At 33.4% G+C, this 60948-nt stretch overlaps 1 protein-coding gene across 3 annotated transcripts; it reads right to left on the bottom strand.

Moving 5' to 3' along the window:
- Positions 1-1574: 1574 nt before the first annotated feature.
- LOC106662617 (proton-coupled amino acid transporter-like protein pathetic) lies at positions 1575-52533 on the bottom strand. Of its 3 annotated transcripts, none has more exons than XM_014386831.2 (11): positions 52432-52533; positions 11047-11125; positions 10751-10830; positions 5883-5990; positions 5447-5597; positions 5240-5361; positions 5059-5143; positions 4702-4983; positions 4464-4642; positions 4229-4395; positions 1575-3040 (listed from the first exon to the last, which is right to left on the bottom strand). In XM_014386831.2, exons 2-11 carry the CDS (start codon positions 11047-11049, stop codon positions 2649-2651), a joined length of 1569 nt encoding a protein of 522 aa, XP_014242317.1. In that variant the 5' UTR covers positions 11050-11125; positions 52432-52533; the 3' UTR covers positions 1575-2648. The 3 variants fall into 3 exon arrangements, with proteins under 3 accessions (XP_014242317.1, XP_014242308.1, XP_014242327.1); XM_014386822.2 differs by lacking the exon at positions 52432-52533 and adding an exon at positions 18901-19007; XM_014386841.1 differs by lacking the exon at positions 52432-52533 and adding an exon at positions 18943-18961.
- Positions 52534-60948: the final 8415 nt, after the last annotated feature.

Genomic DNA, 60948 nt, shown 5'->3' with positions numbered 1-60948 from the left:
GGTATAATTTATATATATACATATAAGTGTCACGTTTCAATTTGAATGTACCGCCATGCCCCTCCACACACATCTGACAGATACAGAGTAGGGGCTAAGAAAGTGCTATTTTTTTCAGTCAAAAAAAAAAAATTCACTTTCTGTCCTCCATGGGTTAAGAGCTGTTATTTGTAATAAAGAAAAATTTGGTGTGCACACAATTCAAGTGAGTAAATTTTATATTTTGACGTCAAAAAAACTAAAAATAATAATTGTATTTTAATTTAAAAAAGGGTTGTAACAAAAAATATATTTTTTATAAAGAAAACTAAAAGAGATCATTTGATTTTAAAAGTTATGTTAAAATATTAATTGTATTTTCTAATTGGTGGTCAAAAATTAATAATAATAACAATAATAATAATTTCCTTTACTTTTACTTTTCTTTATAAAACGAGAATGAAATTCGATTTTAAAATTAATGTTTGTAGATTCTGAAATAGGTTTTATTATAGAATAAAAGATTCTTTAAATTAAAAATAATAATTAATAAAAGAAATTGTAATCTTTTTTGAAAATAAATTGTAATAAGAGATTTAAATTTAATTAATATTTTGGTCTCGTATTTATTTTGGTTTGAATTGAATATTTGAATGGAACATATTAAAAAAAGGTGCCTGATCTATAAATTAAATTATTGTAGTCAGGTCCGATCATATGAAAACCTCTGGGACCTTGTTTTCAGTTCTCCGAATTCAGGGTTGGGCCCAAAACAGAAGAGACACGCTTGCATATGTATATATTATATGATTCATATATTTATTTGTAATAAATTTTGTAATTATTGGAGAATGGGCTTCGTCCCCAATTACCCCGAGGTTATAAAATACCTTGGGGTAGTGTGGATACAATTATTATTATGAATGGAGGGGTTTATACCCCAATTACCCCAAGGAAGAAGAAGAAAAAATACAATTCTATAATTCATAATTTGATTTTGCTATATTAAACTTCTGTATGCATTTATTATTAATTTAGGTATTATAAATTTAAAAAATACAGCTTCTACATATTTTACGTCGTGGCAAGATATCCCATTTTTGAGTTATATTGTGAATTATGAAAATTATCAGTAAATCTCACTAAGTCAGTGTTGGTTTTCGGCAAAGGAGGGCACACTGCTGTTTCAGAAAAGTGGTTTTTTATGGGATTGGATTGAGGTACGTAAGGACTGTCTCGGTGTCATCCTAACATACAAGCTTGTGAATGTAATTTATTAGCGTGAATTGAGGAACTATCCTCAAGGAACATTGAGCACTCTGGGGTAGTGTGAGTGCTTACCAAATTACCATGTTTTTATCTTGTTTCTCTTTTTATTTGTATTATTTTATCCACAACTGATGAGGCCCTAAAAAATCCTAGAATCACCAAACATCACCCAATTAATTAAACTTTACTACACCATAAATTTCTTATTGTTTATTTCTGGTTGATCTAACTGATGGTACTGAGAAAAATTGTTTGTGCCAGTACCAGGAATATATTAGACAGAACAAAAGACTTGTATACCAAAGGAGTAAATTAAACACATTGGCTTTTGTTTTGTTTTCTTTCAGCAGGCTAAGACTGGAATTTTTTATTGTAAAAGAATACAAATAACACTTGATCAGTAACAAAAACTTGGAAATAGAAAAGTAACAGGGAGGGAACATTAAGTCTATAAACAATTGTTTATATTTTTTGAATGTTTTCAAGGAAAATTGTTCATTATTTGTTATTATGTATATTACCTCAAATTTTTCATAGAAAAATTCATGTGTCAATAGTCTCGCTAACAAAATACATTTTATACAGATCAGCTATTTACAGATCACAATACATAATGTATCACGTTATAATTATTTTATGAAATATGACCTTTCACACAAATCATTCCTAACATATTTCTCCATCCTCTTTCACTCTCATCAAATGAGAAAATAAGTATAGAATGTTAAATAATTTTGGAAGGAAATTATAAAATCTATCATGGAAACTTTGAATCTAAACTGTACAAATAATAAATTAACACTTGTGTTCTTAAATAAAGTAATTCAATTAAATATTCTATAATTATCTTTTTTATCTCTCATATACAAATTGAAAATCAGGAATTGAAACCATAATTTATCACATTGATATTTATCTATTATCTATGAAAGCCATTAAAAAAACAAAAAAAAACAAGTAAGCTTATTTTATTTAAATTTACCAGAAATAATACCTCCTTTATTTTAGTACTCAGTAATAGTTTATTCAAATGAAAAAATAAAACTGAACAAAAAAATGGATAAAAATTAATTCATTTTTAAAAATTCGTTTGTAGAAATACTTGCATTAACAGCAAAACTAAAAAAAAGTTTACATTTAAATTTCAACAATTAATACTTAAATAATTTATTAGTCTTTTTCTTTTCAAATGGGTGGTATTAGGAATATTAGTCCAAAATCATAATTTCTTATAAAATAATTTTTGTTTTAAAAAAATCTTGTCTTTGTTCATGTATTGCCAATTTACTTTTTCTAAGGCACGGTGTAAAAGTTAACAAAGCCTCAAGAATTTTGGACAAACAATCACATGTTTCACTATGATAGCTTTATACATATTGTTGCATATTGATTTGAGGTAATTACAAAGATTGTGTTACATTGGTTAATGTGCTATTGACGGCTGCAAGAGTTGCGTTGATTAATCCTAACATTGAATCTATAGCATTATGTGTACTGTTTGCAAAAGTTGCAACAGTTTCATTCAAACCGGATGCTAAAACAGGTTCCGGTTTTAAGTACAGCATTGCAATTTCTTCTATGCTCGTGTAAGAGCCAAAGACAAGAGCCAGTAGTCCGAATATGAGAACAAAGATGTTTTTCCAAAGGATCCACCTGCCAGGTCCTACACCTTTTTCCCAAAATGTGACTATCTCAATAACCGCTGGGATAAGAAGGCCAAGGAGTGAAAAGCAAAAAGCTCCAAGAAGTCCGAGGAACGGTCCAATTGTTGGAACTGCTACTGCCAGTAAAACTGAAATAAAAATTGTATTTAAAAAATTAAAAATAAAATAATTGCATTTAAAAAACCAAATAATGTAAAAACAAAAGGTCATAAAAGTTGGATTTATTCATACTAAACAGTCCAGAGTCGTTCTTGCTGCCTACCCAAATTTGTCTCAATTGCTAATGACAACAAGAACAGCTTTGCAATTAACGCGTGCTAATTAATAAACAATCACGGATCTGAGTAGAGACTCAACTACATGCATTCCCATTGAATGCTGAGCTACATTGGCTTTTTCTCAAAAGTTTGGTGTGACAGTCATGTTTGATCTATTGTGGAAATAGAATTCAGAACTAACTTTACCCATGACAGTCGTCAAGAGGTTACTTCCAATTCAACTCAATGATGCGCCATCTCTCTTTTATTTTTTTCCTTTTTAGTCTTAGTGAAGTGCCAGTCCTAATTGCCATGTTTGCCTTTCACTTTCAACTCACCTAAAGTGTTCAGAATTGTAGACAGACAAACAACCAATGCTTTATCAAAAAAAGTCTGCAGAGAAACCCAGAGCAGGCAAAATCTAGCAAGTCTTCAATTCAATCTTCAAGCTAAGTACCAAGAACTTAGCTCGGACTTAAAAGAAATACAGAAAGTTTGTCCTTGGTTGCAAGAATTTAAGACTGGTCATCCAGTACTACTCTCCTAACATGATTCCAGCCATCCTTAGAGCTTTTCTTAAGTATATTTCAAGAGGGTGTGATCAAATGGTAATGTCTCTACGACTACATGGCGCACTACAGTGGTCAGAAAGATGGTCTCCATCAGTTGTGACCAGCTCCTGGGCCTTCTTGACTATCATCTTGACCATCCATATGCCGTTCAATGACAAGCCATGAGGTTGTATCACGGGGTAGTAATTTTCTGCACATCTTGTTTGCACAGGCTGACTCCTTTGATAAGAGAGGAAAAACCACTCCCAAAGCCATCTTTCATCATCACACTATCAGCCCCTGCACACCAACCCCCTACTACCAACCACACAATGGTGATAACAGGCCATTATCTATTAGAATTGCATCAATGAAAAGATGACTTGGGCCAAGAACGTTGCCACAAAACAAGAGTAAGAAGTTAAACTTTTAAAAAGCCTTAATTGAAATTAGTTTTACATAAAAAATATAGTGTACATATATTGAATGAATAGTGGAAGATACATACCAGTAGTTGTAGTAAGGATGGTTCGGACCAAATATTCATATACGGTTTTGTTCATTTTGCTCTTATCTTTCACGGCATCCCAGACGATCTCAAGGCAAACAAAATACTGAAGACCATAAGTACAAAATACGGCTAAGGCAACAAGAATCTTCACAGCCTGTGCAGGTCTAAAATGCGCAAATTTTTATATAAGCTAATTATGTATTTTATTGTTGTTAACAAAAATCAGATTTACATTTCTTCATTTGGAAGGCTAAGAGTGATTGAGGCATCAACGTCATCAGGGTACTTCAAATAACCCAAGAAGCCAAGCAAGATGTAGACCATGGTCACTCCTCCCATTCCTCTGTTGAGTACTCCACAAATTCCAATAAAATGTTGAGGCGTTTTCATGTTATTTTCCAAAGGCATGACCTAATTTTTAGATTTTGGGTCATAAAAAATAATAATAATGAAAAGGGACTGAAACTTACCACTCCGATGGCTTCCATGGCAAATATTGTAATTGAGAAAAACTGAGGTAAATTTTTCCAATCTCCTACTTGAGGCAAATCCCAAGGGGAGCCTAAAGTCCCTGGGACGACCAAATAATAGAATGTTATTCCCAATCCGACTGCCATAAAAAGATTAGCCACCATGGAAACGGGAGCAAGGTATTTCAAGTTTGGAATGTACGTCAGCAAAATAAGTGGTATTAGAAGGGAGATTATGCACAATCTTTGATTTATTGGCTCAGTTGCATAGTTGTCATACACCTAGAAAAAATACAATATAGCAATAATATTTTTCTTTATACTCCATATTTATACTTTCAAGATTTTTCAGCATACCTGTCTGAAATTTTCAGAAATTATGACAGTGTAAACACTGCATGTGCCAAAGTATGCTGTAAACAATCCAGCAATGATTGTCATTCTAAAAAAAATAATAATAAAAATAAAAAAAATTAAAAATAGATTTTACACTTCATTTGTACTTCTTTTTTTTAAAATTTGGTTATTATTACTTTACCTAGCTAATTTGGAGTAGCGCCTACCCCACGCAGGTCCGTTTGCAAAGGCCACTTCGCCCACATCAGGAAAACTCATTGCAGTCACTCTAGTCCGTCTGTACAGTTCGTGGGCACATTTGACCTACAAGTGGACAACGTTTAATGAACGCAATTAAAAAAAACCTCTTAACTATCACAGACTGATATTCAGACTGAGAACAACATACCAGAATGTAGGCACAGTGTGTACAGATTATGGCGACAACAACTGTCAAGATTATCGCTAACGACATCCCTGCATTTTTGAAAGCGTACGGCATCGCTAGAATTCCTGTGCCTAACGAAGCTTTGAGCAAATGTGTAAGAGTGTCACAATCACTGAAAAACAAGGAAAAACAGGTTTAAACACAAAATATTTGTGAATATTGAAACAAATAGTGAACGAGAAAAGTGCAATTAGGAGGACAAATTAAGATGAAAAATAATTTTAATAAAGCATCGATGATGAGGGAGCCCAATTGTGGTGAAATAGTAGACAAAAAATCAATTTGGCAACAAGTGGCCCACTATGTTTGCATTATTGATTTGATCATCTTACTTTAAGAGAAATAAAATGACAAATAAGGAGCAAATAAGTGTCTTTTAATTTCTAAAAACACTCACGTTGTTGGATGCTCAACTTTTCTTTCTTTGAATGGATCCCAGTAAGCAGCTTTGGCATCATGATTATTTAAATGATTTCCCTCCTTTGAAACAATGTTAATTTTGTACCTGGAAACAGGAGAAAACATATTGAGAGAAATAGCGACAAATTATTTTTATTATTTAAGTTTTTGGGTTGGCAACCTACATTGGTAATCGTCAGCCTTCTCTTCCTTAGCTTTGAATTTCGATTTTTATCTTTCTCATGTTTTAAACCTACTAATTTCTTTTACTGATTCTCCAGTCAAGTTATAATGTTTTATAATATAACAGTAACCAACTCTCTCTTTTTTTAAAGCTAAGCTCTCTTTTCCTATTGCCAGAATCTCTATTCCTCAAGGCCTTGTCAATTGTTGAAAAAATAACACAAATAATAAACACAGATTCCCAGAAACAAGATAACAACATGATAGTCTGATGTCTGATGTTAGCATTCACACTACCTCAGGAACTTGATATTCCTCAGGGTAATTGGGGAAAGCCCCTTCATTCACTCTAATAAATTACCTTCACACATTTATTCACACTACCCCAGAATAACTAGATATTTCTGTGAATTGGGAGATGAGCATTCATGCAAATAAATAAATTCGTTCAATAAATAAGATATCTAAATAACATGTAAATACATGAAGGTTTAAAGGTTTATACACACTGGTTGGTGGTTTATTGGTTGTTACATTCAGTAAGGCACAAATCCTGCAACTTTTAGGTTTTTTATTTCATTTTGTCTTTTTCAATATTTAATGCACTTGCTGTTAAGTAATCTGTTATACTTTATATGATTTTGAGTATTTAATAATGGGAAAATTCAACATAAATGGTCACTTAGATGAACTTTTGTGAGCGTGTGTGTGTTTTAATTGTGGGAAATGTATTTTGTTCAGGTGTAAGAGGTGATGAACATATAGCTTGATCATCACTGTTTATTTGCAACAAGTCTAACAAAATGCCGAAAACATGTCTGACAGTCCAAAACAAGAATAACCAACAAGATTTCGTTGAGATATTTTGCGTTAAGCCTCCCAGGACAATTAAGTTTGTTAATGATTACTCATTTATATAAGCTCAAATCTGCACATTGCTATAACCGGCAGACCTCAAGACTCACTCGCGTGTTGTTGGCAGTCTGGGGTCAGACGTCTTATCCATCTAGTCATCGAGGTTGGGCTCCAGGGTCTATCAACAACTAGGTCATTTCTGCCCCTAACTTAATCAGTCTCCCATTCAAACTTTTACTCACTCTTAAATACTTATTTTCTATTTACATGGCATTCACTTAGTTTAGGTTGGTGACTTGATCCCCATCACTCTACACTTATTATATAACTAATCTAATTAAGGGTCAATGAGGTCTCAATAGTCTGCCATCGGCCCTCCCACATTACACATTCACGCTAATAAATACATTCACTCTCAACACACGCTACGAGCACAAAGCTATCAGTGATATAAACAATAAAAACAACTCTGCTTCCTTCTAGAATCGGAAAAGAGGACCCCAGATTCTCGCTGCAGTAGTCAAGTGTCATGTTGGGTAGCATTCCTAAATGTTTTTATTTTTTAATATGAGCGTTCTATTTAATTTTACTTTTTTATTTTTAAATGTCGTGCCGACAAAATTGGAAAAAGGTCCAAACGGGGATTTTGTTTAATTTCTGTCCTGATCATTCTCAAAGTGTTTAAATATATTGCCGATTTTTGTAATCACTGTCGTGAAACACTTATCAGAGGAGACGTCGGCCTTTGGGATGCTTTTTTTTGTTTTTTATTTGTTAGGATCAACGGCCAAATCGATTAAAACGTACCGGACATGTAGCAGCCACGCTTCAAAACGCTATCAGCCTCAAAAAGTATCGTTTAGTAATTTTTTACAAATTTAAAAAATTAATCAATGATGGTCAATAATGATCCTCTCATTTACACAACTCGCCTTGTAGTTTGTAAATATGTCGCTTTTCCTGGGAAAAAAATATCAGGATGCTTCGCACATGATTAAGTCCTTTGTATTAAGGATAACATCCGTTTTGTTCATTGATAAAACATAATGGGAATATTAATTTACTTAAGAATTCCTTTATGTATAATTGTATATATTAGGGCGTACATTTTGTCCTTGCGGTACACTGATTAATTCAAAATTTATTCCGGCGTTTTCTAGGAGTTGTTTTATAAAGTCAAGTAACTTTGTTTCCCCTAAAAAACTGTCACAATTTTCGACTTCTACGACCTTTGCCAGTGTCTTCAATTGATATTTCTGTCTTATTTGTGTAGGCATTTATCTTGTGGGGAAGGACAAAAACAAACTTTGAAATTGTTGTTTTTCTAATAACTCAAGTTATAGTTCATAGCTTCGGCGTTATTCCTATCCTTTTGAAAGCTTTTTATAAAACTACTTAAATAACACATCTTATGGTTTTTTTTGTGTGTATTTGTTACTATCTACCCAATATAAGCTATAATTTCATGATATAGCAAAAGGCCTTTTTGAAATATTTGCTGTAATGAGACGGTAGTTCTTGGAAACGGGTTAGGCCTTTAAAGTTAAGTCTTCTCATGCCTTGAGAGTGTACAATACCCTAATAATTACATGGGAACAATACAAATATATAAAAACTTAATGAACTGTTGATATATCGTTATTAAAAATTAGACATTTCATGGGATAAATGGTGATTTAAGATCGGTTCGCATGGTAAAATGTCGCTTTTCATCATGGAAATATAAAGTGTGCATAGACGTGCATACACCGCTGAACGGTACAAATGAAATTGAAATACAAATGAAATACACGGTACAATGGCTGGGCCAAGGTCGGCTTGTACTGCCGTTTAACTGTTGAAACCAATAAAAATTGCCTGCCATTTTTTTTTGTTTTTTTAGTCGTTTGCAGGCTGCGAAGGGAAAGCCTCCCCTGACCCACCGCATTTCCAGACCTTGCTCCTTCAGGCTAAAACCATTTCCGGGCGGTCTGAATAATGTAAAGAGGGTCTTGATGTAACCTGGAGCACGAATTGTCGGACCGAAAGGTCTACCAAAAGTCCAATTTTGAACCTTACAATCTGTTCCTTTCTTTATGATCTTGATTTTTAACAATTACTTTATAACTTAATTAATTAATTTATAACTTAAGGGGACGGCCAGGTTGGTGTGTCACAGATTTAACCAAACTGTTTTTGGTGATTCTACACTCCAAAATATCGGACACATATCCGCCACTTGTGAATACGCCCTGGTTTCGCCAAAAGTGTTTGAAAGTTGAATTTTTTAAAATAATTTTATTTCGCCGTTCTACTTACTAAAATCAGCTACGTGAATATTTCGTTTTACGGCAGGTTGTATGCAGATTGCAATAAAAATATAGTAAATGCTATTAATTTTTTTATATTTTTCAAGTAAACTAGGTCATATTTTTTTTCGTGTAACCAATATGAAATTTCGTTTTAGTACCTCTAGAGACTCCTAAATATAGATTTGTGTCTTTATTTAAATTTACTGATTTTTCCTATTTTTACGAAGTCGTTTTCGGAATATCTGATTAAAACGGCTAAAAAGATTTTAATGTCAAACATGCCATTTGAAAGAAGAGAAACTTAGCTTTTTAATGACGTATGCTATATATATAAAAATACATAATATAAGAAAATATTTTTGTCAGAAATTAACCTCATTTTTAAATGGAAATATAGTCCAATTTTAACGCTTGATATCGTGTTTGTTTCGAATAATTTAACGAACATTCTGTAAACAAAGTAGGTCAAAAAATGGTCAAAACTCGGATTTGACCTCATTGTCTTGATTCTAGCGTTATACAACCCTTAGATACCTACTTCGCGGAAATCGGTGTGTGTTATGAGAAATTTTTTGGGAGTTATTTACGACGACTGACCTTCCTAGTGCAAGTTCTATCATTTTTCTCTAAATCTAATGGACCCGTTTTCATGGTTGATAATTGTTTTTAAAGGAATTGTCAAATGCATTTTACAACTGTATCGAACTGTCGATCGGATTATTATTCCTACATAAAAAATGAGGTTAATTTCTGACAAAAATATTTTCTTGTTTTATGTATTTTATTATAGACATCTTTTATATATTTTTATGACACAAACGTCGTTAAAAGCTACATTTGTCTGTTTTTAAATGGTATGCTTGACGTTAAAATCTTTTTAGCAGTTTTTGAATTATAGCTGTTTCAACCAGATATTCCGAGAAGATTTTCTTAAAAATCTGAAAAAAATTCGCTATCGAAAAATCTATACATTTAAATTCAAACAAAAATTTATAGTAGGAGTCACTAGAGGTGGTAAAATGAAATATAATATTAGTTTTACGAAAAAAATGTTATGACCTAGTTTACTTGAAAAATATTTGGTTTTTATAATAGAAATTTTTTGGTTATTCATTAACTTTGATAGCTTTTACTATATTTTTATTGCAATGTATATTAAAAATGCTTTAAAATGATATTGGCTTTTACTATATTTTTATTGCAATCTACATTTAAAAAAATGCTTTAAAATAATTATTCACATAGTTGATTTGAGTAATTAGAACGGCGAAATAAAAATACTAAAAAACGAACAATTTTAATTTTCAGAGAGTGAGTGAGGGAGGGAGGGAGGGAGGGAGGGAGGGAGAGGGAGAGAGAGAGNAATAATAAAACGAAAATGATCAGAAAAGGCCAAATACACAATAAGTATTTTAACTGTTATTTTACTACAAAACATAATTCTAGCACTGTGGCTTTTATCTTATTTGATTGAGATTTATAATTCTATGTTCTAAATCCTTTTTATTTCTACACTGAAATATATTTTTTTACTTACTTTCCACCGTCCTTCAAGTTGGATCCGTCCTGCGGGAGGAAGGTCTCCAGCTCGGTCATATTTACCGTCCCGTTAGAAGTCTGAAATTAAGCAAAAGGAAACAAATTATATCAATTTTTGACAAAAAGTAGAGGCAGATGACCGTTATTTCCAAATCGTAAAAGCCCAATTCCTCTGCGGAATATTCAAATTGAAACTTCAATTATTGGAGGAAATGATTTGAATGCCGCGTTCAGTAAATGATTTAGAGTGAGAAATTGTCAAAATATGAATAATGGAAATGGTTGACTACGTACCATATTTTGCCGTTTATGACGTAGAAATTCTTTAAATTGGTCTGTTGTCTTCTAGCCTGCTTTCAGAGAGGATTGAACCCTGCGAAACACAAAAAAGAACGTGTTTTCAATGCAAATTTTATGGAGAAAACAGAGATATTATAATGACCATGTTATTACAAGGTGTCATGAATTGCAATTGTTAGTAGCTGAATAGTGTAAAATTCAACCTTGGGTAGGCGTTTATTTGGAAAAACATTACCTAGCATTACCAAGGGAGAAACAATTCATGAAATATGACATCGTTTCAATTATTTTTGAAAAAAGTTACATGCTATACATTTAGTATTTGTTTTCACGTTTTTAGTATATTTTGTATGCTCCGTATAACCAACTGCATATTCTTCATAATAATTGCACATTATTTAAGGGTAAACATTCAATTTATGTTAAAATTACATAATGCGTGTAAACTCGTACGATTCATACTTGCACATGGCACAGTTTCATAAAATATGTAATAATAATATAATGAACATGCAAGACAAACAAGTCCCCTTGTATATAGGACAGTCGTCAGTTATAGAACTCAGTGTATGGGGGCATCAGTACTACGAGGTTTTGGAAAAATTCCTGAAAATACTGAAGTATCCGAACCACCTTATAATAAAAAAACGACTGGTGGTTCATGCAGTGTTATTTATTTTTTTAAACAAATGTATCATTGTGACTTTTCAAAGCTTTGAAAAACGAGATTTCAGAAAAACAATGTTTGGAAATAGTTTTTTCACTTAGTTGTACCAAATTAAAATTAACGTTGATTTCTGAGACAAAAAACCCTTTCAAAAATCTACATTGATGATAATTTTGCCATTTGAAATAGTTAAGCCCCTATTCGTATCGCATTATTCTGGAGAGTTAGATCATGAGACTATACAATAAACGAAAGTTTACGCATCTCAAGGTTTTTACCAAAAAAGTCCCAATAAAAAAAAATATATTCAGGAGGTAATTTGTATAATTATAGTTAAATCCATTCTGTATACAAGGAGAAGTTAGGAAATGCTAATATAGGTTGAAAAAATTAGATCTTGGATACCAGGACAGAAAAGAAAGTATTTGTTTTCCATACATCCCTAAGAGAGAGAAGTGGGCGAACTCCAGAGGTGCGAGGTAAACTCATTAAAGATCCCTCATGAAAACCGGCAAACATATTGATGCAGTTAGACAGATAAAACTAATGGGAGTGATAGGGCTGTGTACCGTCACTGGCGTATTAGAACAAAACACCTATGAAACATGCGTATATTATTGATGACCTCATGGTTTAGATTATGCAATGAGAAAGTAACTACCACTCACATATTCGAATACGAAGCAACCGCTCAATGTATGGAACCCGGGAAAAAGAATCGCAGCAACGATCTAATACAGTAAAACGTCCGTTATCCGGGTTAATATGTAGCTAACGGGGCAAAAATTGATGAAACAATTTTTAATCTTCAAAAAATCGTAAAATTTTAACAAAAGGTCGAATCGAAAAACGATCTAAACAATAACGCTGTCGAATTCTTATACACTTGATGAATATGTATAAAGCCAATTTATATATATATTCTATTAAGACGATAACCTAGTCGTGTGGCGAAACTCAAGAATTCCTGATATACTGTTAAGGCTCCACCCCTCCAACAACACTAAAATTATGTATGTACAACCTACGGCTGGGAGGCTGGCAAGGCGTTTCTTTGATTCATGCCAATAAAACATTATTATATAGAGTAAAAATCACGCATTCACTATACTACGAGTGTCTATTTGAATAACCTACCTGTAAATGACATTTCTTCTTAAATAAATAGATTAAAAGTAAAATTCAAGTAAATCCTTTCATACAGGATGTCTTAACGTTCAACTGCCGTTCAACAAATAGATTATTTAAAGCACTTTATTAATAAACATTTCCCGAAAAAATTTTCAAGGCAACATTTTTTTTTAAACATAACAATATTTTAATTATTAGAACCGAAAACTATCAATATTTCCCAAAAGAAAAACTTGCAAATTCGTAGTCCTCGCAAATTTAGAGTTTCTTCGTATTGTTTAAAATAATGTCATTTTGTTTGAAAAGTTGTGGGTAAAGACCAACAGCCAGAGCATTATTTTCAACTAATTATTTAGGAATGAATTTTTAAAAATAAGAGCAGGGTAAAAACCACATTCAAAACGATCATAAATAAAGCAATAAAACCAAATTAAGAGCAAGTTTGTCTTTTTTAAAGATGTATGTATAATCCAATAACAATCATTCAGCGATTATCTTAAAACTTGCTCTTGCATCCTCCAAGGCCCTTCGTATTACACGAATATGTTTTTTTAAATATATTTTTTTTAATAGTCAACACAGTTATCTTTTCAATCCAACCTTAAACAGGACGTAATTCACGCGATTTACCTGGGTTAAGAGGATCCCCAGGGCGACGAAGAAGGTCTCGCATTTGCTCATCTATCATTACTTACTACATATGTATCATACTAGTTTTATGAGTGATATGTACAGTAACTCTTATCGGCTGAAATTAAAAAAATCACCAGAAGGAAATGTGCGATTTATCTGCTTTTAATGGAACGCAAACTATGTTTTTCTTTCGGTCGTAGAACTATCCGCAATCAACCATTCAATTCTTTTTTTCTTAGCGATCAAGAAAAAAAAATCTTTATAATTTCACAAGGTCTGTGTCAGTACTCTTATAACGGTTGTTTCATGAAGTTGGAATCTTGAAAGTGATCATTCACCGTGAAATGATGTCTGTGCGGTTCAATGGAAGTGATTATTTCATTACATCGGACCGAATCTTTTATTAGACAATATTAATTGTTAACTAAATTTAGATTGTCATAATCAATTTTGGTCATTCCAAATGGTTATTTCCACACCAAAATCTAAAAAACATTTGAAAAGTATCTTTTTTTTCGACTTTTGATATTTCCTTAGTTTTATAAAGGTTTTGTGGATAATTCCCTAATTTCGTGGTCCGCTTGACCAATTAAATCATTACAATTAATTAAGGTTTTTAGTTGAGATGAAAAAAGTTAATGGCACGAGCGGGATTCGAACCCACGATCTTCGGCTAGATACGCCGCTGCTCTATCACTTGAGCTATCGTGACCTCGATCCACTCGGACATCAACTTCCTATCTCAACCCCACCTTATGAGTTCTCCCTCCTTTTTGCCATTTTTCAAACCGATTACACGACATTTGAAAAATGGCAAAAAGGAGGGAAAACTCATAAGGTGGGGTTGAGATAGGAAGTTGATGGCCATGTGGATCGAGGTCACGATAGCTCAAGTGATAGAGCAGCGGCGTATCTAGCCGAAGATCGTGGGTTCGAATTCCGCTCGTGCCATTAACTTTTTTTCATCTCAACTAAAAATCTTAATTAATTGTTTTGTGGATATTTTGACCAAATTTTAAGAAGATTTGAAGTTAAAACCAAAATTTAATTAATTTGAAGTTAAAAGGAATTTTCACATTTGTTCAATAATAATTTGTCATTTTTGTTAACTATTTTAGTTGATATTATATTCTATAATAAAAATATCCATTCAATAAACTGCCATGATAATATAAGATTAAAAACAAAATAAGTCCAAAAATATAATTTGTCACATCCTTATAATTATGCTGTACTGAGAGGCAAAAACAAAGGCCCCCCTTAACATTTTAAATTACCTCTTAGACAATCCTCCACTGATTATCTTATAACAATATTTGGTTCGTTTTAAAGGATTAAAGATAAATAAACCACAGATAAAATCTCCCACTTGTGTTTACAATTGGATTTTGTAAATAAATCTTTGAATAGTCAATCTCTTCTTTGTTGGTTTTTCTCTAAAGCTTCTTTCAAACGTTCTGATGGTTTGATTTCTTGTTGAAATTTGTTTGACTGCTAGTTTTAAAGGAGACAGATTCGGCTAGAATCGTAACATTGTTGGAAGATGGAAGAAGTCAAGCCAGGGTGCTTAACATTCCCAGAACACCTGTCCGAAGGGTCTTTAGTCGCTAGCAAGGTACTGGAGGTTATTCAAGAAGGCATGGATCAGGTCGCCATCGTCTCACATCTCAGAGAGATGATGGTTTTATTGTTTCAATATGCTCAGTAATCGACATTCTATCGCTGTTGAGATCAAGCAACTACTTCAACAAGTTAGAAATATTAATGAGCGTTTATGCATTGCAAGGCGAAGAATTTTAGAAGCTGAATACGTGCGAGAAGACCTGCCACTTGTCCAGACAAGGCACAGAACAGCTCGGTTAAGATTTGAAAGAAATAACATCAATTGATCTGGAGAGCGATATATCCCCGCAACATTTTCACTCCGGAGAGCTAAGGAGATGGTGGAGTTTTTGGTTTGGGTAGGTATTTCTATGGGAGGTCTCACAAACTTGATCTTCATCAATGGTATATACTTTAAAGATGTTTTATCAGAAGAAGTTGTTTCTTATATGCCACTAATTGCTGATGGTTTTATTTTTATGCAAGACAATGCTAGGCCACACACACACAGCAGTCGTTGGTGACTTCTTGAAACGGTCTTCAATTCAATGCTTGGAGTTGCCAGCATGTAGTCGTGCCTTAAACCCTTTAGAACACCTTTGAGACGAGGTGTCAGATAGGGTAAAAAGTCGCCCAGTGATGTCAAAGAACTTTCTTCTAGTCAAAGATTTATCATTGAGTACAGTTTGTATTTTCTTACCTTTTGAGCAACAAAGTATGCAAATAAGTTACAATATTCCATTTTCTGTCGAAAAACGCTAATTTATGTTAAGGATTAATTTACCAGGGGATTTTTCAGATTTGCGAGGTGATGCCAGATGTTTATTCGTCCCAGCCTGAGTAATATGACTATGACTATTTTTAACTTTTAACTCCTCTTTAAAACAGAGGGTGGACCAAGTTGCAAACTGTACTGCCAATATCTAAACTATTGACGATTGGAGTCAAACTCGATCAGACAATTGGTTAAAAGTAAATCCTCGGTTCAATGTATAGGATCATCACAAAACTAACGGCAAAAGTACTGAAGCTAAGACGAGTTAAGACTAGAATGGTGACTGGAACTAAATAGAGATTGCTTTATGCAAGATTTCCTCTACCTTTTTTAAAATTTCATCTATCAAGTTATTCGTAAAAGAGGTAATATCGAAAAGTTGATTGAGAGACAAGGTTGGAAATAATATACTTATAAAACTATTACTCTATTATAATTATATGTATTATATGCTAATTGTAAAATATGCACCCTTCCCTATGGAAAGAATTGTAAAATTTTAAAGCAATAAAAATGTGATTTGATTTGATCTTAACAAAATGCATTCGAGGTGATTTCAGTTGGAAAACTGATGTTCAGAAAGTTAGATACGGGAAGAGAGAGAGTGGGTGGAGGGAAGGAGGGATATGAAAGAAAAAGGAGAGACAAAAAAACAGACAGAAAGGAAGAGAGAAAGAACGACGTTAAGAAACAGTGAGTGAGTGAGTGAGAGAGAGAGAGAGAGAGAGAGAGAGAGAGAGAGATAAAAAAAGAAAAGAAAAAAGAGAGGAGAAAAAGTGAGTGTGTCAGGGTGTTAAGAGGAAGAAAGAAAGAGAGAGAAAAAAAGAAGCTATAGAAAGAAAGAAAAAGAGAGCGAGATGAGTAAAAAAGAGAGTGAAATGGGTGGGAAAGAGAGAGAGTAAGAAAGAATCAGAATAGAGAGATAGAGGGAGGGAGAGTGGGCGAGAGAGAAAGAACGAGAAAAAATAAAAAAGAGAATGAGAGAGAGCGAGTATGTTGTTTCTATCGTTCGGTCATTTCATCCTCATATTTTAATTATATGATCCAATGATCTTCCTTTCTATTAAAAATTACCCTGTTATTCTATAGATGTTTTGGGTTCGGATCCTGGCATGACCATAGATCATAATGAAAAAAGTATTGTCTGGGGTTCTGTTCCTTCGTGCGCGACCCCAACGGTTAGTTTTATCAAATATTTTTAATTATTATAATTTAAAGTTATATTTTGCATGATTTTATACGTTAATTGTATCATAAATTTATTGTAAATTTATTAAATGTGGGTAATTAGACATTGACAGTCACATTGACATCGAACTTTTGTTCAATACAACTTAAGCGATAAGCAATATTGTTTTCTAATTCATTTTTATTTCTAAATTCAATCTTATTTATTTTTCAAAATTTGTGCATTCGATACCAAAAGTTGATAAGATAAACAATGAACTATTTGTCCATTAAAACAAAGAGAAATGATATGTGCTTATTAGGTTTTAGTCCAATATCACAAATTACGTAGGAAAACACCATGTAAATTGATATAACGAATAAAATATCGTCAGATCAATTCGATAGTACAATTTGTACACAACCTATGACCCTCCTACGTCATTTTATATCCGTATGAGAAAAAATTGCAAATGCTACGCCAATGGAAACGGAAAACCTTTGCGGCCTGTTTATCTAGGCCAAAACTCTCCGTTACGAAACACTGTCTCTGTACAGATTATCACGTGAGAGTTAAATGAAGAATTGTGGATTACAAAAAAATAAATAAATTTCGGACAGTAATATAAAATAAAAATGTGTTCTGTGTTCATTTATTATGTCAGAACATATCTCCAGGAAGAGTGGTGACAGAAAATCTATTGGATTTGTCCAACAGTGGTCTTTGCTCAGTGGTGGGCTTGCAATTTTCGGAGAGACTTTTCGACACAAAATAAACGGGCCTGAGGTTCTAAAATCGCATTTTGCTTGTTTTTTTCTTGGGCTTTTATTTTATTAATATTCATAAATAGCGTTTAAAATTTTATTTTACGTTACAAAACAACAGTGTCCCAAAATTTCTCTCAATAACATTTGGCATTAAAATTAAAATATGTTCAGTACGACGACTTGTGCTATTCACTATGAAATTATTGTGAGGTAATAAATTGTTAGTACCCATTATATAACTGATAGCCGTTTTGGTTGAAGTTTTGAAGGAAGAAAAGTATGATGCAAAAAACAACAAAAATTTCTATTTCGCTTATCAACCACGGCCACACGTGAGATATCTTCAGCGGGACAAGGTGCGTTGATAAAACGCAATAGCTTAAAAATGGAAGTTTATTAAACGAAGATGTTACTCTGCAATTTAATAAGCAACACGATCCACAAAGTAAAGAGACGAGAAAGAGAGAGAGTGAGTGAGAGAGAGGGAGAGAGAGAGAACGTGTGTGTAATCGAATAAGTAAAAATGCAAAAATTGATAAATAATATATACAGGGTGTCAACTTTTTATTGCGCTGACCTATCGCCCTGTGATTTTCACCTCTTTGAGCATATTCTGCATATTCAAAACGCCCTAAAAAAGCTTTTCCGAGACGATGCACGAGTGGAGGCCTTTATGTGTAATTTGCTCCTGATAAACCATTTTTATTTGACAATACCGAGATATACAAGGAAAAAATGTATTTCCAAAACAAGTGGTAATCTTGAAAAATACTGTACATTTTGGTTATTTAATATCGGCAAATATATCAAATTTTATTGTTCCATATGTGTCAACAAATATTTGATTTTTTATTGTGTCTATAATTAAAGATTGCGTATGTTTTATCTATAATTAAAGATGCGGTTACCCCACAAAATAACTCATTTTCTACTTAAATGTGCTACATTTTTATATAAATAATATCAATTCTGATTCAATCAATTCAACTCCATTGAGGCGTAAAGTCTGCTGCCTTTATGCATACTGTGTAAAGTCGTCATTCGAGAATTATATTTTTAAAAAATTTTCGGATTAAACGTGTAAAAAATAACTGATGGAACTTACACCAATATATATATCTTATCCAAAAGAACGATGAACTATTACCAGGGTCATCAAGTGCACTGCTCTGAGGTGTCAATCGGTCGACTTTTCTCGGCCGACTGACAAGACAGACCACGACAAAATTTCTTGAGATAGTTTGTATTATTACGTAAACCTCTTATCAAACGGGTTATTATCTTTTGACCTAACATCTCATTACAATTAGATAAAAGAGTCGTGTATTTTCTCAAATACCGCTAAACAATGCTAAACCATCGGCAAGCAAATTACGCAAACGTTCAATGGTACGCTCAAATTTTCTTATATAAATGTTTGCCATCTCGATTTTTTTCTCGTAAACAGCATTCTTTTGACAAAATTCAGCAATGTTATTCACGTTGAAGTATTTATAGCCTGATAGCAGCAGCTAAATCTAACCGTGATGTTTGCAAGTACCCCTGTGGGTACTTATTTAGGTTAATAATCGATATTAGAAGCAAAGAAAATGAGTTGACTCTAGAATAAAAGAGTTTAAAAGTGACGCCCAGCGTGGCCGATACCAATTTTGTCCATTTTTTAATTGGAGACAGGAGTCCGTGATTCCTACAATTGTCCTTCCACTGGGCGTTAATAATGGATTCTGTTGCACAAGTCCCATTCCTGGAGATAAATTGAATCCCGAGTACATTTTTAAAATAATCGATTTTTCTTTGTCAATCGTCTCCGATCCTTTTTCTTCCTTATTTCGCCACCTTCCTTGGTCAAGGTTGTAAGCAGTGTGAGGCAAGATACAATTTCCATTTTTGAGAATTTCGCCTGTGTCAAGTCAGCGAACAATGAATAGGAAAGTTGTCCATGTCATCACACTGCTTATTACCCTGTCTACCTAAATGAAATTGGCGAAATGATGAAACGCTTATTAAAGGCAATACCAGCGAGAATTAGCAGACGGATCAAAACGTCAAAACGAACAATTACAACAACACACAAACCTAAACAAAATCATCATAAATTAATCATATAAACAGAAAATTTATGTGTATTTTCTTTAATTCGCATACTATCTTAAATTAAATGGAATTTTTTCTTTACAATTTGTGAAGAAATAAAACAGCATTAAAATAGTTCAAAAAGGACTGCTATAAAATAAATAATAAATTGTATACCCTTTTTAATAATTTCTTATTACAGTTTAATTGACAACAATCAAACACTGGATCGCTTCTATCTTTTTCCCCAGTTCGACGACCTTTCATATAATTGATGGTCACACAAATGTGATCTTTTTGCAGACCCTACTTTAATTTGATGCCATCCACCTCTAAAATTCCTACTTTCTATCAATCTAGCAGTGATTGATGAAAGACAATACCAGCGAGAATTAGCAGAAAGATCGGAGACACAAACAAACTGACCATAAATTTCTCTCTTGTGTAAAGTCTCCTTCGATTCACAAACTAGCTTAAATAAAATAAGTTTTTCTTTACAAAGCAGAAATAAATTGATATTTCAACATCCATTACGTTAAAAAGGGCTCAAAAGGAGCTGCTGTAAATTTAATACCCTTTAAAAAAAAGTTTGATTAAAGTTTGACATTAGATATATATAGCTTTTTCCTTCAAACTAACTTTTTGTAAATTTCAAATAAACCTTTTTTTACTCTCAAAATAATCTTTTTTACTTTGAAATTAACCTTTTTATTTTCAAATTATTCTTTTGTTACTACAAATTAACCTTTTTTAATTCAAATTTTATTTTTTTATTAATTTTAATTTAATTTGGTGGTAAAAGTGGTGGCTAGTTCCATTTAGTTAAATAGTGAGCTCTGAAGAGGGACTAGGAGCGTGGCCCGAAATGCATTAACAACTGCATGTTTGTAGTTTAAAAAAAAACGAACCTTTTTTTACTTCAAATTAACCCTTTCTTTGGAGTTAAAAAAAAGGGGAACGGTATGAAATGTAACGTACAATTCCGATATATAGGAGAAATGTTTAACAAATATAAAATAATTAGGTTTTCAGAAGCAACATTAAATTTATTTATTAAATTTATATTAAATTATTTAAATTTATTTTATTTAAAAATTAAATAAAACTAAAATTGGTATAAAATTAAGTATAAAAATAAAGAATTTTTCTTTTAATTTAATATCCAGTGGTGTAAAATTAAATATTAAAACACGTGATTTTACTATTAATTCAAGATTTTTATTAAATATAAAATAATTGGTTTACAAAATAATCATTTTATAATTAACAAATCTCAAGTTAATAGAAGGACCATTTGTTTATATATGCTATTTTAAACTTTTAATTTTAATTGTAAAATATTTTCATGTGGTATTTTAGATAAGATCCGAGTTAATACTTTTAAAAAAATTTCAAATTAAAAGAAGTATCCACTGTTTTTATATCCAATTTTATTTAACTCTTAATTCTAATTGTAAACAATTTTCTAATGTTTTATAATTTTTATACAACAAAATCCCAAATTAAACGAAAACCCCTTATTTTTATATTTAATGAATTTGTAATTTTCATATGATCTAAGAGCCCAATTATTTTAATATAAAATATCTCAAATACACAGGAATTTTACATTGTATGCTTGTAGATATTTCATATTACATCCTAAGTTCTTTTAATGCTTTAAAGAAAAGGTTGTCTTTAAATTAAAAAGTGTTTATTTTAAGTTAAAAATGGTTAATTTGAAATAATAAAGGCTAATTTGAAGTTAATAAGGGCTAATTTGAAGTTAATAAGGGCTAATTTGAAGTTAATAAGGGCTAATTTGAAGTTAATAAGGGCTAATTTGAAGTTTAAAAGGACTAATTTGAAGTTTAAAAGGGTTAAATTAAAATTTAAAAAATATGAAATTTAAAAAACGTTAATTAAAAATGAAAAAAGTCAATTTAAAATTAAAAATGTTTAATTTGGCGGGAAAAATCTATAATTGATGGTCATACAAATGTTCTTTTTTTGCAGGCCCTACTTTCATTTGTAGTCATCCAACACTAAAATACTTTTAACCACCATAATAGCGATGAATAATTATACAAATACGCCAATGGGTAAAGGCTTACGTCTAATAAAATAATTGACAAATAAAGTAAGGAAGAAAGTTCGATTGAACTATTAAGTTTGTACCGTTAAGTCCTTGTACCGATGACCTATCCGATCAAGCAATAATTCCTAACGTGAGCTTTACTCAATGAAAGATTATTTCAAGTCACTTTATATAACGAACTCAGGCTAAAATTGGAATTGAAATTGCACCAGATTTTTAAATCACGATCGAAATTCTCTTCCTCATCGATAGTCTTGTGTTAATTTTGTAATTTTAATTTGGAACAAGGAAACTCCGACCAGTCGCGTTGTCCAAATAATAAAAAACGAGACTGTTTGCCTTATAGATTAAGTCAAATCGTTAACTATCGTGTTATTTCAGTAACCAATTAATTTCTAGAAAAAGATAACGTATTTAAGCGTTATATAAACACTGTAAATTATATATAATGTCTTAATTTAAATAGAAGATATGTTTCCTACAAAATTCTTGATCACTACAGGAGATTTGTTGAAAAATATTTCTTAACGTCCTATTATGTACTATTATGTTATTATTATGCGTTAACCTCTGAATTTTTTCCACGCTAGGAAAACTTTCTAAGCTTTGATTTTCTATCGGCCCAATGGGTTCAAAATGACACCCGAACCATGTAAACGACAATGTAAATATTAATTGGATTCAATTTGCATATTATACTCCGCTTGGATTTCAAGAACAATGGGGCCATTAAAGACTGCTTCGAAACGGAGTCAAAAAGAAATACATTTATTTACCGCCTGCTCGTTTGTCCTGTAAACGTGTCATAGAATATTTACAGAGTCCTAGGGCAAATATTTAATAATTATTACTTACACGTCGGCAATAGACAAAAATGAGAAAAGAAGTCGTCCTGGTCAAGAAAGAATTTATGCGATGCGCGTATTAAGCGAGGCACTCCAATTCGAGTGCAAACGATATAAACCACGTACATCTAACATATTTTAAAAAATTCAAAAATTTTCCGTCCCGACAGGCACTTCAAAATCGATTTTCACCACCTGTTCAACCGGTTGTAATTTACAAGCAGGTATCGTCGGGGTAATTAGAGTCGGATTACTATCATCCTCACGGAATTTTCATTATAGAATACGGACGTCATAGACAAGAAAATGTAACGTCAAATATCTATACACTGAACGATAAAAAAAAGGTTATCTATGTACATTATAAACGCTCCAATTGTATAAAATTCTTTTAATTTATTACGCAAGTGAGATAGATAGATAGATAGATAGATAGAGAGATAGATAGATAGATAGATAGATAGAGAGAGAGAGAGATAGAGAGAGAGAGAGATAGAGAGAGAGAGAGAGATAGAGATAGAGATAAAAGAGAAAAAAGTTATTTTTAAAAAAAACCTTAAATTTAGTTCAGCAACGACCTCTCCTACAATGAGAGAGAGAGAGAGAGAGAGGGGGGGTAAGGGATTGAAAGAGAGACAGTGAGTGAGAAAAAGAAAGAGCGTAAAAGGGAGGCTGGATAAAGAGAGAGATGTCGAAAGACTTAGAGGTCGGGAGAGAGAAAAAGTACGATTGAGAGAGTATAAAGATAAGGGAAAGGGTAAGTAAATGAGAGAGATGGAAACAGAAAAAGTGTGTGAGAAAGAAATAAAGTAAAATGTAAAAAGTAAAATAGATAGAAAAACTTAAGAAATAACACATTGTATATAATCACTTTTAAACTTGATTTCATGTTTATTGTAATCAACTAAATTAGAAGAATAAAGAATGGATGACTAATCTGAATAGTCCAAATTCAGCCGTACGAGAATACAAAGAAATGCGTTTAGGCCTTCTTAGATCAATATATCGATCAACGGCTGTTTTACGGTTTCTCGAAAGCGCCGTCCACGTAATCGGAATATTGACCAGCGCCATCGAGAATACACAGACGAACAGATAGCCCATTAGACGTCTACATAAATATTTTATTACTCCCTCATAATTTATATTGCCAGTTGTGTAAATCGAGCAGGAAAAAGACTTGTCAACGATTTTACAGTTGACCTCTTTTCCATTTACACTATCTATGGTTGCCATATCAGACATCCCATTGACGCTCGATATAATAATTACTACTTGAACGTTAGCCTTCATTTATTTAACGCCGTTTTACAAAAAAAGAAAGGAAATAACAAACTGTCATTAATACTAATCTATCTTTTTTCTTACACAAGTCATTTTAGTTCTTTTTTTTTTTGCACGCACTTACACGTAGACACACTCTCTCTCTCTAACCTTCCGTATCTACTCTGTCTATATATACTTCTTTCATGTATACATATTTATCTATCTTTCTTTACAATTAATCTATCATACCATTTATCTGAAGGTTGACAGTCTGTCTCTCTGTTTCTCTTGTCGCCTCTTTTCGTCTGTCTTTATTTCTCTCCCTCTCCCTCTATGGTTTTTTCTCTGTTTCTCTCTTTCCCTATCTCTATCTCTCTCACCCTCTTACTCTTTCTCACTTTATTTCTGTTCCTCACTCTCTCTCGCTCTAGTCTCTCACTCTCTCTCACCCTCCTTCTGTCTAACTACTCTGTCTATGTATCTTTCCCGTACAATATATATTTACCTATCTTTACAATTAATCTATCAGACCATTTATCTGAAGGTTTTCGGTTTCTCTCTCTCTCTCTCTGTTAAATTATTACTTTATTTTTATCAAAGCGATAAGGCGATGAAAATTATTAATTGAATAATTAATTATAATCTGGCGAATCCAAAAACAAACTCATTAAGTAGAGGGAATCGGACAGGCTCGAGTTTAAAGGTCAGAGTTCGATGACAGTTAAGGTATTTGTAAAGAAAGACAAAAGCAATTTTTCAATGATTACGTGACGGACGAACGGCGGTCTTGTCGCAAAGCCAAATTGCAAAAAGTTAGATAAGACGAATGGCTCCGGGTAGAATAAAAAACGAACTGTCGGGGGCCTTTAATGTCAGATCGTACGGCATAATTATAGGTTTTTATCCCAGTTGAATTTAACAGGTTTGTTTAACAACTTATCGACAAGGGAACTGAAATGCATAAACCGCTCAAGGCTGGTTTGTTTTCAACGGGGGCTGAATTAAAAAAAGAAAGCAACCAACTCTTCGCACCGTGGTTTCGACACTCACTTCCTCAAGTGCTACATTTGAATTATTTATTAGCACCAAAACACCCACAGATACTATTCGCAGGGTGACATTGGCCTTTTTCATTTCATTCGCCGGTTTTGCGAATAAATGGGCAACATTATGCCACGGAAACCCGGAGGAAGAACCGGTTGGACGGTTGGTTACGGTGGTCCTGCTTTTTGCACGATTCTATTGAATACTATGGGTCGACAAACCTGACGACCATCTGGAGACCAACATGTTTATCATACGTAAGTGACAATCTTACCCACGCACCTATTCTATCTCTTCCTTACGATCTTTTTCGCCCTCGCACTCTCTTACTTTTCTCTCTCTCTCTCTCTCTCTCTCTCTCTCTCACACTTGTTTTATTCTATCTTCCTCTTTTTTCTACTTCTCTTGCCCTTTCATTCACTAGTTTTATTCTTTCTTTACCTTTCTCCCTTTCACTTTTTGTTATTTATTTCTCTTTTTTCTACTTATCTTTCCCTTTCTTCCAGCCCTTACTTACCTTACTTTTAATCTTTTGCTCTCTCCTCTCTCTCTCTCTCTTTCTCTCTCCCAACACTCTTACTTTCTCTTTCTCACTCACTTCTTTTATTCTTTCTTCCTCTTCTTTTCTACTTCTCTTTCTCTTTCTTTCACTAGTTTTATTCTTTCTTCCTCTTTCCCTTTCTTCTCTCTCTCCCTTTCTCTCTTTCACTTTCCCTTTCTTCTCTCTCCCTTTCTCTCTTTCACTGTTCCTTTCATCTCTCTTCTATTCTCTTTTTCACTTTTTTGTTATTTATTTCTCTTTTTTCTACTTCTCTTTCCCTTTCTTCCAGCCCTTACTTACCTTACTTTTAATCTTTTGGTCTCTCTTCTCTCTCCTCACTCTTTCTCCCTGTTTCTCACCCCTCTCTCTCACTCTCTCCCTCCCCCCTTTCCTACTATGTTTCTTCAATTCTCTCGATCTCTGTTTTATACTCTCCCCATTCTTTTCCTCTTTCTTTATCTCTCTCTCTTAATTTTCCCCCTCTTAGGACATACAGAGACAAACGACAAGAATGGATTTAACTGTACAAAATCCTCTCAAGAGTACTACTTTAGAAACGATTCAAGTTATCACTGATCAACAAGACTACTTCATAACTTCTTAACACCAGTATAGACGGTCTAGAGGTCTTTGGGTTCAGCCTAACATCAAAGATTTGTGCTAGATTTTAGAATTGCGGCTTCTGCTTTTACGACATGTTAACACTGGATTATGTTGCAACATTATAGCAGGAGTAAACACCTACTCTGTATTAGCACCCAGTGCCCGGGACATACGACATAATCCGTATTGTAACTGCCCAATAAGAACTTCGAAAAATTATCGAACTGAATTAGCAAGGATAGTGTTGTTGTGCAAAAAAAGGTGAATTACACTTAAAAATGTATAACTTGTGTAGTTGCTTCGGACTTAATCACTTATTTTTAGTGACCACGAATAAAATTATTAATAAATAACAAGCATGTTTTTTAAACCAATTTACCCAATTTCTCTCCCCTAAGATTGCAAATTAAAAACATTATGTTCATCACTCAAACTTATTTTCTATTAAGGTGTGGTAAATGATCGTCCAATAAAAATAGATTTCAAAACAAATATCCCCTCCCCATAATGGTACAAACGCAAAACAAAATTATTTCTTTTGCATAAAGGCCAACTGCGCCATAAACGCATAACTCGAACGGATAATAACGAATTTACGCTTATCTGCTGGGGTTGGATAAGACCGAGAGTGACATATGAATTGTGTTCTAACCGGTAATTACGTAAGACAAAGCCAGGAAATGTTTGGCGTGCAAGCGAGGCTAACTAGTCTTTCCAGCTAGTACAATTTCCTTTTAATATCGAATTAAATAAATAAAAAAACGTCTCATTTTTCTCGCTTTCCTGTCAAGAAAACTACACAGTATTGAGTAAAAATATTATTAATATAAACAAATCTATAATTAATTGTAGCCACGATAATTCGATTTTGCTTTGTAAATATTGCAAAACACTCAGAATTTAACGATCCATATTTAATGTATTGCTATTATATTCTATTTATCACATTTAAGTGTACATATCTACTCGCTTTCTATTCATTTCTACCTCGTCACCATTCATTTGTATCATTCTAGGAGTATTTTGTATGTAAATTTGTATATTATTGTGTGACAACCGCCATTTGGATATCAAAATCTTTGGGGAAAAAACCATAATCCGAGGGCTAACTCATTAACACCCACTGATACTGATGAATTTTTTCCTATACTTAAATAGAACTAAACTGTTAGTCAAAACTTCCAGACCGTTTAAAAGTTCATTATGCAAGGGCACTGACCTTCTCTTGCCCATATCGACCTATACAAACAATCCTTTATTAAACCTTCATGCCTACTAAATTTTTGTTTTAAAACCACTAAGTTTTGACTCTAAGTCGCTCAAATTATTAATAGTAAACTATAATTTTTGAAATATTGTGTTTATGAGCTATAAGGAACCTGTAGCTTTTTCAAAGAAATATTAACATTTTTATCATTGTTTACTATTTCCATTTCTGTTAAAATATTCTTTGTGTCTTACAAGATTTTGTTTCATATCCCACATTCCTCTCATAGGTTGGTAGAGACGAGTCTTCTTAAAACTAGCGAGAATGGGCGTACCAGGACGATCGCTTATTATGAATTTTGTTTGTTCATACAGATTCCCCGTGAACAGACGTCAATACTTCAGTAGGTTATCCTGCTTATGCATGTATTAAAGAAATATCATAGTTTTCGTAAACAAATTGACGGCACGAATAACATTTTATGAAATACGGGGGACATTATGTATTAAGTTGTTAAAGGTTGAAGTATCCTGAAAACTGAAATCTCTCTCTCCCCTCTTCTCTTTCTTCCACTCTCACTCCTCCCTCTCTCCTCTCTTTCCTCTCTCTCTCATCACTCCCTTCTCTCCTTCCTCTCTTCTCTTTCTTCCACTCTCTCCTCTCTTTCCTCCCTCTCTCCTCACTCCCTTCTCTCCTTCCTCTCTCTCTCTCTTCTCTTTCTCTTTCACTCTCTCTCTCCTCTCTTCTCTTTCTTCCACTCTCTCCTCTCTTTCCTCCCTCTCTCCTCACTCCCTTCTCTCCTTCCTCTCCCCCTCTCTCTCTATATATATTTTTTTTTTCTTCTTACTCTCTCTCTCCTCCCCTACCTATCTATCTCTCTTTCTTTCTCTCGCTTTCTCTCTCTATCTCTTTTACATGGCCACCCGGAAAATGACGAAGTCCCAATGGAACGTATATATTCATCGACTCGCAGACCAATATACACTATCACCTTTAATTAACAATGATAATATTCGTGCTACTAAAACGACGAGTGTAAATTTTAATTAAAATCACTAATGAATCCCATTAGGTTTTTTTGGTACAATTAATTTTACCGTAGGATTAACATTTTTTTGAGATACGGGATTGATGGACTCAAGTTGTAGAAGGTTGAATTATCGTGAAAAGTAAAATATGTCGAATACAATTGAGAATACATACATTTTAGTACACTTTTACATGTAAGATAACCTCTTGAAGAATTCACGGGACAACCTGTATAAAATTCATTACGATAACAGAACGAATTTTTCGTGTGAAATAAATGATCCAAATGAAAACGTAGTACGAATGAAACCTTCGACAAATAACTTACCCAATATAATTTGAATATAATGTATAAAAGATGAGACCTATAGACTAGGTCAAGAGACTCAAAGAACTCATTAGCGGACAAATTAAAAAAGGTTTAATTACTTACCTACCGTCGACGATATTTCAACGGGATCTTCAACAGTCAAACGTTTTTCCTTATCTTGGGGCTGATTTACATCAAAGATCACGACCCGGAGATGTGAAATCAGCTTATTTTTTGTCAATCCGTGAACCTTCCTAATTACAGACTTCGAGATAAAAGTGGGCCGTGTCGAAATTTGGAAACTTTGCCAGGATCACGAGACCCTTGTAACACGAGGTATTTCGTTTTCGTCAGAAAATAAGAAATTGTAGTGTTTTACCAACGATTTCAGCCAGGAAGCGGTCTTGCCGATCTGAGTGATTTTTTTTCTCATCAGTCGTCACGATCACTCTTTTCACATTATCTAGGATTCAATTTCAGATTCATATTACAGAGACAGGGGTTTAAATGGAAAAAGTCCCCTTATGTCTACGTGTTGAATACATTTCCATTGGCGCCGTTCAAGTACGTTGGCGAAGGATTTTGGTCTTTTTTTGGATTTTATGACGGCTTTTCTGAATAATTTAATCCTGTTAAACTCTCAAAGTGAATTTTTTCACCAATTAAAACTAATTACATCTGTTCAACACTGATCATTACTATTTTAGTGCTATTCAACAATTTATATTTTTGAGAAGATTAAAAATTAATTATTTTTTAGTAGGTAACAAATAACAGAAGATAGTTTTGACTCTTAATTTGATAAAAAATTAATTTTCCGCTGAAAAAGACTTTCCTCTAACTTTTATGAGTGTTAATTACGTAGGGAAACATATTTGAACACCACATTAATTGATATTTAAAAACAGAAATGTTTGGTAAATATCCCTCTCGAGGTTAAAAAATTGCCATAATAATTTCATGAGGTGAAACATTTTGATACGATTCTCCTTTTTCTTGTTGTGCGAGATTAGTTTAGTCAACAAACAACAATCCAAAATCAACACAATTAAATTATCCACCTCATTTAAATCTTTAAAAAAGTGCAAATACCACGATAAAATCTTTGATGAGATCGAGTTTTACCGAATTATAAATAGAATCCAATTTCTTTGATGTGATGAAAGTCAGTGGAACGCCGTACTTCTTCAATCCAATTAATTAAACGGCATGACCATTGTTTAATAGGATATTTATTTTTAACGTACCCGTTGTCCTGTCCAAATGTTTGCACGCCAGGTCGAGAAATTAATTGGTCGTAATATCAACGATAAATTTGTCAAAACAAATTCGCTTAAATTGTTTATAACAAAATTTCGACTATAGGATCAGTAGCTAAAACAACACGGAAGAGAATGTTTGTTCTTTCAATTTGAATTTCATGTTTTCATAAAAGTAAGGTAAATAAACATAAAAGTGATTAACACTTACATGAAATTCCTTTTCCAGTGTACAAACCCTTTAATTATAATAATTACCAGTAAATTGCTAACAAACAACCTTTCCTTTCTAAAATAATCACTGTACTTAAAGTGTTATAATTATTTAAAGTTTAAATCTACTTGTTTAAAGATATTTATGCACAACTACATGCTGTAATTCTAGCTGACATTGCTTAATGGCACGACGAGTACAAAACAAGCATTTTTGTTAACAATAATTACATTTTTTAACTTTCAATTGGTTAATAAAAGTAAAGAATATTTAAATAACGTCTTAGGTGGCGTCGGTGGCCGCAACGGTGTAGGCGTTTACTGTACGGTAAAGGTCACCCGACAACTTACAAATGGGCTTTTCCCTAAGCAACGATATACCGAGGATATGACTTCTCCCTTGCGAACGCTCATTGAAAACAGTTTTAATAATATTTAAATATTTATTTATTACCATCACTGGCAAATTTAATATCTTTCTTCAGTATTTACTACTTTTCTCTCTCTTTCTCTCTCTCTCTCTCTCTCTCTCTCTCTCTCTCTCTCTCTCTCTCTCTCTTTCTATGTTTCTATTGTCCTCTCTTTTATCTCTCTCTATTTCTGTCCTTCTCCCTCTCTGGTTCTCTCTCTTCCTCTGCGTTTCTCTCTTTCCCTATCTCTATATCTCTCTCACTCTTACTCTTTCCCATTTTTTTTCTGTTTCTCTCTCTCTCTTTTTTCCACTCTCTCTCTCTCTCTCTCTCTCTCTCTCTCTCTTACTCACTCTCTTTGCCACTCTCACTGACTCGCTTTTTCGTCTCTCTCTCTCTCTCTCCTCTCTATTTCTTTCCTTTTCTTGCTCGCTCCCTAGCCTTCTCTCAATTTCTATCTATCTCACTTTATCTATCTCTTTCTCATCACCACTCAGTACCTGGCCAAGTTTCAACCCAACATGTTCGTTCACACATTCTCAGACCAACATATAACGTCATCAACTTTAAGAAACATAGTTGATGATATTGTCTTTCGCACTACGAAAACACTTGCGTATAATTTTTTTGTAAAAATCAAAAAAGGAATTTTTACTCAAATTCCTTCCGAACGGCTCAGCTTTTTATCCTTTACATCGCTGTGATAGTGATAATAAATCCAGCGCAAAAATATATATCGTTTTACTGTTACACGTGTTTATTGTGCGTGTTGTAGTGTCATTCATAAAAATTGTGATATCTTTGAAACGATTCCACTGATCTAACTGAAACTTGACAGGAGCTTACAACCTTAAACAACTCATAATGGCAAACTTGGCCTCGGTAAATAAATTAGAATCGGAGATATAAAATGACCTTTTAAGTTCCAAGGTAATTTGGGATATATTTTTATTTTATTATTATTATTAGTAGTAGTAGTACTATTATTTTGTAATATATAAATGTTTATATACAAATTTATCATTTCACACCAGAAAGATCTGTATTAATCACTATACCGTACGAAACAGAAACACAAAAATGTTATGTTTAAATAAACGCTTTTCATGTAGAAAAATTATTTTTAAAAAATCCTATCGAAGAAAATGAAAAATAAATTGCAGGCCTTTCAACCTCTCAACGATATCCCGGAGCGATACATATACTTATTTTATGATAGGTTTAATAATATATTTTTTACTTATAATTTTGCTAAATTGGTTTTCTACTCTAACTTTTTTAAATATGTTCCTGTGCACACATTTCTGATGTGACTGCTATTTTTTAGCTGGATGATTAGCTAACTTTGTTTAGGATCTTGCGTCCAAACGAGCAGAGATTGGGGGACGTAGGCCTAAACGGGTTAACGTCCAGGTCAATATGAGTTAATGCAGGTCAGTCAGTATAGCTGACGCAATTCCGGGACAGACTGGATCATAGAAGGGGGATGCTTTCACGTGCGGCCCCCCTTTTCGTCGAAACGGTTGCTGTTCGGTCACGCGACCGCGCTATTCACAACGGCCTACGATGTTGTAAAGCATTCTAATTTCGGAACCAACGGCGAAGACGATTCCAAAATTGTTCCAGAACGTTTTTTTTTTATGAGTGTCATTCAAATTAGGCTTGTTCGAAGGACCTTGCCAACTGGGACGTCCAATTGTCTCCGTCCTCATCCCACGAGGAAAATATATTTTTAAAAGGCGGCGTCTCCGAAACAAAGCGATGCTTTTATACGAATCAACCTCTTCGACCAAATGGATTTATCTTCTTGACTTTCGTCGTGAAGTTTTGAACACAATGACCGCTAAAGGGAACGTGTCCAAATATAAATTCGACCTCCTGATCGAGACCGACGTCGAGATAAGAACTAAAACCAAAATAAACTTCCAGGTGATATAAAATTATGCCAGATTTGACGGAAAAAATGTTAAAACGTAAATCACAATAATAATAAAAACGCATAACCGACCAGTTGACTTACCTAACTGATAGAAAGTCATCTTGAGCCTTCAACTCTCGAAAGTAAAAATTATCATCTTACTGTATTATGTTAAAATATATAAAGTTTTTATAAATATTTTGATATTAAGTATTTCGACGAAAATGACAGGAATATTGGCCCAATTTTCAGGTGCAGTTAGTTAGTGGCATTTTGTGCTAAAGTCCTGCGAATTTACTTTCTTAACGCATTTTTTAAATTAACCTGTGGTATTATTAAAGTAACACTACAATAATTAAGCGTGGAAAAGGAGAATAAAACGATAGTTGTTTGTTGGTTCGGATCAGACCACGTGTCGACCAATGCGGCCTAGCCTTCGAATGGAAATGTATTTTCGTTCTATAAACATCCAAACAGAGACACTATTATATACATATATTATATAATATATAATGTAGCAATGTGCTCAGATGTTGGCGTACCTTCCGACCGATTCTTTAAATCCTGTCGTACTAGATTAATTGCTCCATAACATTGTTTTCACGTTCTTGGTGAAAATAAAAAATTTAATCTACCAACTTGTAATAACTTATCTTATTTATCTCACTGTAATCCTTATCTTTTATTGAATGCACGTGTTCCTAGTTAAATACTGAAGAGATAAGGGAGGCTTTTGCCTGGAGGATGTGACGATATATCACGTCAGACTTTTTAAATTCAAAATACAAAGTACGCATTGGTGTAGACTGTTTATTTCAAGAAGTAAAGAAACAAATGTCGATTAAATTATAGAAAATGTAAATGGACACACGGATATAATATGTCACTTATTAATAATGTATATAATTTACACTTTAGAATTTAAAGTCAGTGGATATATTGACTAGGATAATTAATTTCTCGGTCAAAAAACATCCGATTGTCACAAATATTAAATTACGCACAATTATACCTAGTCCATTTGCAAATGTAGTTTGATATAGTCATGTATAAGAAATAAATAAAATACAAGACAATTTTATTGCTGTTTCTTTCAAGTGCTGCATAGGACGCTGGACAGTTTAAATTTGACATCAGACTGTCTGAAGAGCCGGTGGCTATTTTTAAATATAAATTAAGGCTATTTTTAAATTATATATAGATGGATTGGTAAGAGGAATTCCACGTTGAGCAGGATCGGTTTTTCTTCGTTTCTTATTATTTTAGAAAAATCCATAAGGAGGTAATATACAAAAAGATTCAAAGAAAAGGAAAAGGTGCGTGAATGGCCGCAGCCGTTTAGGCGGCCCTGCATTCAAACCCGCCGTACTTACAAAAACACCGGCACCCCGAGGGTTTGAAATAACCTCATAGTCAAAATATCCTTATTAAAAAAAAATAATAATAATAAACTTATTTTGGCTCGAAACTTTTAGATCTTATATCCGGCTGTCTCTTTATACGATATTGGAAAACCCTTGGATTGAAACCACGTCGTCAGGTGGTTTAGCAATGTCTAAAGATGGAGGACTTCGATTTTTTAAGATTAGTGGGAACAGAATTACTTATTTAACCAAATTTTTGTGTTAAAGTGAAAAATCCTTCGGAAAAATTCGCCTTAACCATTCGGATTCCGGGGAAAACAACAGATTTAAGCAAACTATTTAGGTCTCCAATTACAGCAGATTCTTTATTGTTAAGATTTATACCCTGACACACTGATGAAACATGCCTCAAAACTGATTCAATAGTGACTCGTTGATTTTTAAGATGATAGGGCAAAAAAGGCGATAATGGGGCAACTACTGACTTTTCCAATTCCAGAAGGTTTCTTCTGTACATTATTGTCAAGATTTATCACTTGTCGGAATATTGAAAGACTTGAAAAATTAAAACCAACGGAAATCCAGATTAATATCCAAGTTTACTGTTTTTACAGTTTACTGGACATAAAAGAGGGTAATAATATAATGCATGCCCTTCTGTTAATAATTTTTTAACATTCAACTGATGCAATACTGGATAATACATGGCCCATAAAGAACCGATGAAAAATAAATCAAACTTTGGTTCCTAATGGCGAAGGACTTCGAATTTTAGGATTCGAGAGAGGTCGAGAATGATCAAACTGTAGAAGTTTTCCAGTTTGATTGTCAAGATTCAGACACTGCTGCAATATTGGAAAATCCAATGAAAATGCTTCAAAAAATGATTCAACAATGGTCTAACCATGATAAACTTCGAGTATGAACATTCTAGTCAAGAAAAGTTTTATTTTACGTAAACAGTTGGCTTCTTATTCGTTATTTTTAAGATTTAACACATGTCGGAATACGGGAAGATGCTTGGAAAATTAAAATCAAAATCCAGGCGAATTTTGGAAACTTGAGCACGAAGGGATTATTTTACCAAACTATTGAGTTTCTCAATTCCAGCCCATCTTTCTCTTCATTTGTTAATATTTATGCACTCCTGCAACACCGATGAAAAATGCCTCACAAAGTGATTCAACAGTGTCTGACCAAGGGAAACCTCGAGTTTTAAAATGAGTTAAAAATCGTAGCACTTGCATCATGAAAACTCAAGAAAAAACGTCGGTTTACCCGTGTCTAATAGTGAAAAATTCTTAAGATTATGGAAAAACTATTTGAGCAAGGTATTGAAAATCCACCCAAAGCAAATACGATTTGTTCATTTCTTATTCAAGAAATGGTCTCAAGTACAAACCTTATCGCCAGTCCTTACATATATTAAAAGAAGTTAAAATAAAGAATTTTTCCGTTAAAATTCACTCAAAATAAATTAATCATACTGAATTTTAAAGTCGAAAAAGTCGTCAGATTTAAATTGTGAAGGATACCGGGCGGGCCGATACGTCCCCAAAAGGTCCGTTCATCTATAAATATATGTCCAAATTACCGTTCACAACAGTTGCGAATGCTAAACCAGTTTACAAATTGAAAATTAGAAAGCGCACAGATGGTATCAACAACGGTCAAAGATGTAATTTACGAAATATCCGGTTTTTTAAACAAGGGGACATTGGACAAAAGGTTTGTTTGTATATTCGTAAAAAAAAGGAAATAATAACTGCATTGTTGTAAAGGCTGAATCATGGATTCTATGCTAAAAGAAATAATCACCATTTTACAGAAAGGACTCTGATCCGGTTTCTCGCGAGTAAAGATAAAAGAATACAATTGATCCTTTTGATTTTTTTTACCTCTAATAGAGACGGTATTTATAGTTTTATTGGAATTTTATAGATTGTAAATTCAACACCTTCCGATTTAATCAACAGACTGACTTATCGGATCGGGTTCTCTAATTATAGATCGACGACTCACAATCATTTTAGTACCTTGTAGTACCGGTGGTACCAAAAAACAATCTTATAAATCCGAATAGCTCGTATTCTTAGATTTTCTTAAAATTTTCAAGTCAAAATTTTAATAATGGTTTACGATTTAGAAATTGAAACACCTTTTCTAATAACAACCAAAGAAAGTACTGTTTCTCTAAAATAACGAACAAAAATAAAAGTGTAATTTAAAATAGTAAAGTGGCGATACGAAATTGGCTTAAAAGGTGTATCCAAGATTGGACAAACTCTACCAGACTTACACATTTTAAATTAAACTCTCACTTCCTCTTAAAAAGCGTAATTTTTATCCCACAAAATTTTAATTGAATACATTTTTTTTGCTTTATACAAAACCTGCTAGAATTGTTACAACATTTTTTAGGAAAAAATTACAGATATTTTATTATTATTATTAATTGTTAAGGGCGTTTTATCGGCTAAGGTCATTTCACGCCCTAACATACAAACCTTCTATCTTAAGTTAGCTATATCCCTTCTGAGCGCTATAAAGCCCTGACTCCAAACATTCACTCATAAACTAATCTATCCTATTGTCATCCAAAATTTTATTTTATCCTTTTAAAATTCTTAATTTGGAAGGTCAAATGTATGCAAAAATCCCATTTTAAATTACATATTTATTTATTCCTGTTTTTGAATTAGAATTTCGAATTTTTATTCCATAATTTAAACATTTCCTATAGTCTTGTGTGACCAATAATACACATATTTTAGTTTTTATTTAAAAGTTTTGTACACCAATTAACGTTAGTTCTATGATTATAGATCAATTTATAGAACCAAAACTAGAGTAGTATAGAAATGAGAGGTTAAATAAATAGGGCAAAAGAAAGCTTTGTTCTAAACAATAAAAAAAAAGTATTATTTCAATAAAATAACTAATAAAAATAGTTGTACAATTTAAAATAGTAAAATTGCCATACCAAAAATTTGCTCACGAATTATTTGGAGCTCGGCATTGGTCTGGATAATAACACAAATTCACTTATCTGCCAAGGTTGCGATTTTAAGCCATCATCACGGCAAAAGAATGTTAAATACATCCACAAATTGGCATAATTAACTTTTTAATAGTTGGTTTCAATTTGTTTGAAAATAGACTCCTCCCAACATTTTCTAGGCTTAAGACTGAGTCAAATATAATTAAGTTCTTAATAGACGCTTTCAAATTTCTTTGAAGATAGCCTTCTAGAATCTGGAAGATAGGTCTCCCAAGAAATTTCCAAGAAATTGGAAAATATCTAATAAAAACTTAATTATATCAATGTATAGACATAGTTAATAATGTTTTGCCCTGATGATGATTTTTAAAATATATCGAAAGCTTGGCAGACAACAATTGAATTTGTTTTTTCGTCCAGATCATACCGAGATGGAGATTTTTCGTGAGTAAAAAAATTGGTTGATTCATCATCACCTTAAATACCAAATTTGTTTAAAAGCATTCTACAATTCCATCTTTTGTTTTAAACCATGAATTTCTCTTTAGATCGTATTTCGTATTTATGCAAATCCGATTGCCAAAATTAAAGATTTTATTGGTTTGTTTTTTATTCAAAAGTTTTGTAATCCAATTAATTCTATATTGTTTCCCTAACGAAAAAATTAAATTAGTATGTAAATGAAAGATCAAATAAATTTGGATCACTTTAGTGAACTACGCTCTAGGGGGGTAAACGTAATAGAAGGGAAAATTTAGCCTTAAAATAATCAACAATCCCATGATGGTTCCTGCCCCTTAAACAAATTGTAAATGTAAAAAACACTACATGAGTACAAACTGGCTAAATTATTTTCAAAATTTATTTTCGCTTACATTCAATCACACCAAGTCAACAAATTTCAAGAGCTTTTTTTGGTACTATAATTAATTTTAATCGATCATTTCTTTATTGTAAAAAGTGGATATAAAAAATTATCACACTTGTAATAAAGTGCTCGGGAAAAATAATATCTGACATAAATTAAGATTTGAATAGATTTTTTTGTTAAATAATAAATAATCAACTTAATTTGGTGGTAAAAATATTTTAAATCTAGAATGTGGGTATTTTATTGACTAAACACGAATTTATTTTTATGCAATATATTGCAGTTGCTTAAGCCTTTCGGGCCAAGTCCCTGCCCCCTGTTCAGAGCTCGCTATTTAGTTAAATTGAATCAAATATCAAAGAAAAATGGGAATGAATTGATCGACGCTGATCACTTTACGGGGTCCGTCTATTTTCGCTTGTTTACGTTTCATTCATGTGTGATGTACGCTGAAGTTGGCGTGAAGCCGAAATGAGTGAATCGTAAACCTGCGAGAATAGACCCAAAAAACTGATAGATTTAAAAGGATTTCCGGTCAGATCTAGCGAAACCTGTGTGCGAGTGCGATCAAGGTGATAAACCGAGAGTAAATGGACCAGATATGATCGATAATGACGACGTACATAGTTTCCCTGATCAAACAGCCTTGTGGGCCAGTTAGAAAAAAACCGCAAGAAAACCACCCACCGAGACGAACCTCGATTTTTTGTTTATCGGACACTTTTCTTCATTATCAACATCAAACCTGATAGTCGGAATTGGAAAACTTTTAACATGCCAAATAGTATCGGATCTTGATTTTAAAAGTATATAACCACAGTTCTGCACGCTATTTTTCCCTTTAAAGTTGAATAGCTTTTATACTAGACTATTTAACGAAAAAAAAGACGATTGAAAATTGATTCAACTCTTAAAAATTAGATAATCAATTTGTAGAAATGTTAAGAATATTAAAAAGGGCGAATTAAATTAATTATATAAAATGTTAATTAACTATATATTAGACCCAAATCAAAAATGTTTTAAGACATGGATCGAGGTTTTTCAACATTTTATTCTTAGATTAACTTTATTTTAATTTAAACTTAAATGGTTCATTCTTAACTATTATTTACACTAAAAAGAAAATATTTCATACATATAGCAAGTAATTGTAGTTTTACATTCGACGTACGAATTAAACAAAAAAAAAAATTAAGAGAACCCTGATATGAACTTAATTTCCTTTGGCTGCAAGGCCTCTTCCACATTGGAACTGCCAAGAGATTAGTTCTCGAACAACCGGAACCTTTCGTCGATTAAAAATATACACGTAGGTTATAGGGGGGAGGGGCAATTTGGTTTAATTTTGGGCGTGTTGGCCACCATCTGGTTTCACGGTGAGGTGGGTCTCGTCTGACTTACAAAATGGAGGCAATGGACGAGGAATCGCCAATTTGAATAAAACTTTTTTGGTGATGCTAGGCGCATGTTGGACGCGTATTCCGGCGTTCGTGCCAATGTTCCCAACTGCCAAGAAAAAAAAATTGCCATTTAATTAATTTTTTAAATAGTAAGTACGTAGTGTATACATCATTATATACCAGTCAATTCATTTTTTTACATAAGATATAAAAATAATATGCAGGGTTGGAATAATTGAGATAACATAAAAAAGTAACAAAACACAAAGCAACCTTGAGTTAAGTAGGCCAATGAAGTTATCCTTTGGGAAAAAAATCGGCATTCTTTTTAAGCACTTGAAAGCCGTTAAACACGAATTTTCAGACCAAGAAAACAAAAACTTTTTGAGCTGGATTGGCTGGGGGCACTTTTTATTTTGCTTTGATTTCCAGTATTAGAGTTCACAATTCATAATTCCTCTGGATTTTATACAAATAAAAGATCCAAGATATTGGAAAGCTGGATAATGTTTCTTTCACGATTCTTCTTTCAATACCCTTTCGTTAACGTAAGTTAGAACGATAAGGATAAACCGAAAGTTTTTACTTTATATCTCCGGTTCAAATTTATTTATCGAGACCATGTTGGTACCATTACCTGGGTTTAAAGGGTTCATAAGAAGACCATCGACTAATTCGGTTCAAAAATATATATTTTTATTCATACGGAAAGTCGTGTTTAAAATGGGTGCTTAAAATGTTTGGACCTATTTTACAGGAAAAGAAAACCTCCTTCACAAATATCAACATGCTTACCAGAAAGCAAAATCCTGCAAAACAGCACTACGTTAAATACTGCACAAATAGAAGATTAATTGAACAATCAAGAAATAGCATTAGGAACCTTTTTAGACACTGAAAATTCATTTAATCCTTTTGAAGCAATGGTTACATCACTGAGACATCTAGTAATACTAAATACTATAATAATACTAAATAATATAAAGTACCTGCTGTAGATGGATAGAATCAATATTAAAAAATGCACAAGTGCAGGCCTCCATGTTCCATGAAAAAGTAGAAACAGTGGTGGCGAGAGGTTGTCCGCAAGGAGGAAAACTCTCGCCTCTACTGTGGATTGTGGTAGTGGACGACCTCATAATCAAATTAAATGAAAGCGGAATCTATTCCCAAGGCTTTGAAGATGACGTTGTTACACTGGTCGGAGGAAAATTTGTCTCAACATTAAAAAAGCAAAGAGTACTAAACGTGATGGAACAATGGTGATCACAACGGTCCCTCAAGAAAAGAAACAGAAATACGAGGCCTATGCTTTTATAATGAAACGCCGCAATTAAAAAACGAGGTTAAATACCTAGGAATAATCTTTGATAACAAGTTAATCCGGAACCCTCACCTTCAGTACATCATAACAAAAAATAAAATATTTCTAATGACCACAAGAAGAACTCTTGGCAAATCTAATATTATCAGTACTAAAACCGACATGGCCCATTGGCCATAATAAGACCCAACATAACCTATGGATCACTTGTGAAGCAAACCTCCACAAACTAGTATTCATCGTCCTCATCATCAATCCAGTGCAAAAATATTTATTCTTACGAAAATACGTGTTTAATTAAGAGTGCTTAAAACGAATCCAATTTTTTGACTATTTTAATGGAAACGTCTTTTGGTTTATGTAATCTTTTTATATGTCTAATTTCATATATACGATCCACTATATTATTTTCATATCCTCCGTACAAAAAAAGCCTGATAATAATCTTCAAATTCATGTACAACAAAAGCAGAAAACTATATTTAAATGAAAATTACGTAAATGCTTTTTATCATGACGCTCGGGCAAGTATTTAATATTTTTCGACCCAATATCACAAAAAAAGTTTCATTAAAATCGATGATCCCACGCCCGCCCTTGTAAATGTTTTGACAGTTTTCACATCCTTTTATCCAGCCCAAATTTCAAACTGGCGTTAATTTATATTGAACTGATCCAATAGTATTTCCATTGAAAGTTATTCGTTGTTGTTATGTGGTGATTACTTCTTTGAAAAAAAGCTACAATTTTAGGAGGAATCACCGATAAGAAATTTGCTATCAAGATCGTAATCGCAATTTACAAATATTGCGACCATCTGGAAATTACATCCCTAGTCGGCGCTCGATAAAAGCACGAGACGCAAACTTAGCAAAATGATGGCCACCGAGGATATTGTTCGAATTTCAATAGGGTCTTTGTTCTCATTCTATCGTAGAATATTTGTTATCTTTTTAATATAAATGAAAAAGGTGAGTTCATCATTTATTTATTTTTCTTCCGTTCAACTGTGGAAGTTGGATATACAGCATGAATATTACATCAGAAATGAAACTTTAGACTAATTATCGTTCAAATATAAGGTAATATTACTGTCTAGATTGTCCCGCCTAATCCCCTTCAGCTTATATCGATTGGTTTGGAATTTATTCTCAAAGGCGTTCGAAGATTAGAATTAGACCGGAGCTAATGCAAACGGTGTTGGGAATTTGAAAAATAGACTCGTCCTTGGTGAGGAGGGCACGAAAGCTAATGACGTAAATGTAAAGCATACTCCATCATATTGTACATTTCGGATTCGGGCCTCTTTCGCAATAATAGTAAATAACAATAATTTGGCCGGCACTAATTTTTGAGATCGGCTCTTTTCGAAAGGTGAGCCTGGCTCGGTTGGATAATAGCCCGCGTCTGCCAAGGTCGAGACCTACTACGGGACAAAGTTGTGATGTTTCCTTCCAACGGACCATTCGCCTTTGTATAGTATTCGATTTACGTATACGCAACTTTATTATTAAATCGTATGAAAACAGTGAATCCTCATCTACTGTGAATATTTAAAAGTAAGAGTGGGTGCAAGAGAGAAATTGTCGAATTAGACGAATGTTTCCAATGGGCAGTTTCTCCACTCTTGTCATGATTGTGCTACATATTATTGTTACTAGTTACCTAATTGAAGGTAGTTGTAATCGGTAAATAAAAAAGAAGGCGTTGGAGTGAGTGTATCCATGGGGGAGACTGGGAAAGCGACAGGGTAGAGTCGGAATTTCAGGAATTCAATATCGTTACAATATATAATAAATAAAAACTTCGCCGGAAGCCTGAGTCATGAAGCTACTATCGGTTACGCGAAGAAAGGGGTAGACGGCGTCAATTTGACAGCTTTCGTGGGAGATCGATATAGGATTGTGAGGCCATGATGAAGCAGTCTTACTTCGACTTCCTCAGTCGGCTTACTACATTTCGAGGCTTAAGTATCTTCGAATTCATGAACTTTAATCCGCGTGTAACACAACTTAACCCAATGTTTATAAATCCCAGGCCCTGAAGATGATCTCCATAAAGATCGAAACGAGGCACGATAAAGAAAATGTTTTTCCAAAACTACGTCACACCTCTTGATTTCTAAATAATCATTAATTCACGGTCAATAAATATCACACACGTATAACACAACGTCGCCAAATAACAACTGTAGATTTAAATCCAATACGCTTAAACTATACGTTTGAGAGTAGAACGAAGCTAGAAAGCTAGAACAATAGAACGTTGTCGTACTTAAGACATTAAGACATTCTATTTATTAGGTCTAATCTATCTGACACTGCTATCCTATTATTTTTTATTTATTGACATACACACGAATCAATGATCATCCAAATCAGGAGGTATGAATAATAAACAAAGATCACAAGTAGAATCAATTTTACACAATATCTGTACAGGGTCATGGAAAATATCGAGAAATCCAACACCCTGAGTGAATGGTAGACAAAAAGGAAAGTATTAAGTGTATATGTCCAAGAATAAAACATGAGTTGGGGCTGAAATGACCTAGGTATCAACAAACTCCTGAGCCTAACATCGACGAACTCGGGCTGCCAAAGAAATTACTGAGCATTTATCAGCTTATAAAATAAGTTTTTTGATGGTAAATTCAAAGAAAATTTCAGGTACTTGTAAACAAATTGAATCAACAATATCTTCCATTGTTATTATAAAGTTCCGTCCTCCAAGAATTTGTTAGGATTTTGAGCGATCCCATTTGTTTTCTATCGTACAGAATTGTAGTAGTTGTTCAAAATAGTTTTACAGAGCCAAGAATAGGTGATAATCAGAAGAAACAATAACAGGGGAATATGGTTTGGTGAGGTAGCGCAACCCAGACAAGCTCTTACAATTCTGGAATGTCTTCCAATTACCCATTGCGCTTAGCCAATTCCGATAGTTTTTTGTCAATTGGCACTCTGTGTGAAGCACTCTAGAATTGGCGGTAAGCACCTCCTTTCAGCTACACCCCAAACATTACCTTCTTGGGTGGCAATCAAGCTTTTGGAGTTGTGGGTCGCTGCGTTTTCTCCGGGATTTCCCTCTGAGCATTGCTTGTAAGGACAAACTTTTGATCCTGTCATCAAATTTTTTTAAAACAGGGTCATTTACAAGTGTTTTAAGACGGAATGGCACATGGAGATTTGGTCCTGTAAACTATTCTCAGAGGAGGAACCCATATATCGCTCCGGCAAACATTGTTCATTGTTGTTTGTTGTATTGATTTTTATCAATGACAATTTATTGTTTCTGTATACCTTAAAATACAATATGCTAAAGATGTGCGATCACAGATTTTAATAAAAAATTTCTTGATACTCTGTCAAAAATATCAATCGTGTCTGAGCGTTCTTGCCAATAGGCCGTAGTAGCCGAGGAAATATTTACATTAATTAATTAAAGTATTTATTTTTCTGCTTTCGTTGTGAATGCATTTCAAGGTTAGAGTATCAGTTCTTGAAATATATATTTAGAATAAGCAAATAATATACTAGGTTGTATAAAATAAGATTAGTTACAGAAATGTTACAAAAACACACAGTAAATTAGTAAAAAAAGATTCGGATTCGTTTTAAATACCCTTTAAAACCCTTAAATACTTACTATTTTCATAGCAGTAAAAAAAATAAATATTTTTGGGCTAAAATGGCCCGAGTAATAAAACAATATCTTTACGATTATAATTTTGCTTGCGACATCCTACGTTCCATTTAATTTCATTCATCATCACACTTCTTGATACAATCCAAATTCAAGTAATGACAACCTTTAAAAAAGTGGATTCCTTTTTTTTCGGTATATGCCAACAATATTTACATTTTATGTCAATAGGTAAGAAAATTGATGACGAAATCAACAACCCATCAAACGTATTATTTTTTATCTCTAGTTGAAGTCAGGCCACAAATCATTTATATTTTTAATGATACATAAGGACTATTTCTATAATCGACCGAGTATGTGCATAATCTTATACATGGATACCAGTCACTAAAAGTTAATTTGAGCTTTTGATTTCCACTATATATAATCTTCCGTATAGATCTACTAACACATAAATAAAAAACATAAAAACTTTACCCCGAAAATTTTCCCAAAGATCCTTCCGGTGGAATACGAGAACTGTCCAATACTCACGTACATTTCATATCGCGTTCGGGGTACAAATGGGAAAATAAAAGATATCATCAAGCAGAACGAATTATTTCGTCTTAATTAAAACGAACACGTTTCGGTGTAAATAATAAAAAACAGAATAACAAATTGATAAGAAGCAACATATATTCTTTATACGATAATTTTTTATTCCTTGGCTGATTTACCTTGGGAAAGTGGAAAAATCTGCCTATAAAAGCACTGATGAATAATCCCGTGATCAAATTATTCGCACTAACCCTTTCGCACTGAATCAGAAAGCGATAGTCCATCAAAAAGGAATTAGGCCCGCTAAAAATGGTGTTCATATCCCCGATTGTCGAATACAGTCGGCGGTTTTTATCATTCCCGATAGTCCACGGAACCCGTCTGTCCTCGTTGTTTATTTGATAACGTGTTTGAGGCATAGCAGAGGAAAAGTAGGACCCAAGATGGTCAAATTCAGTTCTCAGTGCTGACATTTATACTCATGACCAAGGAAATGGAATATTTTTCCATCCTTAGTGAATTAATACCAATGATGCTCTAAATAAATACATTAATAAAAAATTAATTGTATATGTAACTATTTTTATTATTTTCGAAAAAACATCTGGCAACGACATTTTGTAAGGAAAAAATTTTGAGGCAAAATTTTATTTTTTGATTGTTGCTAAAAATTTGTATGCACGTGTTTTAGGGTTTAAAAAAATGTCAACTTTGTTTGTTGTTAATAAAAAAGTGTAACCTACTTTCCTACCCCTCTGGGTCATTGAGTACGCATTTCAATACCTACGATGGCTATCTGCTAAGCATAATTTTTACAATGCGTATTATCATGCATTATCATTCATATCAGGTTATCATTATAACCCTGAAATACATTCACCAAAAAGTCGGAAAATCATATTTTTTCTCATCTTGTAGGGTCCATATGCAAGAAAGAAAGCTCAGACCCGTGAATCTTCTTCTACCTGATAACATCTAAAAAACTTCATTACAATCGACATTTTATCATGCATTATCATCCACAATCCCACGTTTCAGTTATTACATTAAAAAATTCATATGTAATATTTTTTTATATACCGAATGTAATTAATTCAGCAATACACTTCGTAGGTTGCGGTGAATACATTCATTAGGACTTTAAAACAATTTATAATAATTGACAAGGAACAAATATGATCATTTTGAGTAGCTCACTATTTGAAGGAAAAAAATTCCTTCATTTGTACCATTTATCAAAATCGAAAACCCCTGAAAAACAACTCAATGTTCTATTTGAGGACAAAGGGAGAAAATGTGGTTCCAGTATTTTAACTAGCTTTGAGGTTAATTTGTGAAAAGTTCCTTTGTATTTTCACCCAACAAAATGAAAGCTAATTCAGTTATCTCAAACGTTTGATATTAAATGAGTTTAGCTCTTAAAAAGTGACAATATCCAAAGGATCCTTCCAACAAAGTAAGCCAAAAAATTGTGTTAATTTCAAAATGCCCTTTAAATCCCTTGAATACGAACTTTACGGTATCTAATAAAAAATACAAATCTTTCGTAAAATCAAAAATTCAATTTTTCATCGATTTTTTTCGCCTTTCATGTGCCTCCGATTTTCTCAACAATTTGTAACGATTTTAGCGATCGACCGGAAATAAGAAAAAATAGAAATTAGAAAAAAAAAGAAATTAGAAATTCTACCGTAATGGCCATCGATATGTTGCTTTTATGTATTAATAATCTCAAAGTCCTGATGAAGGGGATAAAGTTTAATTCACTGATGAAAAAGAGTTTCTTTCCAGTTGGCCTTATCCCTATTTTTTAACATAATGTTCATGAAATAATTCTATCGTAACCATAATTACAGCTGGAAAGCTGGAAATTTTTTATTGTAGTTTATACCATAAAGTATTAGATTTTGTCATTGTAAGTGAGAAACATAACAGTTAAAATAAAAACAAATTGATTCCTTAAAACATTTTTTTTTGTGTGTGTGTGTGAAATTACAATGGCCATGTTTGCGTCATTAATTTTGGTGTAAAATGTTCTTAACAATAAATAATATTATTAATTTAATTCACTAGTTTTCGTGGTCCGCTTGACCAATTAATATCTTTCAATTAATTAAGGTTTTTAGTTGAGATAAAAAAGTCAGTGTCACGAGCGGAATTCGAACCCACGACCTTCGGCTAGATACGTCGCAGCTCTACCACTTCAGCTATCGTGACTTCGATCCATTCGGACACCAACTTCCCATCTCAAAAAAATTCAAAAGGTGGGGTTGAGGTGGGAAGTTGGTGTCCGAATGGATCGAACTAAAAACCTTAATTAATTGAAAGATCATTAATTAAATTATTAATTATTAAATAATATTAATAATATTGTAAAGTAATATTAATAATACTATTGAATAGTTATTAGTTAACATTAATAATAGTACAAAAGGCCGCGTGTTCGAATCCCGCTCGTGTCACTAACTTTTCATCTCAACCAAGACCTTACATAAAACGAATAATTAATTGAAAAAAGTAATTTGGGCAATTAGGCCACTAAACATAACGAATATTAATAATATATTACAATTAATTAAGGTTTTTAGTTGAGATAAAAAAGTGGAATTAATAATATAGTATTATTATTGGCCATACGAACCTATGAGAAATGTTTAAATTATGGAACAAAAATTCGATATTCTAATTAAAGAACAGGAATAAATTTTATAATTTAAAATAGGTTTTTTGCATACATCCTTCCAAATTAAGTATTTAAATGGACAAATTAAAGCTTTGGATAGCAATAGGATATATTAATTTATGAGTGAATGTTTGGAGTCAGAGCATTATAGCACTCAGAAGGTATATAGCTATCCTAAGATAGGTTTAAATGTTAGGGCGTAAAATGATATATTAATAATATTGTAAAATAAATAGTATTAATAATATGTATTGAAAAATATTATTATTTTCCCAGGAAGTTCGACGATCCACTTAAAAATTCATAACTCCTCTGGATTTTGTCAAAATTCAAAATTGTTAAAACCTTAAGAAAGGCAAATTTCTCCTTTTCACTTTTACGATTTATGCCAATAAGTTTTTTAAAAAAATGAGTGTGAAATCGATAAAATAAAATTCAAACGTTGGAAGCCATGTTTGTGCCATTTACGTGTGGTTTCAAGGGTTAAAAGTAGAACTGTAACCATTAAGCTGTATCATGTTTTGCATTTTATCTATTGCATATTTTACCCAGTAGAAGACTGCACACTGTTAAATATTTACAGAAAAAAACAATTCAGAAAAATAAATAATCGTGTGAATAACTTGGAATATGCTCTCGATTTATTCTTCGGTCTGATGCAATTTATCTTTATTATTAACACAATCGTTTCACAAAGTTGCTACCGCAGCAAAGATAAAATTCCGTTCATATTCAAACCTTCAAAGGGAGAGGAAAAGAAATATGAACGGTTTTTACCAAAATAAGTCTGTTTTCAGGTAAAGAGAGGTTCCACCATGGCGAAGCCTCTTTACAAATAGAGATGTTTAGGGGGTTTGTACCCTACCTGCTTGACTTACGAGTTCGACTGATTCAGTAAATATAGATAATTCGGTAAATTATTCTTAACTGCTTTTTAACGGAGGGGGGGGTTTAAAGAGTAATAATGCATGTAAAGTAAGAAAGGAAATGAGTTAATATTTGTACCAACGATTATTTGAAGATCGTGAGACGCGGTCAGGTGTTTGTTCCAATTTTGTCGTTAATGTCAATGAGGAAAAAAGATTCGTTAAGAGTCAATACTGATTTAAATGCAATAAAACGTGTTTGTTCCCAAATGGTTATATTCCATGCAATATTTTTTTTCTCTAAAAGTGTTTCGTTTTTCCTACCGCCGGTATTAAGAAACCCAAGACTGATGAGCGGGCTTTGGTCGATAGGATTGTAGGTTAGCAGAGGCCCAAGTCATTTTCGGATCGATAGTACGGGTGTTTTTGTAATGTTAGTTTAACCACTGATGTCCTATGAAAAGCCGTTATGGAACTTTCAAGCTTTCCGTAATTAGTCTATAAAAGCAATCTGAAAGTTTCCTTTGCAAAATGGGCGCACATGCCACGAATGCCTGAGTCGTTTCTATTCCCTCGATGGAAGTACATAGTAGATGGAAAGTTAATTTTAATATTTTTAAAAAAAGGATTGTTTTTTAATATAAACAAAGATTTGCAGATCACGTTTTTCAGTTTTGCTGACTCGATTAATCACGACTCGAAAACAAAAACTTGTTCAATCTTGCTTCACAAAGGATTGTTTTAATAAATCATTATACTATTTATTAGTAAATTGTTATCTTTTTTATGACAGATGGTTCTCATTTTCGCATAAACCACAAGGAAACCGAGGGTGGATTCGAAGCGTTGGCCAAGCCATGCATGTATGATGAAATGTTAATGCGAATGAGTTCATGTTCCCATAATGAAAGGGGCCGACGGCCTTTCTTCCAGTCAGTTGAAAAAAAGCGATTCGTCAGGAAATTAAATTAACAAAAAAAAGATAAATTAGCCTTTATCCAATTAAATTAATCCAATTTTTAAACTGTTTAAGGCATTTATATTAATCTATTTTCCATGAGTTTGCAGTAGAAACGCGTCTGTAGAACAAAAGAAAGACAAAAGGAGCAAACAGATGATTAAAAATGAACAAATCATTTTTCAATTTATGATAGTTTTCATATTTAAACTGACAATGTCTACTCAAGGGTCTCATATCTTCAATATTCAATTATTAATTGTGCAGAAACAACTGAAGAAAAGGAATAAAAATTATTTTGTCAAGTCGTTATTACGATGGGTGGGGTCCGTGTACTCTCGCTATTTACTTTGACGAAGTTGCTTCTATCGATTCTCCTATGGGTTCGTTTTTGCCTATCAGCTTACTATTTTGCATTCATTAATTCAAAATGAAGGATGTAAAATCTCACATTTTTTAAGTAATTTAAATAAATTTTTAAAATGAATTTATACCTTCGTTCAGTCGATTTATTTTTACGTAAGATTAAACAAAATATTCAAGATACCTCCTCTGAATTTTATGCAAATCCAACGAGATTATAACAGTTGGATAGCAGGATATCTCTTTCTTCTTTCTTGTAAGTCAACGTTTACATGTTATTGGATTATAAGTGAGAAAAATAAGGTTGAAATCAATTACAGTAATAATAATAACAGTAATCAATGACATCAATAATTTCCAGTACAGTAGAAAAAAGAATTGTATTTTGAATTTAAAAAATCCGATTTGTTTTAAAACCCTTAAATTAATGTGTGTTTTTCTTAACAATAAAAAAACATGCATTCTTGGCCGGAATTTATTCTCCTAAGATTCCAGGTGTTCCGAAATTTCAGAAAACTGCATAACTCCTCATGGTTTTTATGCAAATCCAACAGGATCACAGCCATTGGAAAACCGGAAATCTCTTCCTTCAGGATATGTCAAAGATGTTTGCATGAAATTATTAGTGCGAAAAAATCTCATCTTTAAAATCTAACGGTAATATCCAACTGATTGTGAGTAGAAAAACGGTAATTTCTCTTGGCTCGGATCCCGAGAAGAAAGATAGAAAGCCAAAATGATAGCAATTTTTTAAAATTTATTTTTGGACTCAATGTTGATTAAAGCTTAGATATAGCAATATGTCGTATTTACTGACCGTTAATTAATGATTATTTAGAATAATCGTTAGATATAGCGTTGATTAGGGAGCAATATATCTGAACACAAAATATGATGATATTTGTCATTAATTATCATTATATTTATTTATTAATGTATTAGCAAGGAATATTATTTATATATTTTTGTAAGGAGTGAATATGGGATAATACTTGTCTACATTTATGTATTAAAATTATATATATTCAAAATTATATTAATTATATTTTAATTATATTCATTTTTTGTTTTTACATTATAACTTTTAAATAGTCCATTATATTTCGTGGTCCAAATGACCAAATAACTTCTTTCAATTAATTAAACTTTATTTAAGGTATTGGTTGAAATGAAAAAGTTAGTTTCACGAGCTGGATTTGAACACACAATTCGAACAGCCGAAGGTCATGGGTTCGAATCCCGCTCGAGACAAATTAAAATATTATTAATAGTCCAACTTGGTTATTGTTTTAAAAAAAACTACTGTGCTACGAACCGAAATTGCCATTTAATTAGATTTTTTAATTAATTTTTTTAAAGTTAGGCAAGACTTTCTTTGTTCTTGTTTCGAAATTTCGAAGAGGAGAAAAAAATTCCTTTTTTTGACAGGGTTGGTAGGTGAATTCTTACAATTTAAGCCAAACATTTGTTAAAAATAAATGTAGAATTTTTTTTGTAAAACATGTAATTTTAACTCAGATCTATGAATAATGTAAAATATGGAAGTATTTCCTTTCTTTCTGGCACAAAATTAATACTTTTAGAAACCGAATATGTAGTTCTATATTTTGCATTACTGTTAGGCTTGACGTTTTTATATTATATATAATTATAATTATATTCNTTTTGGTGGGGTGTCCTTTAACAATTTCACCCAATATTTGGCTCATCACTGGAACGCTTCCGATGGTTTTGGAAAAAAGCACATTTGGAAGTATGTATTGCACTTTGGTTTCGAATTCTAAGCCCCTTAGATTCACGCCCAAAGTACAATACTTCTAAATAGGAAAAAACGTATGATGGTTTACATTATTCAAATCCCTCCCCCCTAAAAAATCATAAGTCAAATCTACCTATAATATAAAATATAGAACTATTTCCTCTAAAAGTATTACTTTTGTAACCCAACACATACGGAAAGTATTCGGTTTAATTTTTTTAATGGGGTTTGAACCAGCAATTTTTTGGGTCACAAATGTAATGCTCGCAGAAAGAAAACAGTTTCATATTTTACAATATTGATAGATTTGATTTTTGAAATAGTGTCATTAGTGGGGATTTGAGTTTTAACAATAGTCAATATTTAACCACAGGATTTTTTTTAAACAAAATTTCTTTAAAAAAATTTAAATATGAAAAGACAGTAAGTTCTTAAAAATCAAAGTCAAACAATAAAAATTATAAAAACTCCTATCTTTAGCATTACTGATAGTTAGGATTTCATCATACAAATAAAAAGTACATGTTAGCCCTATAATAATATATCTGATAAATGACAGGTTTATTAACATATTGCAGGTGAACATAGCAGGCAAAACGTGTACTACCGGCATTGGGAGTTACGCCGCCTGGTTGCCGGGTAACGGGGAAACGTGTTCCGTCCCTGCGACGTAGCCTGCGTTCCCACTACGTTATAAAAAAAAATTGTACCGCGTCCAAAAACGTCGACGTCGTCGCGAAACGAGACACAGGAAACGTGGATAGTTTTGCCAACTTGCGTTCATTGATAAGGAGGCCACGAGGATCTGGAAAGAATTGCATCAGCCTAATATCGATTCCACCCCTTTGCCAGGATTCCCACCCGGCTAAATACAAACCAGACAAGGTTCGGGACACAATTATATATTAGCTTTTTAACAGATTTTTATATTTTTTGAATATTTCGCAAAAAAAAAAAAAAAATTGTGGATCGAGGGAACGTAGTTTTAAACCAGACCTTTTGCTAATACTTCTTTTTTTTTTTTTGTTAACTAAAGCTTTATGGAATATGATAATCTTTACCTTGTATGAGGTCGAGGTGCCGACCAGGGTTCAGAACGGACCAGGAACCGAATGGAGACTAGTCGCGATCCGTGAGAGTCATGGCACGACGCTCACTTGTGGAGGGGAGCAGCCGGGCAACCACGTGGGTCCCCCTTCGACCACCCTACTCTTCAAAATTAATTGTGTTTTCACTTTTCGTTTCTCAGAAATTTGCACACTAGGCCAAAAAACCCTTTAGGAATGCTAGGAGATAGCAACGGTTTAAACACCCCAATCACCCGCGAAAGAAATACTTCGCAACTCCTTGAAATTGTGTCAAAATCTTTGAAAATCGTTAAAGCAATCGGTTCTCTGGTTATCAAAACACAACAATCGTGTTTATTATATACGACACTTTAAACTCTATTATCTATATTTTTTAAACAATTAAATTCACTAGTTTTCGTGGTCCGCTTGACCAAATAATATCTTTCAATTAATTAATCTGTATTTAAGGTATTGATTGAGATAAAAAAGTCAGTGCCCCGCTTGTGACACTGACTTTTTAAAACAATATTTTTCAATTCCTTACGGGAGGTCCATCGCTTGATAGTCACCGATCTATCGTGTCTGGCCAAATGCCAAAATAGACATTTTATCCTCCATGTCCCTACAAAGTTGCATACTTGGCCAAAAGAATTTTAGAGAATTTCAATACTTTATTAGTAATTAAGTACTTACACATCGCAATTGGACCAACAAAAAATTATAATAATTCCCCTTGACTTTACCAAAGCCGTTGATTCCGTCGATCGTTCATCAATGCTACCCAAACTTGAATCCTTTTCTTTTTCCAACAGTATCATCCGATGGTTTTTCTCTTTCCTTACCTGCTACTTTCAAGCAGAAATATTCTTGAATGGCCACAAATCCTCCTTCTTTCCCTTAACTTTTAGTGTTCCTCAAAACGTTCCCCTCTTGTGTTCAGCATTTGCATCACTGATCTCACCGACCCCATTCAGCATTACCACTTGTATACCGACGACTCCCTAATTATGAGTCCGTCTATCTCCGATCTACATTTGCAAAATTCAAGAAGATCTGAATTCCACAAACGAATGTGCACATAAAAACAACCTAGAATTTCATATTTTAAGTGTCTGTGAATAAATTAATGGAATGGCTCTTCAATGCGATGTTTCTTTGCTTGATAGGCGAAAAATCGAGCCTTTTCTCAAATGAAGAATATGCGAAAGAGAGAGAGAGAGAGAGAGAGAGAGAGAGAGAGAGAGAGAGAGAGAGAGAGAGAGAGAGAGAGGGAGAGCGAAGGGAGAAAGATTGAATCGTTTTGATTTTAATTTTTTTTTTATCTCGCAAAGTTTAATTTTTGAAGGTTTCTACTACTTAACATGAATTTTACATTATATATTTTTATGCACTCCTCTTTGGTTTTTAAAATTGAATTTTTGTAAGGTTTTACAATTAATTATGAAACACTGATAATATGATGAGGGATTTCTTAACCTTTATAATTAATTAATCTTTTTACTAAATATTTGACAATATTAAATATAATACTAATTATTAGAAGAAGAAAAAGAGAGAAATTATTGAAAATACTGGTATATAAATTTATAGGACAATATTTACCTCGATATAAATAACAAAGAATAACTTAGATTTGAAGCAATGCACAATGAAATTAAGATGTTACTAAAGGTTTGAAATAAACAAATGTTAAAAAAATAGTATTGAAAATACATTATAGTACATTGTTAAAATTTTATATAAAATATTTATATTGAACATTTGTAAATTTGGTAGAGTATGAAGTTTTCGTTTACATTTTTACACCATTCCTAAGAAATTTCCCCACCTGGACCGGTAACAAATAGACCGGGTTTACGAACCTCTGAAAAATACACTGCGCTAAAGTGTAAATGGAAGTGTTTGTTGTTTTCATTCATTCCATTCATAGTTGTCATAGTTGTCCTAGGTCCTATCCTACCTGTATTTGTCATTTCAGTCGCGTTCCGGCTTTCAAACCGTTTTTCAGCATTTTGAACCGATGTCTATCTCTTGTTATCGTGCTCTTTCTAGGTTCTGTAAAATGCCTAGTAAGTGGGAGGAGGATGTCGAGATTAGGTATTCATTCCTAGCATCGTCTTGGCGCTATTAATAGTTAATTAGGGGTTGTCTGTGAAATTTGCCCTGTCTTTTATAACGTTCGTTTTCATTTGATTGTACCTACTTACTGGTCCTAGTTGTGTGGATCACTATTGTTGAGTTGTGTTTGTTCATGAATGTTATTTGGTATCTATCTGAGGTTTAATCGTCCCTGATCGCTGTACGAATGAAAGATTTACTGATTCAAACAGCGAGATTAGGCGGACCAGGTTGATCTGAAACAAGCTATAACCTACTATTTTTAGTACTTGGATAATAATAAGTATACGTTTTGTACTCACGAATAGAGGCTTAAAAATTGCGTTGTTGGATTTTGATCGAATATTTTTATAGTGAGTTTAAACCTATGCCACTAACATAAAAAATACCTTTAAAAATAAGAATATTCTTTATATCTTATTATTACTAATAATTAATAATAATTTATTATTATTAATAATCATTACTAACGCTCACTAAACACCAGACATTTTTTACATCATTGTGGTATACATTTTGCATAGAGTTAAGTATAGAGATATTAATTTTTTTAAATTTATTTATTACAATCTGTAATCGTTATTTACAATATATAATTTGCGGATACATGAACTTATATACAAATATTTACATTGAGGGGAGTAATCAATGTTATCCTCCCTCTTCTCTTTGTTTATGTAGTTTTATTGTTTACTCAGAAAGGAGGTCGCGGGGCCATTTCCTCTTGAGACGCCTTTTGGGGTTGTAGAGATGGGTTCTGTTGGACAGGGCATGGGCAAGACTATTTGGATGGTGGGAGAGTTTTTTGTGGAACTTGGTAAATTTTTGGGGAATAAATCTTTGGATATAAGGAATTGGAAGGTCGTTATGGAGTGTAGCATTTGAGACATAATAAGGAGCATTTACAATGGATCTGAGGACTTTAGATTGAAAGGATTGGAGACGTTGGATATTGGAAGGTTTAGCGGTTCCCCACAGTTATATTCCGTATGTCCAAATCGTTTGTAGTAGTGTTTTGTAAATTGTAAGTTTGTTTTTTTCTCGATAGTTTAGACTGTCGTCCTATAAGTCTGTGCAGTAGTCCACACCGTCTGTTTGTCTTTTGGTTTTGTCCTGTCAGTCGTGTATGTTAATTTCACGTTAGTCGTGAGTCTAGAAGGAACCCAAGGTAGCGAACGCAGTCGGATTTGGGGATAGGAACGTTGTTGTAGTATATTGTGAGAGGGGGTTTGCTTCGGAGTGTAAATGTGACATGGACGCTCTTGCTTTCGTTTATCTTCATTTTCCATTGTCTACACCAATCTGCTATAAATGAGATATATTCCTGAAGATCTTCCCAAGCAACCGCAGGATCAGAATTGGAGGATAGTACAGCTGTGTCAACGGCGAAGGATGCAAGTAAGATGGTAGGTTTAGTAGGAATATCTGTACTATAAAAGATGTACGGGATTGGTTCGAGCACACTGCCTTGCGGTACTCCCGCGGCCAGAGAGCAGTATTCGGAGTTATCTGATCCTTGTCGGACCCGAAAGAACCGCTCTGTCAGATAAGAGTATTTGGAAGGACACACTTCAATTTGTACAGAGGTCCCCTGTGCCACACGCGGTCAAACGCGATCAAGGAAATCTCTCATACAATATTCTTTGCGCTCGAGGGAGGAGGATATACGGTCAACAACGCGAAACACTCGCTGGACTGTGAAATGGTGGGGCGGAAGCCAAACTGATGATCGGGGAGGAGGTTAGACTTTAATTGTGGCAATAGTCTTTTGAGGAGAATTTTTTCAAATACTTTGGACATGATGGGGAGTAAACTAATTGGTCGATGAGAGTTTTTGAACTAGTTTGCCAGGTTTCAGGAAGAGGATGATGTTAGAATATTTCCTAAGTAAGGGAAAATGGGTAGTCGGAGTACACAATTGTAGAGGTATGTAAGGAATATAATGGCTGTTTTAGGGAGTTGTTGGGGAATTTGGGATGTTATCAGGTCAAAACCAGGAGCTTTGCGGTTTGGTAAGTGAGACAGGATATACTACTTGACCTCTGCGGGAGTGACGGCTTTCGGAGGAGTGACATAGGAAGGGGAGATGTAAGCTATTCGTCAATATCATTATCTGCTTCCATTGAAGCATTGCGGGGCTCAGAATGAGGAGTGAAGGTTTCTTGGAGATGTCGAGCAAATGTATCGGCTTTTTCTTGGTCAGATTTGGCCCATGATCCATCGTCTCGACAGAGGGGAAAAGATGGAATGTGGTGTTTGAGGATTCTTCTCGTGGCTGTCCAGAGTGATTTATTAGAGGTCGTAAGGTTGGATATGTAGGAGTCAAAAGCTTTGTTGCGGTAGATTTTTAATTTTTTTTTAGCTGAACGGGATAATTGATTACAGGATCGATGGTCGGAAGGATGCCTTGAACTAAGGAAATATCAAAAGTCTAAAAAAAACATTTGAAAATTATTTTTTTTCGATTTATCGAAATTGAAGCCTCGGTTGAGTCGAGATTTGCGAGTTAGCGACTTTGGCCTGTTGCCACTTCAAATTAATTTCGTTTATCAATCTTCTTAAAATTTGGTCAAAATATCCACAAAACCTTTATAAAACTAAGGAAATATCAAAAGTCTGAAAAAAATTTTTTCGCCCAGCGGCTCGGGCTTGACGTTTTATGTACAGGAGGTTCGTAATGTGTGAGGGAGGGGTTTGGATAGTATGGGGGTTCTGGGAGGACTGGAGAGGTGTGACATCCTGACCGCAAGCTGAATGGCAATTACAGCCTCGTCCAGCTCTTCTGGGGTTTTTAAGGAAGTGCTTAGATCGATGGAATTTTCTATTTGGGTGCGAAAGGCGAAGATTCGGGATTTGGTTTGGGAATTGGGATGAGGGATATGTTTAGGAGAATGGGACTATGGTCTGAGGAGAGATCGTGGAGGGTTGTTATTGAAGTATGCAGAGGTCAGAGGTTTTTCAAGATGAAAAAGTGTACAAGATCGGGAAGACGGGTTAAATCTGTTGGCCAATATGTAGGAGTATCAGGAGAGATATTAATAAGGTGGTAATTCTAAAAAGTGTTTTTTCCCATAATAACAGATCAAACACCTGAAAAAAAATACATTAAAATCATTCAGAATCTATAAAAATACAAAAATGCGAACAATCTAATTAAACCATTGTAGATTATTGATGCAAAGGGGTTGTACAAGGTTGAAAGATTGAAGAAATTCGTTATAGACAAGCAGGAATATATTTACAATTAAATAAATGCATGCCAAAAATATACGTTTAGTCTTCCTTCGTATCTTGTAAAAATTAAAATTTAACAAATGACTTAATGCTTCAGAATTCACCCCTTCGTCGTCATTTTCACAACTTACACTTTTGAATTTTCCCTCTTTTTGCCATTTTTCAAATGTCGTATAGTAAAAATTCGATTCTTAGCGATTTATGAAATGGCCATGGGGAGCTGTTAGTGAAGTGATACTTCTTTACTTATTAAATATAAATCCATTTATGTTTCGTAGTCCAATTGACCAAATTACTTATTTCGATTAATTTTCTTATTGTTAATTATTCTTCAATTAGACCACTAAACCTAAATGGATTAAATTAAACTTTCGTAATGAGTAATTGAGCACGGCAGAGAGGGTTGTTTTGTTGATAGTTTTGTGTCCCGTGGGTGGTTGAGATGGAAGTATTTATTGGCGTGAATGTGTAGTGTGAGAGAGCCGATGGAATGTTGAATTCCCCATCGATCCTCAATTAGGTTAGTTATAATACGCACATTGTTGTACATTCCGCCTTCCAGTCAAACAGGATTATGATGATGACAAACTTTTTAAGTTATCAAAAGCGTGTTTCCTGTTTTTTATCCATCTTGGTTTAGCTTCTTTTTCTTTACACTTTCCCCAATTTGTAGCCAATTTTTTCATTTCAGAACTGAAACATCAGAGTCCTGAAAAGCAAAGAAAATCAGAAAAAGCTTTTAGGAGTTGTGAATCATTTTCAAAATTTTTCCTTTAAATGAAGATCCTAAACAGATGACATTCTGTTGTAGACAAGTCTGGTAAGTAAATTGGGAGTGGAAGAATAAATACTCTTGAAACTTGAGATCTGTGTTGTGTATGAATAAATACCCAAGTTCGGCCAGTTTTTGATGGCTTTTGTCAATTTAATTATTAGTGACCGTCACCTTTAGGCAAAAAGGAAATAAATGACACCAGCCATACGGTCACCATCACCGACGCTATCATACACAAGCCATTTTCTATCGCAGGTAATTCATTGGAGAAAAGGCTCGATTTTTCGCCTGTCAAACAACGAAACGTAGTTTAAGAAGCATCCCATTAAATTATTCACAGTCATTAAAACATGAGGTCTGACGTTGTCTAGATGTTCAGGACGCTTCCGAATTATCAATGCAGATTGGTTTTTTGCTACGTTTTTTATACATTAGTTCAAGTTCAAATCATTAAGTTGTAGAATTGATGGATTCACCTGAACTGACCATCATTATTGTGTTTTTCGAGGGCAAGTTTTGATTTTCCATGTCCTGTCTTCGAACCACTGTTTTGACCGACCTAAATGGCGTTCGCAATTCATTTTTAATGACAAATTATTATTATTTTGAAAAAAAAAGGCTCGGTTTGCCCAGACAACGAAACGCATGTCTAATTGTGCTTCAACTGCCGCCAGGAAAGAGCTCATCAGGTACCCATAAATCGAGCTTTTTGACTTTTTCCAATTTTCTTTATTTATCTTGAAAGGGTGAATGAAAAATGAGTCCTCTATTAGTTTGATTTTGGGTGTTCTTCCAGAGAAGTCTTGATAACATTGTAATTTGTCGCATTATCAAACAGTAGAACGAAAAGAGTCTTCACTACCACATTTCACAAATGATTAAATATGTTTTGCCTGCGGTTGGATTTATGATGCTCCAGGCGTATTCAGACGCAATCAAACCCTAAAAAGAGCGGTATCAGGCTGTTTTGACTTAAAGGTCATCGGTGTGTTTTGGGTCTTAAAGAACGATTCGCCGTTGGTTCGCAATTGGAAAACCGGTTCTGAGGAAGACCTCCAACAATAATTAGCAACCAAGTCGTCAAGAATATTATGGAAGAATACCTTATTAACGATCAGAGAATGTCCAAATACAAGCGCACGTTTTCAAGGCACTTAAACAACATAGGAAAAATCAAAACTGCTCGATTCAGTGTGCCCAACTGAATCATTGACCCGCAGCTGTTGAAACACGATGATACATGCCTAGGCAAATAACCGAACCTTTTCTAGCAAATATAAGCAAATGTTCTCCTATTGCAAAGATCACGGAGTCGTTTGTTTCTGATTCATTCTCTATAAACTTATAAGAACTTTGTGTCGATTGATCAGGTTTGTCAAGGCGCGTACCACCACAACAGTATATTGGGTGTACAATGACCTGTCAAAAGAGTTCGAAAGGATGGATAGACATATTCTTGTAGAAAAACTACGAGCCTCTGGCATCCCTTAATAGTCTGGTGTGAGTCATTCTTGGCTAATAGATCATTTGTTGTCTCGTATAAAGGATTTCTTTCTGATGTGGTTCGTACTGACTCGGGTGTTCCTCAGGGCTCGCACCACATCAATTTTATTTTTGATCTTTAATGATGTTACTGGGGTTGTTAAAAATAGTCATAGCGCAGCATGATGAATTAAAACTGTTTAAGAGAAGGATTATGGGAGTGATTTTCAACCCCAACTGTGATTTCCGAGACAACTTTGACGCCATCACGAAAAAGCCTACAGGAATATTGGTTTTACTAGGCGAATGACTGCGGACTTCACCAATCCCTTCGCAATTAATCTCCTTTATCAGTCCTTCGTTACAAGCCATTTGGAATATTTCAGTGTTATTTGGTTTCCAGTCAATCAATGTGATGTGGATAGACTTGAGTGAGTGCAATGTAAAGCTGTGTAATATTTAGTATTCAAATCTGGTCGTCTTACTGCGATAAACTTAAAGCTGTTGGGCTGGATTCTTTAAAACTGCGTAGAGTTGTTGATTCGCTCACTTTTTGCTGGAGAGTACTTATTGGTGTCATTTGTACCCCTAAGGTGGTCTCCTCTTATCATTTGAATGCTCCGAATCGGAACTTTTACTTTAATCTCTTTCACGTACCTTTTCACAAAGCTCGTTATGGGTCTTCTGCCTGTATTCTTCGCCTAGGAATGAATTCTCAACGAATCATCAGATATTGGCGATCCATTCTTTCACAGTCACATGTGTATAAACGATTAATTTATTGCTGATTAACTAATTAATATACATGGTCTATGATTACATTAAATGTAAAGTTACTTTTATTTTTAGTTTTTATTTTCTATGCAGTAATGACTGTCCTATTTTGGGAGTGTATCCTG

This window comes from Cimex lectularius, unplaced genomic scaffold, assembly GCF_000648675.2.
Source record: "Cimex lectularius strain Harlan isolate CLEC.00 unplaced genomic scaffold, Clec_2.1 scaffold99, whole genome shotgun sequence".
Taxonomy (NCBI): domain Eukaryota; kingdom Metazoa; phylum Arthropoda; class Insecta; order Hemiptera; family Cimicidae; genus Cimex; species Cimex lectularius.
This window is presented reverse-complemented; position numbering and strand designations above follow the sequence as displayed.

What these genes read in the sequence shown, in the direction of transcription:
- LOC106662617 (XM_014386831.2), bottom strand. An exon ending in CACACTGTGCCTACATTCTG is followed by an intron (nt 5,362 to 5,446) that starts GTATGTTGTTCT and finishes GTCCACTTGTAG; the next exon opens with GTCAAATGTGCCCACGAACT. An exon ending in CGCTACTCCAAATTAGCTAG is followed by an intron (nt 5,144 to 5,239) that starts GTAAAGTAATAA and finishes TATTTTTTTTAG; the next exon opens with AATGACAATCATTGCTGGAT.